The 69,769-nt window shown below is 38.5% G+C and overlaps 3 protein-coding genes and 1 long non-coding RNA gene across 6 annotated transcripts in view; 1 reads left to right on the top strand and 3 right to left on the bottom strand.

Moving 5' to 3' along the window:
• Positions 1 to 18,092, bottom strand: part of LOC107095893 — a 35,979-nt gene extending 17,887 nt beyond the window's left edge. Inside the window, exon 1 of the long non-coding RNA XR_001481765.1 lies at positions 17,006 to 18,092. This is a non-coding gene — a long non-coding RNA (uncharacterized LOC107095893). The remainder of the gene's footprint in view (positions 1 to 17,005) is intronic.
• Positions 18,093 to 40,189: 22,097 nt separating this feature from the next.
• On the bottom strand, positions 40,190 to 56,373 carry utp6 (UTP6 small subunit processome component). The gene is made up of 19 exons (XM_015392264.1): positions 56,144 to 56,373; positions 54,590 to 54,674; positions 54,469 to 54,510; positions 54,249 to 54,341; positions 49,108 to 49,155; positions 48,957 to 49,020; positions 48,750 to 48,868; positions 48,580 to 48,657; positions 48,343 to 48,424; positions 48,145 to 48,226; positions 46,878 to 47,056; positions 46,662 to 46,741; positions 46,490 to 46,567; positions 43,839 to 44,018; positions 42,097 to 42,177; positions 41,836 to 41,945; positions 41,647 to 41,713; positions 40,621 to 40,693; positions 40,190 to 40,371 (listed from the first exon to the last, which is right to left on the bottom strand). The coding sequence occupies exons 1-19, from the start codon at positions 56,233 to 56,235 to the stop codon at positions 40,217 to 40,219; spliced, it is 1,788 nt and encodes a 595-aa protein (XP_015247750.1). The 5' UTR covers positions 56,236 to 56,373; the 3' UTR covers positions 40,190 to 40,216.
• A 697-nt stretch (positions 56,374 to 57,070) lies between these two features.
• Positions 57,071 to 59,730, top strand: rhbdd2 (rhomboid domain containing 2). Of its 2 annotated transcripts, XM_015392248.1 has the most exons (2): positions 57,071 to 58,204; positions 58,277 to 59,730. In XM_015392248.1, exons 1-2 carry the CDS (start codon positions 57,326 to 57,328, stop codon positions 58,472 to 58,474), a joined length of 1,077 nt encoding a protein of 358 aa, XP_015247734.1. In that variant the 5' UTR covers positions 57,071 to 57,325; the 3' UTR covers positions 58,475 to 59,730. The 2 variants fall into 2 exon arrangements, with proteins under 2 accessions (XP_015247734.1, XP_015247733.1); XM_015392247.1 differs by having other exon boundaries at positions 57,071 to 59,730.
• Positions 59,731 to 59,860: 130 nt separating this feature from the next.
• On the bottom strand, positions 59,861 to 65,804 carry ociad1 (OCIA domain containing 1). Of its 2 annotated transcripts, none has more exons than XM_015392249.1 (8): positions 65,611 to 65,804; positions 64,250 to 64,340; positions 64,107 to 64,160; positions 63,971 to 64,018; positions 63,689 to 63,818; positions 63,447 to 63,613; positions 60,136 to 60,300; positions 59,861 to 60,037 (listed from the first exon to the last, which is right to left on the bottom strand). In XM_015392249.1, the coding sequence occupies exons 1-8, from the start codon at positions 65,662 to 65,664 to the stop codon at positions 60,000 to 60,002; spliced, it is 747 nt and encodes a 248-aa protein (XP_015247735.1). In that variant the 5' UTR covers positions 65,665 to 65,804; the 3' UTR covers positions 59,861 to 59,999. The 2 variants fall into 2 exon arrangements, with proteins under 2 accessions (XP_015247735.1, XP_015247736.1); XM_015392250.1 differs by having other exon boundaries at positions 64,250 to 64,337.
• Positions 65,805 to 69,769: the final 3,965 nt, after the last annotated feature.

Below are 69,769 nucleotides of genomic sequence, written 5' to 3'. Positions count from 1 at the left end.
CCTTTTAGTCCGGTGCGCCTTATGGTCGTGAAAATACGGTACTTTTTCTGTACAAAAGAAAAACCAACATTCTCCAACTTCCACATGGAGCAAAGAAAAAGCAGAAAGATAAATGCATCACCTCCATTAACATCAATGTAGCTGTCTTATTTAGTTTTTAGAAGATGCTTTCTAACAAACATCATTTACATTATAGTCTTCACAACACCCACATCAACACTAGTGAGAGAAACATGTTAAACCGTCATTTAAAACAAGGATAAAGGTTTTACTAACTACCACATGTACCATTGAAGGAAAGATTAGATAGCTAAAATAATCTTCCTCCAACAGTTTTCAGAGTCAAACATAGCTTTGCACTCTGTTCGGGAGCTGCCTATTATGGATCAGCGAAGGGAGCGCGGACGTTGGGATAGCGACCGAGGGGAATTTGGTGCACTGACAAAGTTAAGCCAAGCTGATCCTCCTAACTCCATCACCCTATTACTCCCCCAACCTCATCCTCCCCAGCAGCCTTGAGAAAAACGGGACTGTTTATTCTCCTGTGTGGATGTGCCTTTTAACTGGTTGATTTATGAAACGGCTTAAAGAGCTGCTGAGGCTCTGCTGGCAGAAAAAGGACGATTGTCATTAATTTAGCCCTCTTTAAAACAGCTTTGTTCACCATGTGCTTCGTATAGTCACAGGCAGCAGTCCGTTTTATTCTGCTGTAAATAGAAGTAGAAAACGCTGTAACTCACTGCGGGTCAGAATTGATTTAATTTACCAACATTTGTATATATGTGTCGACGGATGGATGGATGGAAACGACCCTGATCCCCTTTTAAATCCAAATAAAAGTGGGTTCTTTAGGAAGGACTGCTAGTCGACCCTCAGCTAGAATACTAAACTGTCCTGGATCTACTGTGTCATGCTCCTTTTCACCACATCTACTACTGTTTTCATTCAGAGAAGGTATGGTTCAACTGCTCACCTTTGGATATGAAGTAGTTCTTTTGAGGCAGTAGATTAATAGCTCAACATTTTTAGAAAAAAAATGTTTTCTCTTTTTCTTGCCAAGAGACGATTGACACCATTCCCCGCTCTGCGCTGAATGTGCAGCATCAGTCTTACAGCTGGTTTAAAGCCTGTTTAAAAACGATGAGGGACTGAAATTACTGCATTCAAAAGACTTCATCTGCAACTATTTCCATAACTTATACATTTATGTTACAATACATCTAGCTCTTAAAACAATAAATGACATTAGATTCTTGAGAACAAGACCTGATTTTAACTTCTGATATTTATAAAAACTGAGATTCCCCTATTTTTTCAGTCACACTATCACAATTGTTTGTAATTGTGATTGTTCCTATGTAGCTTCCACAGAAATATAGCGAACCATGACTTACAGCAAAACTAAACAATGCACCATAAAACATACAGCTTCCTTTTTTGGGACTGGAAGACTATTTTCCGTTGTGTAAACCTGAAAAACTAAGTGTTAAATATAGGCACGACAAGTCAGTAAAAAAACTAAGGTAGTGGTAATCTTTAACAATGCTAAGTGAATTGTCAGAACTTATACCATTAAGTTGAAGGTCATTTCCACAGGTCAAAGTTCTACTAACTTTCATGTTTTTGTTGTGAAATGCATAAAAACAAACTTGGAGTTGGCTTTAGAGGCTCAGTGTTCATATATTTCCATTTAACAACATAAATGGCTGCTAAAAAGATGCTCAAGTTAAAATAACATGAAGGTTTCTCTACAATGACAAAAATATTTTATTATTTAATTTGTTTAAGTTTAAAGTTTGGGCCAAGTGGTAATACACTGGAGCATTTGCTCACCGCTTTTTTCACATACAACATAAAAATTCAGGAGTCCGAGCCACATTAAGATACAATTCAAAGTTTGGGGAAAGCAAAACTCACAGGATAACTTCATTTTGAGTCTGCTAGACAACACGGACAGAGCTGTTCAAATCTCCCATAAACTCGTTTAACTCTCAGTCTGACACATATGCTGCATTTCATTAACCACTAACCTATGAATTTGAAACTAGGAAGTTGGCTGGCATAATAAGGGAGGTGATAATATTCCAGTTTCCTGCTTGTGGACACTTGTATTCTCCCCTTGTTCTTATAAGGCCACTACAACCACTCTTACAACAAGACGATTTGAATATAAGCAGCATTAAAACATCATGTAAGCAGTAAAAACAGTACACGTATGACTTAACTTCACATAAATAACAAAGAACTCCTAAAAACTGACAAAGTAATAAAGTTTTACTACTGCATGTCAGTAGCAGCCATCATGAAGGCGGAAATCAGGTATGTTTGTGTCGCTTTGACTTTCCGACTGTTGGCCCCTCGGGGAGTTCCAGATGAAATATCATACTTTAAGTTTAAAAATTCCAACAGCGGAGCACAAATAACAGCTTTTTCTTCAGGGGAGGCCAAAGGGGGGCATCAAAACTAACCCCTTGACCTTCAACAGTATCAAACCGAGACATTCTATACCAAAAGCTTGCCCTGCTCGCACAACCGGTCTCCAGCTGTCAGTGGCTCACCGGCTTCTGGGCTGACACTCAGCTGCAGCACCGACATCCCTAAGAGTGTCCTCTCTCCCCACTCCTCTCTCTGTACACCAATGAATGCCCCTAAGTCTGCTGATGACACTAATATCACCACGGTGGCAGTGATACACACATAGGACAGTGGAGATGATGGAGGATCTTTATAGAACATACTGCCTCCCCTCACTTTCCTCAAGACCATTGTCTGGTGTGGGTCTCAATACCTCAGTGGGTCACTGATACCGATATTGACCCGATAAGTTATTAGCATAAATCATCCATTCTTTATATGACTTATTTTCAGCTCTAGAATTCTAGAAAAGCCTTGATCAAGTGATATTACCAAAATGAACATGAACAATAAGTATGAGAACAGCTGACCCCTGTAATATTAACCAATGATTTACAGAAATTTTAAACAGAAGTAGAGATTTTCTATCAGCGTGACAATATCCGCGATTTTAGGCACACGCCGACATAACTGGGCTAATATCAGTCCAATATCCGATATTATTATTGGATCAGGACACCCCTAAAATTAACTCAACCAAAATGAGCGTAAATGAAGAAATTAGTTTTGAGTAGTGTTGCACCGATGCCATTTTTTGGCCACGATACCGATACCCAATACCTGGCTGTGCAGTATCGGCCAATACCGATACCATAATAATGTAAAATAATTGCCATCATGGCTTTGTCAAGCTGCTGCCTACCTTTGTGAAGCATAAAAAAAATCTAATACAAAGTGAATCCAGTACAACTTTTTATTGCCTACCAGGAATGGGTGACAATAGTTGAAGAAACTTATGGCTCTCAAAATGGTATCGGTGCCCTATTTGTTGGTACTCGCCGATACCGATACCACCATTTTAGGGCAGTATCGGGGCCCCGTCCGATACTGGTATCGGTATCGGTGCAACACTAGCTTTGAGGGGAGATTCTATAGTGTGTTTTTTTTTTTTTTACAATGAAAGCAAATTTCCACTATTTCAACATTATACTCCTTTTTCCTAAAGATTATACACCTGTAATTGAAAAAACGATTCCAAACCATTCTAGCCCTCCACTGTATTATTTAGCTTTATCAGCTTCAACTTCTTAGACAAAATCTGAATGACCTGTTCTATTGTTAAGTTCATCAATGGTGTCATCAATCTGGGTCTAAATTGTTGATAGCAACACAGAAAGCTGACTTTAAAGGATACGCCTTCACTCACTCACCTAATAATCAATTAATTAACAGAAAAAAAAACTGGCGGATAAAATGACAGATTTCAAGTTGACGACAAATACTGCAACTTTTGAATAATGCAAGATTTAAGAGGATCAAATCTCTCATAGAAATAATATAATTTACTGATAAATAAAAATACAAATCTGTAAAACTATCATTTATAAATTTAAATTGATTATAGGATCAGTCTTAGAATTGCAGACAGTTAATTAACTTTATTCCATTAATGTCCTCCTGAGTTGAAATGAAAGTCACTGACTACTATCAGAGAAATGTGAGGTCTCATGACGACACGTCTTGATTTTAATCCTACCAGAGCCTAAATTTCTCACAGACTGGCCAGAAGAAGTTCTGTCCTGAGGATTCAGTCTTAGTCTCCAAAATAAAACTAATGTGTCCTAAGGAACTCCATGGGTTAAATATCTGCTCCAGCTTTTCTGTCTCTACCTTTTTTGTCTGCAGTTGTTTGCTCTGGATTTGACTTGCTCCTGTGGTGATGAAGTGCTGTTGGCCCACACCTTAATGGTTAACTTACCCAGTGGTGAAATGTGACTCAATACACAAACCTAACAGCTTTACTCAAGTCATTTACTTCAGTGCTTTTGCTTTATCCCATAAGCAACCAAGTCCCTCCACAAGTTGCTTAATCAGTAAAGTTCACCTCTGCCTAATCTAATCTCAGTATAAATCCATATGCAGTCTAAAGGCCTAAGGGGTTTGCTAGAGAGCATAATGCTGCGTTCACACCGGGGGCAGCTGGCGCGACAGAAGCAGCGAGTTTACATGCAAAGTCAATGGTTGACGCGCGTCAAGGCGCAGCAAAAGGTCCTGCGGCGCGTTTTGAGCAGCAGACGCAGCGCGTCTGAGCAGCTGAAGCAGCGCGTCGGGCGCGTTTTGGCATCTGACGCGCGTGACGCGCCACAAACGCGTTGCTGCTCGAGATGGAAAAATTGAATTTTTGCTGCTCGACGCGCCGCGTCAACCAATCAGAGAAGCTGATCTGGGAGCTGGCTGGGAGAGAGACACAGCGCTGACGACACAGACCGCTCTGATTACTCCTCTTAAACAGTTTATTAAAGCATAATTAACTTAAAATATATACATCTGCTGGCAGAATATGTTGGCTTTTATTATTCTGGTGCCTGCAGATCGGATTATTTAGATGAAAAACACCTACCAGCCGCCGCGGTAAACCGCGAGGAGGCGACCCGTCCAGAGGCTACTGTTGAAGGGATTCTTTCTGTCGGCGCACCGCTGGTATGTGGGGGTCTGAGTGGCTCCGACAGAAATAACATTGGGAGGCAGGATTGTAATCTGGATGAACTGACTGCACTGATTAAGTTTTCAGGTGTATTTTCTCACTTAAAAACATATTAAAACTACTTTATTCCCACTGATCACAGCAAATATAGCTGCAAGGCAGAGAAAGGATAGTGAAGCTCTGCCCAACGCGCGTCAGAGCCACCTTTGCACCGTGCAACCAGAGCAGCAAAGCTGCTTCTGCCGCGCGTCAGAACTCACTGGTACAAGCAGCAAAAATGAAGCAGCAGACGCAGGTAGCCAACCTACCAACACAGATGTTAATCTAAAATGTCAGGCCAATCAATATGGGCGAGAGAGGTACCCCAACTCTTCACGGTAACTCTGGAGGAGCTGCAGAGATTCTCAACTTATTTAAGAAAAACAACTATTGGCATACTTGTAAAACCTTTGCTGATTTCAGCAGCTAATAAAATTTTTAAATCTTTGCAGAAAATGTAATTCAATTTTTTTAAAGGGTGGGAAAAGATTTTAGTCTCCAGGAGTAAAATGCACATCTAAAGAAAAAACGATTCTAAAGCATTGACTCAGACTTAATCCAATTCAGTCCTCAGTGTTAAGATTTTTAAAGAATGATCACTATGAAACTATGAATAATTCTGCTTCCATCTCATAATAAACACATTACAACCTTAATAAAATACACAAACAGTTGTGACTGTACTGGTAAAATACAGGTTCAGGGAGTTCTATAACCACATCTCCCAAACTACATATTAGAGAGTAATATTGTTGAAAAAACTGTGCTGTAAAAACTTTTGCATGTAAAGGATAAAAAAACAAACTTAGCCTATATTGTATTTTATGAGTCCTTGAATCCTTTATATCAGTGAGCATGTGTAGAGCTTGTAATAAACAACTTTTACAGACATCTTTCTGATTTTTTGTAGTCGCCATAAAGACATTAAAAAGTGTTAGGAATCTAGACACTTATTACGTTTTTGCAAAAGAGCATTGAAATCTGATCAGTGCGAGTGATGTGACATAATGACCCCTATTTTTACAATAAAAAATAAGCCTAACACATATTTTAGATGCAAATGTAGGAGTTATTTTTTTAGAGTCTTCCAGTCATAGAACCAAAAACAATAAGGAAGTTGAAGAAAGTTCTCGAGGCCTGCCTGTCACAGTGTGGCTCTCATCAATCTTACTCCAACTCAAAAACTGCTCCTTAAACAAACATGCATACAGGCCTGCAAAAGCTAAAAGGATACAAAACCTTGCAGTTTGTATCCCAATGACTGGTGGTGCTGCCAGCATTAGGACACCGAAAGAAAAATTAAGAAGCACTAACTGATGTTTTTCCAGTGTTTTGAGTAATCTTCAGTGACAGTTTCGACAGAAGCAGAAACCCCCATTTTTTTGGATTAGAAGAAGGTCTCGGGAAAGATGGGATTCCCATCTTTTTTGTAAGGTCTTCAGAGCCAAGACTGGCACAGAGGCCCTCTGAGCCGGGGGACGTTGGCTCGGACAGTGATGAAAGAACTCCAAATCAGCCGCAGCAGACTGAGGAAAACATCAGTACAGCCATGATGCTCTGTTCTGTTCCTTCTCAGATTAAAATCTTTAGTTTGATATCTTGGTAAAAACAAATGCACCACTGAAGTCTTTGAACACAGGAAGGATTGTGCAGCCAGAAAATCACTAATGAGGGAATATTACTGCCCCTTGGGCAAACCAAACAGGATTACAGCAGATGCCTTAATGAATTCATCACATCAACTTTGCTAAATCTGAAAACAATAACAGGTGCTTGATTGTGTCATGATGCACATTCCAGGACAGCAGGGGGCAGCACCAAAAATCAAGATTAGTATCTTATAAGTTTTAGACTTAGAAATCTTTTAGAAGTTTTAAACTTATTTCTCGAAACTTTAACGATTTAAAGGATTTTATTACCATTTGCTATCAAACAGGAGCAAATATCACAAAAAAAATTGAGTCATTTTTTCATAAAATAAGTGCATTTTTTCTTGAACTCAGGAGGTTTTTGAGACACTTTGCCAATGGAACAAGACAATTTACATTTGAAATAAGAAAAATATATTTTTTTTGTCTTATTTCAAGTGCATATTATCTAATCATGTTATCCATCCAATTTCCATGATGGAAATACACCTGATTTAGGAAACTTAAACTTATTTCTAGATCGTTTTTGCAGTGCATGCTTGTGTTATCATATCTATTCTCTCATTCAGACACCTTCCCATGTAGCTGGTCACCCTGTGCTCATCACTGAGTCAGCACCTAGGAGCTAGTGACCAACTGGTCTCTCAAAGCATCCTTAACTTCGGATGAAAGTGGAATAAAAAATCCTTCCCCTCAAAAAATCGTAAACCCTGCTGCTGATCCAAACAATTAGTCCTGGCACTTTCATGGCATTTTGTTTTCGAATTTAATCTGGGGGGTGTGAGTTTATACTTTTGCAACAGAGAAGTTCCGGGAATTGTGTTGCCTTTAATGTTTGAATTTTGCCACAAAAAAAAAAGGAAAATTCAGTTTCATGAAATCGATTTAAATCACATTGTGGACAGCACATTCACTTTCATAACTAGATTCAGGTAATAATTTTTAAAGGATCATTCTTGACATCCCTAGGAAACTAAACAGATCACTGTTTTTCAGAATAAATCCCAAACAGTTTGAATCATATTTACTATGTGGTTAAGGAAAACAATTTGATAATCAAACTTTACAAATACAAATAAACCATTTATCTTTAGTTAAAGGATTAATAAAAAAGACACAACAGAGAACAAAACGATCATATCTACTTGTGCTTCTTATTAGGGCCAATAAAAATATCTTATAGTTACCTTACTAACCCAATTAACTTTATTGAAGTATTCAGTTTAACAAAAGTGGTTATTTTGTTCAGTTGATTCCATCGTTTTACTTTAACATGTCCTGAACTGGAAAATAAAACTCAACAAATCAGGACTTTTTATCTAATTCGTGTGGACTCAATAACTCACAGGTTCTACCACATTTATTGACATAATTGGTAAAATATGTATATAATATCCTTAAAATAAAGGGTTGTCTTAGAGACTTGGTATTCCCACATTTAGATTGAATAGATTTAACCCATATTGGGAGACCAACCATATACCCAATGTAGATATCAGCTGAGTCTAATGGATATTAAAGAAACTAGTTTGGCAGTACACCTAAAGCCTAAGTGGTTCCCAATGTTTACTTTTAATTATAGTGCATCAAAACTTTAAACTGGGTGGTTTGTCAAGCTGATAATAGTTGGACTCATTTTCTACACTTATGGCAAAGGTTGGCTCACTTGAGAAGTTTGGGTCGTCTTTCAGCCTTGTTTATTGCAAATGTTCCTCAAACTATTTCATTACTCTGACTTGAGATGACCAAATAAAGACAAGCGGATATTTTCTTACTGTCATTTCTGGCTTATGAAGGTCAACACATGTCATTTTGCTTACTCTGTCCGTTTTCTAGTCTTACCCCTTAAGACAAAGAAAATAGAAATTGGTCTTTGTGGCTTTTTATTTCTAATGCCCATAAAAAACAGAAAACCATGGGTCATAGTTACACCTGTCTGGAAACTGATGATATTAAAAAGGCCAGGTTTAAACATAAGATTTAGGTTAATTGGTGAATTAGAATTAAGCTAATGATTTGAGTTTCTGTCAGATTTTCTTAAATCTCGGAAGCCATTATCTGAAGAAATGGACCACATTGAAAAAAAGGCCAGCAGCAGCTAACCACAGCTCACTGGTATTCCTCTCAGCTCAAACAGAATGCAGCAGAGAGGACAGTGTGGAGGGTAAAAGTGGCCTCCTTGTCATCCTGACTCGAGAAGTGGTTGAACGGATAAAAACATTCAATGCCCCAGGTTTGTTTGGTGGGTCTTGGCTGTGGATATCCTTCTTTGGCAAGCTAACGCTCTGCCAAAACAAAGACTTGCTTTTCCTCTCCCTTTTAATACAAACACACTTGAACTCACTTCTTTCACTCTCTGGCATGACTGTATCTGAAGCATCAAACATTTATCAGCCAATCGCCCCGCGGAGCTCATGGTTTCTCAATACAGGGGCACTTAGGCCTTTAGTCGAGCACTGCCTTCAACAATTTTTTTTTGCATAGTAAAAGATACAGGGTTGCTGAGAGCTGCCAAAAAGAAAAAGTACGGCTGACAACAAACAGCCACAAAACAACTGGAAAATGCCCCTCACTGCAGGTGGGCAAAGGAGTAAGGCTGAATACAGAATCAGGTGGAGCAGCTCACAACTCTAACTGCTGCATTGCTGTTTTTGCTAAAATAAATAATTTTAACACAACCATCAGCACTCTTTTGGTGGCGGGAGGAGGGGTCACATATTCAAACACAATCAAATGGATAAAGAGCAGAAGATGCAGCATAGCTGGACTGAAATGAAAACCAAAGAGCTGTTCTGCAACAAGCAAACAACACACAAAGCAGGTTTACTGAAAAACTCAAAGTTTTTTAAACCTGAAATCGGGGGAAACTCTGAGTTTTCCATTTCACAAAGTTTCCTAAACCTCTGTTTCTGTTACGAATTTTTAAACACATTTTTATTTCTTCCTTAAATTCTGCTTTAAAATCTCAAATTAGAGTGGTGTGAAATTGGTAGTTCCTCTTGCCTGTTGTCATGGTCACTCATCTGGTTCTGCTCCACGGATAATGGCTTTTCATGCTTGTTAAACACGTGCTCAACTCTGAGTGGACCTACTCAGAGTTGATTAAACTAACTCACAGCAGCCATTTTGAAACCATAGTCTTGATCACTTCAGAGTTTAAGATTTAAGTAAATTTACAACTTTATTCTGACTAGAGCATGAAAGAAAGGAGAAAAGCCTCCTCCTCCTCTGGCTAATATGCAATATTTATTTTGACCTTTTCATGCATTTCCAGATCTTCTCAAATCCATCTCCTGAAACCTGATAAGTGGGTCTTTGTAATGCATGTCTACCACTTAAATTTAAAGAATGCACTAGCGAGTGGAGCCAGTGCTAATCTCTTAAAGTTTTGCAGGGGAACATCTGTGTCTCTCTACCATCAAAAGGATTCAACTGTGCAAGCAGGAAATCATCTTCAGCATCACAAGCTAGGACAAAAACAGCAAAAATTTTAGATTGAAAGGTTGTGTTTTATCTTTGGTGTTTCTGAGCTTTAAATGCAATTATACAGAGGGGTTAGTGTGCTAGTAATACAGACTACCAAATTAAAAGTTTTTTTCTGGCTGCTCCCGAAAATACAGAATTGCACCATATTTTAAACATATAAGTGCGCTGTTCCATATCAAACAGATATTTGATGCCCTGGAGTCTGCATCTTAAGGTCAGTTCTAATGTATTTATACTTGCTGATTATACAAGAAAAATGTGACTAAGACCAAACAGAAAATCCATCCGTCATAGCAGGATTTTTTTTTCCTTACAGCTAATTAGTCGACCTGTTGTTTAGAGTTGCAAGGATACGTCTTGTAAGAGCTATTTTCAAGACAAATGAAGCCCAAAAATAAAAAATTTAAAATTGAAGACTGAAAAGGTTAGATTAAATATTCTTGAAGCCTTACCAATTGTTGAAATGTGTTATGTGTATCGATGAATACCGATAACAAACCTGGTATCCTTTTGTAGTGCTTACAGAGTGGTCATGGTAAAAAGGGCTGGTAACCTGGTGAGATTGCAATAATATCGCAGTGCAATACACAAAGAAAAAGAAATGTTGAACAAACTCCAAAATAAGGATAACTAAGAAATCTACTAATGTTTCTGGGGTAAGGGTGCTAAGTAAGCAAACGGAATCTATAAATGAACATGGAGAAAATGTAAAATCAATGTAGAGCTGGCTGGGGTTTAAAGCCAAAACTTTCTTCCAGAAAAATAATATTACTAACAGTCCAAACCATTTCACCACCAATAGGCCTTGTTGGATGATGATGAAGTTAAGATGATAATATTTCAAAAAAGAATAAATGACCGAATCTTCTCCTCTTTTCATTTCTGGAGTATTGGCAGTTGGCGTCGCTATCTAATTGGCTAAAAGCAGGTCAGGGGGTATAACAAGGGCTGCAGGAGGAATTCACTCAGGGGAAGGTCTGCTCCAGTTTTTCTCGTTGTGTAGCTTTTGTCTGCAGTGTTTGCTCTGGATTTGAGTGGTTCTCCTGGTGTTGGAGCCCTGTCAGCCCACACCCTAATGGCAACTGTTAGAACTGGGATGGCGCCTCCACTTCTAAGAGGAGGGTATGAGCTGCTGCTCTGGGTGTGTCCGTTTCACCTGTTGAGTCAAGTCAAAGAGGCATACTCATTCTCCGTTCTGTTGCTTGATTAAAATGTTATCTAAATTTTGGTTTGCCTTACACAGAGGTCATGATCACATCAGAACCACAGGTGGTGGGGTGTTATATCAATAGCAAGGAGAATTTCTGTTGACTTTAACCACCGTTTTGTCATGCATCAGACAGGATGATACCTAATTCTACACACTTATACACTGAGGGGTTCTACTGATTCAGCTGCTGAACACTGAGCAGACAAAAAGAAGACAGTGTGCGTATAGTGTGGGTAGCCCTTTTGCCTACATTTACTCATTTGTCATCACTCTGTCCAACTTAATCATCTGCAAGCTCATTGCAGAGACTCATTCATCATTTCTGCGATGGATTTACACAGGCATGACAGTGTAAGCTGAAATGTTAAAGAAAGGAAGCTTTAAAATGTCACTCTGAGGCGGGTGTACATATTTAAAGAGTCACTTCTTCTTTTCTAAAGCTTCTTTGATTATATATGTTGTCAGTAGTGCCTAATTTGGAACAAGAGGAAAGAGGCCCACATCGGCTTTCTGTAATTTACATCCCTGACCGCAAGCAGAAGCTGAATGAGGTAAAACCCATGTTTGAGAATTTACCCTGGATAATGCTTCTCATTCTGAGTTTAAACCAGGAACTAGGCCAGTCTGACCTCCCACACTCTGCTGTTCCAAGAAATGACAATCCTACTCAATAAGGCTAAACCCCATCCCCATGCCTCTAAATAAGACTATAAACTTAACCTAAACTTAACCTAAAGTGATCTACAGTTGGAATTTAAAAGTTTTTAGTAAAATAGCGATGCAGTATTTCCTAGATATAGTCATCAGTCACAAGACACGGAACATTCAGGGGAAATTTTGTGTGAGTCAATGCAAGTGGAGTGCATTTAGCTTTGCCAAAGAATCGATTTATCAATCGTTGTGCCTTATGACTGTCAACATTGCCCCCAGCTTGAGAGATCCTGCTTTTATGAAAGAGGTAAAAGCAATACCCAAGGCTCCCCCTATTCCAACCTTCTGACTTGTTCTCGGCCAGCGTCGAGCTGGAGCTTTGGGGGCCGATGTCGGCCCAGTGACAGCCTTGGGGGAAGCACGCAGCCTGTCCTGTGATAGCCGTATGAGGTTCCACATGCTCTGATGAGTAATTCCTCCCTCCCCTCTTCATCACCATGTGGCTCATGGCCCTGAGTCATCATCCACACTTTCCCTCACGCCCTCTCCCCTTGTCTGTGAAGAGGATTCTTCCTTCCGCCAGTGGCAGCAGTTCCACAGACAAACTCCACCAAACAGACTCCCTCTGGTGACTCACTTACCAGTACCGAGGCCTCCACACCACCCACTCTCCAGCCATGATGGCCCACCACACCATACCACACCACACCACACCACACCACACCCAGGCCTCGATCACAGTCCTTAAAGGCCTGCTTGTCTCTCAGTCTTCCCCTCCTTTATGTCTGTTTTCCTTGTTCTTTTCCTGCCTGTCGGTTTTCTATCTTCCTGCATAACTTCTCTCCTGTCAGTGTGTACAGCCTGCATTTCTATCTTGCCGTCTTCCAAGACCGTGCAGATGTGCGCTGACGGCTACCAGCAGACTCAATTTTTCAGAATATCTGCCAGTCTTTCTTTCTGTCTGTCTTGGAGCATTTCCCTTGGTACTTTATGGCAATGTCAAAACACAGAAGGACACAGTGTGTCGGCTTCCCTGTCTGCATATTAATAGTAAACTGGGGCAGCTTAGGCAGATGTATAATGACAACACAAGTCAATAGTGGCAGAGAGAAACATTTGGACACTATGTAGGGAAATTCTAGTCATTGTGTATCCCCCCTTGGATGATTTGGCAAACATTTGCGACTCGAAGCTTTTCTTCACTCCCGTTTAATAAAAAGCTTGTGTTTCTTCTTGCATGTGTTGTGTTACTCGATAAACTCTGTATCTTCTAATCTCCCAGCGTGACGTCGATGACCCCTTCGTAAAGACCCAGTTTCTTCTTGGCCGTGCAGCGCGACACGTCCCAACAAGTTGCCTGGAGATTCTCTGCATATTGCAACGGGAGCCTTGTTGACCATTGCAAGAGCAATAAGGATTTTTAGGGGCATTATGACTGGGTTAATAAAACACAGCTGCCCCTAAAAGTCCCTCACTTTTCTTGCTGCCTTTTCATTTTTTTTTTTCTCTCTCTCTCTCTTCCTGCCTAACCTAGCATTTGTCTCTCATTCCAAACTTTTGAGATCAAACAGCAATGCTTGCCGGCTTGTCAAACGTGATTTTGAGCATATCTGCTCAGTGGAAGCAGAATAAAGTGGCCTCTAATTACGGAGTACGACCTTTTTTTGACGGGCTTGTGCATTTCATTTAAATAAAAAATTTTAAAAACAACGTAGCTTGCTTTCCAGCATTTGTGAATTGTGTATTTATAATGACACAATTTTATTGGAATTTGCAGTGACGTTTTTAAAGGGGGGAGTTTAACGGGTTCAGGGGAGAATTTCCGAGAAAGAACGCTCCATGTTCTTTCACAGGAGAAGTAAACACACAATCCTGCTGCTCACTTTCCATACAATCTTCCCCTGTCTGCTTTTAACTAACAACCTAAACCCACTGACCCATCATAAAATATTGAAAGTACATTTAAAATACTCCTGAACTAATAATGAGAGAATGTGATCGTATATGGGGGGGCAACACCCTGCAGCAAGTGATTAGATGAGTCAATTTAGGCCTTTAAAACAATGTGAAAATGCCACTGAGAGCAGTTTGGCAAGCAGCAGCAGCCAGCACTGTTTAATATCAAAACGTGAATGACCATCCCAGAGCTCCCTGTAGCCGTGCTGCTTTATTCAAACCAGGATATAAGACTCGCTCTCTCGGGCCCTCGGCTCTTACACTCGCCCAGGTTTGCAGCATATATGGACAGCTCCTGGCTGCTCTCTTTTATTTATTTATATTTTTAACCTGCTTTCTGCAACGTGTCACCGAGTTTTTATGGCCCTACGCTGGAGGCAGCTAAAGATTGCGAAGCTCTGACGATTGTTTTAAAACCTGCTCCACATGCTGCTGAGAACGGTGTCGTATGTGTATGACTGTTAATAAGCACCAGGATGTTGCTGACGGTGTTGAGGAATTCAATTAGAAACCAGTGTCAACTTTCCATAAACTTCGGTCCACAGCAACTTATTATAGACTCAACAAGTAATAGCAGGCTTGTAAAAACAAACGACCTGCCACCGATGTGTTATACATCACCTAAAATAACCGGTGGTGATTAGTATTAACAGTCCAATAAAGAAAAGCTGACACATCCCTGCTTTTGTGCTGTCAGTGGGTCCTGTTTCATTTACATGGCTGCTTTAGGTGGGCTGTAAAAATGCCTGTGCCCGCCTTGTGTTTTTAAAAATACGAATCCCATACTTCAGCGAATGTCTCACCTATGTGTCACTGGCAGCACCGAGATGCCACCCTGGTCTAGCGCTCTATTAATTACATAAAGCATCTAGTGTCAGGATGCTGAATTCATTAGCGTGGTATGCACGGCATGCCGGGGTCAGGACAGATATAGAAATGAGCCTCGAACCAGACCTCTTCCCCCCTGCTTGATGGGCTTGTTCAACATAACGTGCTTTGTAATTTCTCTGAAACTCTCCCCTTTTTTTATTATATTTGATCAAAACAGCTCTATGTGTTCAATTTTGCAATAACAAATAGTTTTTACTTAGTTTTAAATTGATCTGCTCACAAAAACTATCCAACTTTTAATTGACAAAGTCTCTAAATTAATCTCTGTGTTTTTATACGATAGGATTTGCAATTGACCTAAGATGTAATGTAATATTTTTTTAAACATTCAATGAAGTGCTGCATAGATAAATGTTGGCAAGATTTAGCACATGGAACTAGAATAAAATCGCAAAAAGAATATCTTCAATTGGATTTTCTGAGACTAAGGTCTGATTTGACTCAACATGCATTTAGTTATGTAACTTATCCTATTTATTTAGATATATAGCTTATCGAGCTTATCGAGTATATATATATATATATATATATATATATATATATATATATATACTCGAGTTTAATTCATTGTCAATCTAGAACCCAATACATTTCATAATATCACGTTACCTAATAATATCTTCTTAAGTAACTGATCTATTACTGATATTTTAATGTATCAATATATAAAAAACACAAAACTGATTTAATGTAGTTTTGTGTGTTTTTTAAGAAATTATTTATTTTTGCACTCCTTGCCAGGCTTTTATTTAGTTGACATCAATATCATTATTTTATCCCATTACTGAAATGATGAGTTTTATAGTGATATAGGTTTTACTTTATTCATTTAACTTTAATATACAAGAACATTTTTTTTTCTCTTTGCAGAGGCATCGACATTAAGATCTCCAAGGACATATGATCTAGATATATGTTAACTGACTGCTTTTACTTTGATGCACTATTTTCAAGTTTAATTGAAATTAGATAAAGGTTAGAGACATATCTGATGCATAAATAAAGAGATATGCGCCTAGATTTAAAGAATAGGTGCAAGCCTAAGGTTGGTGGAATCAGGCTAAAATGAAAAAGGGATTTAGGTTTACTGCTTTGATTGGTGCAGCTTATATGTGTATGTTTTTATTTATTCTGTTATCCCTTCTAATATGCTGCTCCATAGGTAATATAGCCTTTTGTAGTAGGACAGCTAGAATCCTGATGTGAACTTATAGTTTTTGATAGAGCTACAGATTAGGGTCAAGGCAAGAGCTTCAAGCCTCAAAGACTTGAAGCTCTTCACAAAAGATGAGCGATTATCAGAAGGGTTTGATAGCCGTGATGTCAGTTAAGAATTTACATTTTTTTTTATCAAGGGCTTTTTTTAAACATGCCACTAAAATCATCTAATTCTAATCTTTTTTTCTTTTTTTTACAATTTATCCTGAAGTTGCCTGTCTGATATTGTGGAGGGAGAAAACGTTTTAGTCGAATTAAAATTATTTTACATGTTAATCTGCCGTCAGTATAAGTATTTCTACTGCACAATCCTTCTTGTTAAAAGAAAAAAAGGCCTACAAGTAATGCAATAAAATATCTAGATGGAGGTTTATCTTATGCAGTGATGCATATTCTGCTACAGTTAAAATTAAAATATTAATTTGGTGTTTGGCCTCTGTGGCTTGATTTAAATTTGGGGGACGCAAAGAACTAAAAATCGACATGTTGGTTTATATATTGTTTCTTTGTTAGAGTAAAAATTATTTAATCCGAATACTATTGGAATGGACTTTAGGTCTATCTGTTGCTCGTTTCCGTTGTTTTATATATAAATATATATATGAATCCGGATCAGAGTCGCCTGTCTTGAGCGTGATGGGCTCATGAGCCAGAAACTGGGACTTTGTAGGCCAGTTGAATGAAGTGAGGACTCACCTTGCCCGCAAAGACCCAGCCTCTAACACACACACATCTTCAGCAGTCAGTGCGACGAAACTACAACAGTTTTTAACCCCGGAAAGCCGCATCTGATGCAGAGATATGAGCGGATCAATGCATGCTGCCTGTTGGTGTGTTTGCGGTTACCTGCGCTCCGGACAGGTGTCAGCATCCCGCAGCCAATGGGGGCCATCCGGCGGGTTGAGTCCCCCCCCCCTGTCTGTCTGCCTGCCAGAAACTGCTTCTTTGTAATGAAGTTTAACTTCACCGTCCAGCTCCACCGCCGCCCAACTAATATGTGATCACTTTGTGTTGGGCGCATCCCAAATTTGTGCAAGAATATCCCTTTTGTGGGTGGAGGGGGGAAAGTCGGACAGTCCAACCCCTGGCCTGTCCTTTTTTCCTCTGTGTCCAAGAAAAAAAAAAACATGCAACAGTCTCGCCTTATGCCAGTCTCCTATCTCCTGCCCTCCCTCCCCTTTAAAGAAAAAAACATCTGCGTTCCCGTCGCCGTGAGATTCCCTGCGCGCACCCAGAGCAGTCCTCCAGTTTCCATGCTGGAAAGCTGGAGAGAAAAGGGGAAAGGGCTGCTCCTCCTGCTGCTGCTACTATTGCCATGATAGAAAAATCCAAGCAGGATATTCCTAAACAGCTGGAAGGAGGTGATATATGGTGCTGCGCCCTCACGCTGACTGGGCCCTCCCCAAAATGGACCGGTACTATGCGCTAACCTGGTTATTTTCAGCGCGTCATTGGCTCACATCCAATTATAGGTTTCCGTCCGAAGGCGCGGCAGTTGTTCTGAAAGAGGACTTGAAAACCGTCAGGAGCAGTAGGCAGAGTAATGTCCGAGCATGTGCTTCTCAGCTGCACATTCCTGCGGTACGTGGGCTCTCCCCTGAACAAGGGCCACTCTGGCCCCCAGGGCTGCGCTCCGCCGCCGGTCCTCCTCCGCAGGCCGCCTCTGGGGCGACTCCTCTGCGCCTCTCTCAAGGTGTTCCCCTCATTTTATGATACTGACTGTGTTCATCCCGGGTTCATCGCACCTCTCCCGTTATCTCACTCACCAGAGAGATGTTGGTGGACAGCGACATCTGGCGGCGCTGACGCTGCAACTGTTTAAACACGCAGTGAATGTTTTGACTGTCAAATAAATATAAATACACAAATTAGCCTGCGTATTTTGTCTCGAAGAACCAGAAACTATTGAACATCTCCTCTATTCGTGTCCAGTCACATGTTGCATTTGGCAGAACCTGCATACCTGGTTAAATAACAAAATAAATAATATAACACCTTTTGAGATGGTCAATATTGTTATAAGTATGGGAAGGTATCATATACATGTATGTAAATGAAAAAACTATAAAAAACCTTCAGTAATAAGTTTCAAAAACGAACTCAAAACCTTCTACTCCTCTTTATCTCTGTTAGCTGACAAATATGGACATATACAAAAACTATGTAGTGACATGTCAAAATTTCTGGTTTTTGATCAGCAAAATGCTCAAGTTAATGTGATGTAAGGAACTGTCTTGTAGTAGAATGAGGCTGTCTCTTTTAAATGTTCCTTTTTTTCTTAAGTTTTGTATTTTTATAATATATGTTGTCTTCTTTTTGATGTAAGAAAAAAATTTGGTGATTCCTACTTTTTATTTATTATTTCTCTCTCGCTGCAATTTCTTTTTTTGTTTTTTTGTTTTGTTTTTTTGTTTTTTGCAGCATGTCTTGCAAGTGAATGACTCACTCCAATCAGCTGATTTTCCTTGATAGAAATAGATGGCTTGTGTAGTGACTTAGCGCTATATGGATAACCTGAGGGCTGCTCAGTGGTGCATTGGATAGCACTGCCACGTTGCTGCAAGAAGATCTGGGCTCGATTCCCAGACTGCCTCTTTTGCATGTAGTTTGCATGTTCTCCCTGAGCATGTGTGGGTTCTCTCCAGGTACTCCGGCTTTTGGCTTCTCTAAATTCCCCTTAGTTGTGAGTGTGTGTGTGAATGCTTGTTTTTCATGTTTGTCTCTGTGTTGCCCTGCGATGGACTGGTGACCTGTCCAGGATGTACCTCACCTCTCACCCGTAGACAGCTGGAGATAGGCACCAGCACCCCTCACAACCCCAGCAGAGATAAGCGTGACAGAAAATGGATGGATGAATAAACTGAAATTGATGTATTTTTTTTATTTAGCTGATATGAGATTCCAACCATGAATCCCGAAGCAGTAAATTATCATATTTAATGGAAATAAAGGCTTGAAAACATCTGTTTTTGTTATTAATGTGTGTATTTTTTTTCCCTTTACTTAACGAAGCAAATAAAATCAATAATTGTTTTAATAGTATTCTTATATAATGTATATAAAATTATAGTAGCTCAGTTTTACTGAACAGTACTTTAAACATCAGTGCAATTTGTATTTAACTTTTAAAATAGAGGGATTATACTATCGGCTAACTAGAGCTGCAGCAGGAGAGCATGTGTGCATTCACAGCACTTCCCTTTCTTCTGTAGTGGATTTTGAAAACCTCACACCAAAATGGTTTATATTTTCCTCCGCTCTTAAATGTTTAATAATCTAGTTCTTCCGATGTACCCTGAAATCAGCCAAACAATCTGTACCTTTTCTGTTACAAGTAAATATACCATAAACTGCTGTGATAGAAACATAAAAAACACCATCCACGTATTTTCAATATCCGTCAGCAGTGCCTTTGTTTTGTGACACTTGTAGTTATAATGACAAGAATGGTATATTTTAGTATAAACAGACTAGTAAGTTATGTTTCCTCTGCTCCAATAATATGTTTCTGCTTAGCGTTTTGTAAAAGTCAACCAGGCAGGCATTTCCATCTGGCCCCTCTACCAAAACCACTTGATCCGTGGCCTGAATCTGCATTGGTTGACTTCCTGGATTGGTCTTTCTCAATAGAAGCTCCAACTTTGTGATCACAACATTGTTCACCTCTTTGACTTGGGCTAAACTCTGATTTGTTTGTTTGGGTAACCCTTTTCTCTATGATAAACATAAGCTAACGTCTCTCTACTAAGATTTATTTATTTTATTTTTTTAGGTTTAGAGCACAGAATCATTTAAGCTCTAATTTCTCCTTGCTATGACCATATTCTCCAACACAATGTCTGATCTAATATCTCCATTCTACATGCTTTAAGACTTCCAGAATATATATCCCCGTTATACTCCATTCATCCAGCCTTTTAAGATTATCACTATATTGCCCTTGATCTTTCTCTTTTTAAATCTTTCTGCTTCAGTCTTGCATGGTCATCCCACAGCTTTCCCCTATTTTTAGTAGAAAGAGACCAAAGCTGAGGCTGCAAGAGTTAGCATCCCTGTCCACATAACTGAAAAACATTATCCAACATACTTGATTGTTTTACTCAAAGATGATCTACAATCTATTTCTTAGATGCTAATCAGGGGTCACCGACCTTTTAAGGCTTAAAATTACTTCCTGGGTACTAAGTCTTAGGACGGGCTGACGGGCCCATCCTGACCCCCCCTGGTAAAATTGGTCTACCATCACCACTGCCTGTTTAAATAGTTAAATAGTTTGTACTTATATTTTTCACCCCACTGGCTGCTTTTATTTTGACAGCTTGCCCAAAGCTCTGCTCTTATTTTGTGTTTTGTCATTCTCACATGGCCTCGATCAGCTGTTTCACATAGTAAGATCATTTTCCACTTCAGAATAACCGTGGTGAAGTTGGTTACAAGTTGGATATTGGATATTCAAGCTCCGTGTTGTCAGCGGGATCCAGCTCAGGGTTGATCCGATTAAAGGACTCTGATTTCAGCCAGCATCTCTAAGATGCTGTGGTGGAGTTAGGGACCGTCAACAAATTTTTTTTACCAAGCACTCTTGAAAAACAAAAATCAATAAATTCCTTATCTTGTGATCAGCTAAGACAAAACCAATACAAAAGCATAAATATAGATACATTTTTTGTCAAGCACATTTGTTTTCTATTCCATTTTTAGTCATTTTAACATTTTAAAGAAATTTCTAAGACAAAAGTTGTAATATTTCTTCAATAGCTTCCAGGTCATGTCAACCACCTACTCAAAACCTGTGTCAAATTGTTCTACTACATTAGCCTGATGGGGCACACTCATCTTTATTAAATTTAAAGCTTTTGTATATTTTTAAGTTTATTTTTATAATAAAAAAATATATAGTTCTTCAATAGCTTCCAGGTCATGTGACTCACTGACTCAAATTCTTTGTGGACTTCACATCATGTCCTCTCAGGTGACTTTAGAGAGACACTTCAGATCAACCTGTGAGATTGGTTTAAAGTTTTCTATCTAAGGAAAACCAGCCGATTGCATGGACTCATTGACTTGAAATCAATCCCTCACACCAAGCATGTTTGTAGCGACAGTGAAGAGGAAGACACCTCCAGCAGAACCAGGACTAGGATCAGTTTTAGCAGCCCTCTGCTTAGGCCGACTGGGGTTCAAGGAGATAGAAGCAGACATAGAATAAGAAGCAGAGATACAAAAGGTAACTGTCAACCAGTTCCACAACCAGTCCAAGATACACACAGCGATGCAGACGAGCTCTGAGCCAACTCCCATGTCAGAGGATGAAGAGAGCACATCCAGTTAGTCACAGTCAGAGGAACAGGATTAATCACTGAAAAACAGTCCAAGCTCCAACATCCATAAACAAAGGTAATGATTGCAGATGCACAGCTGATATTTCTCTCCAGGATGGTATCACAGCCAAACAGGAACAGATAAAACTACTATAAAGCAAAGAAAGCATAACATTAGGTATTGAACTAATGAATCCTGCAGAATGGTAGAATAGAGATAGAATCATGAAAAGGGTTATTTATGTCCTCCAGTAGTCTAAGCCTATAACAGCATAACTATAGAGATCGCCCAGGATAACCTGAGCCACTCTAACTATAAGCTTTATCAAAAAGGAATGTTTTGAGCCAACCCTTAAAAGTAGACTGGGCGTCTGACTCATGGACTAAAACTGGTAGTTTTAGTCAGGAGAGGAGCCTGATAACTAAAAGATCTGCCTCCCATTCTACTTTTAGAAATTCTAGGAACCACTAGTAAACCTGCAGATTGAGAGTGAAGTGCTCTGTTAGGAACATAAGGAACAATCATATCTCTGATGCAACATGGAGCTTGGTTATTTAGGGCTTTATATGAGAGAAGCAGGATTTTAAATCTATTCTGGAAGCCAATGACGAGAAGCCAGGATAGGAGAGATAAGATCTCTGTTTTTAATTTTCATCAGAGCTCTGGCTGCAGCATTTTGGATCAACTGAAGGATTTGTTTTACATGACTAATGGGATAACTGAAAAAGCATTTATTTAAAACTGGCAGATCTGAGTAGCAGCGGTTAAGGAGTCTGAGGCTGGAAAGTCTGCAGGGGAGAAACACAGGTTAGTGACCATGTAAATCTAACGTAGGAAGATTATGAACGTGAGTCACTAACCTGGTTTACAAGTTCACTCCATGCTCACAGAACAAGGAAGGATCCAGCCGGTGGGGTACCAACAAGATGCGGCGGGTTGAAAGGAAATACTGTTATTTCAACACATTCAATGCCATATGTCAGCACAAGTTCTTTAAAATGTTTTAATACCTTAAAATGGAATAAAAACAAGCGTGCCTTACAGATGTTATCTATTGGCATGATTTTATAATAGTTTAATCTTCGCTGGGAGGGAGCAGCTGAGAGACGCTGTCCGAAATCGGAGTCCTTCAGTCGGGCCAACAGTGAGCTAGATCTAAAAAACAACTTCACCGTGGTTTCAGAATAAACTAACTTTCCCGTCTGTCTATTAAATTTAACCCATTGGCAAAGCAGAGTTCTCGTGTTGTCTATTCCCACTTTTTTAAATGTGTCACATAAGCAGCGGTCTGTTTGAAGCCTTTCAATAGATTTAATTTCTACGCAGACATGGGCGGTTTTAGACAGGGGCCAAAATTCCTAAATTATGAATGTGTGTTGACCTAATAAAACATAGAATTTTAATTAAACATAATAGAATAGAACTTTTTTTTTTCTTCATGTCTTAAAATATTTGAAGCCCTTGCCCTGTTTTGTATTTCATGCTTTTCTAATCCTCCTTGAAAACATGCTGCCCCCTGGTACATTTGTTCTAGAACCACCTCTGCACACAGAAGCATTTCATGATGAAAGCAGAGCTCAGCTGAGTGTCTCTCTCTCTCTGAGTGGAGAATGATGAAGAAAATAGAGTCAGGTTTACTGATGACACCTGATGATGTCCCCAGACAGGTGGTCCAAAACGGGGACACTCTCCGTTTTCCCCGGCTAAAGCTGTTACCGGAAATGTCTCCAATTTTACCGTTTTATGAACGAGAGGCGAAATGTTTTGTAAGCATGTCAGATATTCCAAGTTCCAAAAACTAATTTCAGGTACAACGGACCGTGCCCCTGCCCCATACATAAACACTTAAGGCCAGCAACTTCTCAACAACTGTTTATTAACTAACAGTAATTTCTTAAACAAAAAACAGAACAGTACTGGTCTTTTATTTTCAATACTTTCAATCTTGTAGCCTTGAACATCAGTTGTGCTTTCTGTTTTTCATGGGACTGCAGCATACAGTGCACTCCCCACGGTGTCATCATTCCTCACCATGGCCGGTTACTGATAGGTCTTTTGGATCTATTTAATTATTTTTCTTAACAAATTCTGTTTCACTAATTATTCAAAAACAATAAGGTTATAGCTTCAGTGGTACTGAGATAGTATCCCAGTTTTCATCTGCTAAATGTTATTTTTTTCACAATAAATAAAAAAAATGCTCTAATTTTTAAAGATGAATTTAACAGTTTTTCTTGAGTTCTAATTCAAATTTTATAGAAAACAGCAGTTTAACTTAAATTAAGTCAAAAAAATATGTAAAATTCCTAATTTATAAATATATATTCACCTCATAAGAAATAGAATTTATATTGAACCTGTTTGAAAATAAATTTCACTTCATGCAGCTCTCTTAATATATTTGAATCCCTTGCCCTATTTTTTATTTCATGCTTTTCTGTGCTCCCATGAAAACACGCTGGCTCCCTTTTGGCCCCCTTGTACATTTGGTCTAGATCCGCAACTGTTCCTCACCTTCACTAGACGTGGATATACTTTAGTATATTCTGCTGTAAAATTAGTCCTATATTTTCAGTTTTTTACTCGAGGATTCAACCTCTGCCCTTTCACAGGATGCACAGCTTTGGGTGGTAACCAGGTGACTGTCAGAGAGTAACCCAGAGAAACTTACCAGACTGATCCAATCAGCTCTATGATCAACCAGTCACCTGGAACGCTGGTTGATCAGAGCATCGCTTTGCACAGACAATCTGCACAGGTTTCAACAGCAACCTCCTCCCCACACCCCGCGCTCTCTTGCTGTTCCTCCTGCAAAGTAGTTTTTATCCGCATATGATGCATGAATTATTGCCTTCCCACTCTCACTATCATTAAAAGAAAACCACTTTGCATTGTCTAAAATCCGGGATAATTTATCTGACTCGCGGACATCAGTGAACAACTATCTATATCAGGGAGACTCCCGGAACTTCTGGGAGACTTGGAATGTCAGAAACATCTATTACTGTAGCATTTTGCGCTGCTGTTAACATAGAGATGATTAACAGAGCGTACAGCTTGTTGGGCTGTAATGATCTTTATGGATCTCAGCTGCCATTAAAACACCAAGAAGAAAAAGAGCTCACCACTTTTTAAACCGCCGCAAGAAGTAAAAGTTCTTTATCACATCCTGACACTACTGATGGGGGGCTGCCCTGTGTTATGGTGAGTGTTATCCATTAGTTTTATTTGGATTGGGCTGATCCTGGGATGAATGTTTGCTTCATCTCCAATTTCAAAAATAATCACTAAAAAGAAGGAAGACGAGACCACGGTTTACTGCTGGTAGGAATAAAACTCCTTATAATGTAATCTAATCTGGTACACTGGTTCTCCACAAGATTTCATTTTAAGATGTTTTAGAACTGATTTGTGACTTTTAGTTTATATCTTCACATAGGTAGTTATTATAATTAGTTGTTTTTTTTTATTTATGGTTGCAATTGATGACCATAGACTTGCAGGCTTAGGGGTGCTTTTCTTCTGCTTGTAGAATAGTGTAAGATTGATAGAAGAGGAGAGAGAAGATAGGAAGATGGATAGAAGACTCAATGAGAGTAGGGGAAATATAATTAGAGGTGTAAAACAGAAAGCAGACAAAAATCAAAAGAGGACTAGAAAGAAAAGAACGTAGAGAGGGAAGAAGACAGAGAAGACTGAATGATCAGATGATACTTTCAAAGAAGAGGAAGTGTTATTATTGTGTTATTCCAAACAGATCCTTTAAGCCTCTGAGAGTTTGGTCAGGTCCTCGTCTGTTTCCCTATCTGTGATGCACTCAATAGTTCAAATACTCTGACATCCAGGATGCTTTTTGTTTGGTTTATTTGCACCAGCATGAGTTATGACAGCACAGCAAGGAGGAATATAGCAAAAAATGTGAGATCAGTTAATTAATATAGGAAACAAATTAATTCTGGAAAACAAAATTAAACAAAGTGTGGTGAATTGAAGCGGTCAAACAAAAATACGGAGAGACGGCAAGTTTGTGGCAGCGTTGTGACGCTGGCACTGCCACGAATTGACTCGACCCTGCCTGGAATTACAGCAGCCCCACCCTTACTCTCTTATCAGTGAGACAGGTGAGTGTGCACCTATACACTTACTTCCGTGTTGCACACACTCTCCTCCATTTGAGTCTCCACCTCCACCACACATAACCAGGCACATTATGCACCACATTTACATTTGCATCAACTACAAAACAAAAAAACACAAAGGCTCTCTAACAGCCCGTGCAGGCGTGCCCTCTGTCACAACATTCTTCAAAAAGGTTGTGCCTTCTCAAAAAGAATTTGACTTAGCATATCACACACGTGTTCAGCAGCTACTTTGTTTCCAGTCTTTCATTTCTGAAAAAACTAAATAATCCAGGTGTATCTGACCTCAGTAACCACAATCCAGGCATACCTGGAGAGTAGCCTGTAGGTCTAACTTTGGAGGATTTGTCCAGCTCAGATGGGGGAAACATGTCGCCCTGACAACTGTTAGATATTTCCTCCGCTATTTTGTGGAGTAAAGCTTAAACTGACTCACATCCCTGTAGAAGCCATAAATTATTATATGTACATCTCGTGCTCCTTTGATATTTTTTCCCCGCTCTCTGGGTGTATGTGCATGAGCATGTGACGTTGGTAAACACAGTCTTCGGCATCTATGGGTGGCACCATGGGTGTGGTGTCATAGATATAGTGGTGTCATAGATATACCCAGGTGAATTGCTCACCTGGGTTCAAAGTTTTAGACCTGGATTATGGCGGCTGGGTGAGCTTGGGGAGAAACTCTCCGTTGACCGTCTTATACACCATCATGTAAGCGCTGTTTGCTGTATCCATGCACGACTCATCAATGTAAGTACAGATTTGCATAAGAACGTGAGATGGAAAATAAAAGGAAATCATAGCGTATAATGGTTCAGCGTCAGTAGCTCATACCCCTTGTCTTAGCCGGCTGCGGCGTTTGAATTTGAATTTGAGTTTACACGCCACAGTAATCATTATGCTGAAACATACTATTGTTGGCAGCATCACGCTGTGGGAATGAAAAAGATCTACAGCAGGGTCAGGGAAAGCCTGTCAGGGTTCATGGAAAGATGGATGGAGGTGAATACAGGGAAGTACTGGATCTGAAACTGGCTCAAAAGTCAACTTTTCAGCATGACAGAGACACCTAAAGGACTCACTGTGAAATATGGGTAGAGGAACTTTTTTAATTACTTTTAGTTTTGTACTTTTTACTTTTACCTAAGTAAAAATTTGATATTGTATCATAGGAAAAAGGAAACATTTCTGGCTACTTCACCCATTGTGAGTAACTTCACTCAATGAAAACCTGTTTTAGACCTGCTTTACACTTTGTACTTTTTGTACTCAAACCTTATTGGTTAAAGGTTATTTTCTATCTTATGAGTCATTTGGAGGTTGAATAAAAATACAGTAAACGTTATACTGTGATTTAACCTATTCTCCATAAAGCAACTATTGACTTTAATTGAGTAATTACTGTATTTTATATTTGTTTTCAAATTGTTTTTTGAAACTCCAGAATTTGCAATTAATAGTTTGTTTAATTTTACATCATTTTGTAAAATGATGTGCAATTTAAAGCTATGATGGTTATGGCTGATGAATAGATCAGTAACTCAGTCCTTGAGTAGCTTTTTTTATCAAATACATCTTTACTTTTACTTGATTCATTTCTTTAAAAGCTTTGGTCCTAAGATCCCTGAATCTGGAAAATCAAGATCTCTCCCCCTGTATGGAACTTTACTAACTGGATTTCATGTTAATGTGTGTAGAAAACGTTGTCTACCAATAAGCAAAAACTTCTGACCAAAAAAAATAGATAAAAAGGATAGAAATTATTTAGTTATTCCCTTAAAGAACAGCTCTAAATCTGGTTGCTGAATGTGAGGTGAAGTCCTCCTCCACCCACATCCTGTAGTGTGCATCACCTTCTCCTCTCCCTGCAGAACAGTGGAGGCCCTCAAGCAGCTGATGAGGCGTCAGCTTGACCACAGGCAGCACTCTCAGAGGTCTCCCCAACCATGAAGGTGGTGATAGATGCCGTGAAGACGGCGTGGAACATCGGGTCCTACATCTTTGACCTAATCCAAACCAACCCCATGGACAGGCGCATTCACAACCTGGAGAATGTCATCATTATCCACCAGTATGTGATCGGGCTGCTGATCGCCAGCGTGGTGGCACTCTTCACCTACATCATCTTCAGGCGTCACTGACTGACTAGAGAGGGAATCTGATGTGGGGTATGATGAAGCAAAGTAGGAAGGGTTTAAGGAGGTTGGCTGGTCAAAACCAACATGGACGTCTGCACATTGTTTACCGTTTTTATAGCAAGAGGACCCTAAAATAATGCAATCCACACAGGAGGTTGCTTTAATTTTTCATTTTTATTACAGGATTTGTTTTTATTTCAGGGTGAACAAAAAGAAATTGTCACCACCTTTGTATTGTCCGGGTGTTTTATGTGTTTTCTTGAGGTCTGACTAAATAGTTTTATCCCAAAATACTTAAATTTAGCCTTAAAAGATTTGAAATAAAAAAAAAAAACAGTCAGACTTGTTATCTCTGGTTTCAGAAGCTAAGCCTGTTGACTAATATACATCCAATAAGAAGGTAATATTTTCCAGCGTCCAAAGGAAATATTTCCAAGGAGCCTTTATTTTTTATTTTTCACTAAAATTTAAAATTTGTAAAACCAATTTGACAATAAAAAATATATATTTTGTTGTGGCTATTAAAACAGGCAGCAGCTTCATAAAGAAAGAGACCAACGGTAATTACAGACCTGAACATTTTTCATGACTCTTTTGTATCACAATTACAAATATCCAATTTGTGGTTGCAATTGAATGGCAGTTTATGTGATAGACCAACACAACAATGAGCATATATTGTCCATAGAAAGGAATGAGGAAATGTCTGTGCATGACTCACTTCAAGCCATTAACCTTGAACCTATTTAAATACTTGAAGCTCTGTAGATTCTACAAATAATAAAACATGTTTCTGCTTTTGTTGTTGTTTGTAAAATCTAAAGATGTCCGGTCAGAAGTTCCCAAGCTTTCTGGCTTCTGACCTTTAAAATAGTTCTAGAACTGACTCATGACCCAAACTAATAGGGGAATGTAAACATTTATAAAACCTCGTTGAAACATAGGACTGATAGTGATGAAAACAGCATAGTCACCTGGCTTAAAACTCTAAAAAAATGTTCCTGCCAAATCAGATTAATATATACCGGTATATATATTTTGAGTGAAGTTAAACATAGTTAAATATAAATATAGTTCAATCATCCCCTCTGGGAGCTGACCTTCATGAAACAGAAGCTGTGAAACATGCTTGCAGCCAGCAGTATCTCACTGTGAGCTATTTTATCAGTTATGAGTACACATCTAAGGACAAAAAGTCACAAACTGATGTCACTCGGTTTTGGAGGTTTAAGTGGATTGATAGAGAAAATCCAGATTTTCCAAAATTCATATTTCAATATACAAAAAAAATTGATAAAATAAATTGTTTAATTGTCCAGCTGTAGGACTGCATAAAGAATGTATTCTCTCTTTCTAAGTTATTTATTTTGTCTTTAAACACGTAAATATACTTAACCATTACCATATTTATTGATTAGTTAAACTAGAATAAATTGATAAAGGACTTGTTTATCCCACAATTTAAAGAATATAGCCATCGCTTTAGGACTCCAAGGTCTGCAGATCAGTAGTGAAATAGCCCTTTATAATCTTAAAATGTTTACAATCATGCTCTGTGGATGGTCTACTGCTCAAAATCCCATTAAAATAGATTCAGGTGTCCTTAGGTAAGATTTAAATCGACTGTGTGAATACCTTTGCAAGGTTTTCTAAGTACTGTCTGCATCTTGTTATGGTCTTAAATGTTGGAGATTCTATTAGCTGTTGTGATACAAACATTAAATGTGCTATCTAGAATTCTAGATCTGTTTTATGTACCTTTTCCCCCATTAACAGTGTATAACTCATAACCAAGACAGTAGGTGCCAATGCTGTTAAAAGTAAGCCACTAAGTTAAAGTGTCCTTAAAAACCAGGTATACATAGAAGCTTGTGGTCGTTCTAATGGTCCATACCTGCTGTTTGGTAAATTTTGAAGTTTCAGATCAGTTTTTTTTCTTTTTTTCTTTTTTTTTCTTTTTTTTTATCGTGAACTGTTTCTATTACAATACTTATGGTGAAGGTAATCACTCTCTACCTGTGCTGATGTTTAAGATTAAACAAAACCAAAAGGGGAAAAAAAACATTATTTTAATATAAAAGCTGAAGAATTCTGCCCTTGATCCTAAAGTTAAGCCTCCACACAAATGTATTTACTAAAAATGAATCTAGTTTTTAGTGGAGATAGAGTATTTACTTATCTGCCTGTTTAACTTAAAGCTGTAAATAAAAGTTTTTAACTATTTTTATGTCTACTGGTTTTGCCAACTGGGACTCACCATCATCCTCGATGCCAAACTCCTGCAGCGCCCTCTCATAATAGTCTCTCAGATGGTTCATCTTGGGGGTCTCCTGTAGATCAATTAAGNTGTTGTGTGAAATACAATTTCCCCTTATCCTGAAGTTAAGCAGCCTTCGTACAAATGTATTTATTGAAAATGAATCTAGTTTTTAGTGGAGATAGAGTATTTACTTATCTGCATCTGTTTAACTTAAAGCTGTAAATAAAAGTTTTTAACTATTTTTATGTCTACTGGTTTTGCCAGCTGGGATTCACCATCATCCTCGATGCCAAACTCCTGCAGCGCCCTCTCATAATAGTCTCTCAGATGGTTCATCTTGGGGGTCTCCTGTAGATCAATTAAGCAAATCACTAGAGTTAGAGCCAGTTCAAAGCATCTGCAAACTAAATCATTGCGTATTTCCTTTCAGTTCACCTTTTCCCCAAATCAGCAATGAACATTTACATACAATATCTAATATCTAAGAGTGGAAGTCGGGGTAAAAATGGTTCCAATATGGTCACCAACAGGTTTCTGAGAGCATGTATGATGATAATGCTATAATAGTTAGTCGTCTTTTCAAGCAATTTCAGAAAACTGAAATATAATTATAATTAAGTCACTGTAGGAAAAATGTTGGATTTTATATAGTACTAAATTAGGACCATAACATGTACATGAAAAAAAATCACAAAAGAAACAACAAAAAAATGCAAATCTGTCAAGATCATATTTTACCCCATGAGATTAGTGCTGTGTATTAATGTAAGCTTATTTTATAGGCAAAGCATGTCATTTTTCACAGCCAATCACACAGTTCACACACAATATTGATAATTTAAAGACTATTTCAGTTCCCACGGTCCCTAAATGCTAAAGCTGGGAACAGGTTGAGCTGTTGCAGGCATGCCCAAAGTCGTTCCTGGATGGCCACTGTCCTGCAGGCTTTAGAAGTTTTCCCTCTTCAGCACAGCTGCTTTTCAATGATGGCTGATTAACAGGCTTTTGCTGAACTGCAATCATCAGAATAAGCTGTGCTAAAGAAGGGAAACCTCTAAAGCCTGCAGGACAGCAGCCCTAGATGACCAACTTTGGGCATGTGTCATGATTCCACACCCCTGTCATCTGAGGCCCTGCGCCCACATGCCAAACAGGGTCATAAGTTTAAAGGAAAAAGAAAAATCCTGAAAAAAAAATCAGTAAAAAAGTTCTTTAAAAAAAATAATAGAAAAAACAGTTTTAATTTTGAACAAACTTATTTTTCTGAGTATTTTTTTAACAAACTTGTCTTTTACAGGTTTAAACTTTTTTTTATCTCCATATTTTCAGCGCTCACATTTGATTTACAGCACTGTTATTTTCTTATATTAGTGGCACGTTAGGTCTTTCTCCAATTGAGTAAGACCAATTGAGGTAGAGCTCTTTCATCTCCATGGCAACAGCTGGGACAGAGGACAGCAAACCTCTCTGAGCGCAAAGATGGGAAATGTTTGAAAATACTGGAAAAAGTCAACATAATCTATAAAATAAAGGAGGGTTTTTACTTAAATGTCTATAATGCAGACAGAAACTACACATGAAGAAATTTTCAGACTCTTTGACAGGAGAGTTGAGGCTACCTTAAAGGTAGCTTCTGTCTCTTCAGCACTTTGGTTGGCCATGCTCCACTGGAACTGCAGCTGCATCAGTGGTAGAATTTCCTGTACACAAAAAACAAACAAAAAAAGAACAAGGAAAATACAATTACAAGCATAAACAGTAATGAGAATAAATAGTTTTGCTCTAATATGATGGATTTTGAGGCAGGAGCTTTGAAAGAAACTCAACTTGATTTTTTCTAATGGGTAGGAGAGGCTCAAAATGTAATTTAAAATATTTGGTTGTTCAAAATGCAGCGATTGTTTGAATGATTTAACAGATTAATCAGAAGAAAATAAATGTGGACAGGTAATATGCAAATGCAAATCTTTATTTTATTGTATTTGCAAACATGCAAATTCATCATTCATTAAAACAAATAAAGGTATTTCAACACCATCCTGAAAACACTCCTTTAGATATTTGGTGTATTTTCTGCAGGACTTTGCATAGAATATCCCAACAAAGCCGTATTTTTTGCACTTTGGACATCTCTATAGCGTGGAAAGGAGAAATCAATTAATGAAAGAAGGAGAAACCCATTAGTAATTTGATATAAGCCATGTAGGTAACCGAGGGTGTGTGGAAGATGGTCCTCTGGTTAAATTAGACTCAAACTTGCTGTAGAATAAGAACAATAATCTCTCATCCCTGCGGGGAAAGAAAAGCTTTATAGAGTTTATGGACGAGGTAATCTTTTACAGACTACCATGGCAAGAGGTTGCCCAGCATTTTTTAGGGTCAAAGTTTAGATCTCAATCAAACCTGATCACCTGATCTATACAGGCTGAGCTATTTGGCAAAGAACTGAGCTTCTTCGTGTGTTTATTTGCAACGCTAGAAGAGATAATCACCTCTAAAACTTTCATCAAATTTATGCTTGTAATTATAAAGTGTTGATTCAAATACGTGAAGGTATTAAGATTTCCATTTGTTTGTTGTTGTAATTAGGGTTGTCCTTTTACATTTTTCATTTCCTGTACGATACTGGTATTGATCTGATTTGATATCAGCAAGAATCATACATACTTTTATTACTTATTTTATAGTGTGAAATTATAGAAAAGGCTTTACCAAATGATATTTCTCAGAGAACAATAACAACATCAGGTATGAGATCAACTGACTCAGTTCTTAGGCCTGCTATGAAGTTACTAAAGCTTCATAACAGGCCTGACCAAAGGCAGTCGAAACCTCTAAAACCTGAAGGACAGCGGCCGTGGGAACCGACTGCCAGCAGGCCTGCTTTAAAGAAAAGGAATATATTCCAATATACATTTTTTGGCCTACATTGTATGGCTCAATATAAATATAGGGTCAGAATAGCCCTGGTTGTAAGAATTTGAATAGTGTCAATGCCTTTACATAGCACTGAAGGTCCCTAAGGCTATGGTCATATTTCAGGCCTTAATGCTCAATTCTGATTTTTTGTTAAATCCGATTTTTCTTTGAGGTCGTTCATCCTTCCAAATAATTGTGACTTGCATGTTATTTCCTGTGTGAACTGGAACTAACTGTCTAAAGGGCTGCAGTTTAGAGTGGTTAAGAGAGGAAAAGAGGATGAATTTGTATTTGTGGAGATTTGACCCGACAGGTCCATGGTAGATAACATACCTAATTTGAGATGTTTTGGAGGTATCCAGTTCCTTGGGTTATGGAATAGGTTTGATCGCCCTAGATCAAGAAAAGCATTTGACCATGTCAAATACAGCTTCCTCTGGAGAACGATGGACAGGTTCATCAGAAAAAGATGTTGAAATGTCTGAAGGGTCGGGCACAGGCGGGGATGGGGAGATGGACAAGACCTCCCTCATCCTTGGTCCTATCTCAAAGAATTTTTCGAAATAGTCTAAAAATTTAGCTTTCAATTCATATAGTGGCATCTGGCAGTTTTTTTTAAAGGTTACTTTATACTTTTATTCTTTAAGTAGTTTTTGGAGCACATACTTTTTTACTTTTACTTGAGTAAAGAGGTCAAGTTGATACCTCAACTTTTACCAGCATGTTTTTAAACTGCAGTATCTATACTTCTATTTAATTAACAAATGTACTTGACACCACTGAAATTGTTCTGCTGCTATATTGCATGGTCATCCCATAACTTTCTTATACTGTATTATATTTTCCATTACGGCTACAATTTAAGTCATATTAAGATATGATAACGGTTTTCCACTGCTATATCTTAGGTTTCCAGAGCTAAAATGGGTTTAAGGTTTAATAAACATAAAACCATTGCAATTTTGTATGTTTTTCTTCATCCTTTTTTTCCGGTGCCCCCATTTAAATATAAAAACTGCCACCCCCGCCCACCAGGAAAATTTGGTCTTTTTGTTATTATTATTATTATTATTGGTATTATCATTGTATTTTTTTGCTTTTTTTTTTTTTTTATTATTATTTTTTTTTATTTTTTTGCTGTAACCCAAACTGACCAACAAACTATCAGTCTTTTTATTATTATTGGTATTATCATTTTATTTTATTTATTTATTTATTTTATTATTATTATTATTTTTTTTTTTTTTTGCTGTAACCCAAACTGACCAACAAATTATCAGGATTTAGTTGATACTAGTTTAATATTTTCCTCCCACAGGCTGCTTTTATTTTGACATCCTACCTGAGGTTTTGTCATTCTCACATGGCTTGGCTTCAATCAGCTGTTTCACATAATGGGTTCGTTTCCCCTTCAAAATAAACGCACTTTTACCTCTGTCCATTAAATTAAACCCATTGGCAAAGCAGACGGGGTTCTCATGTTGTCTTTTCCCACTTTTCTAAATATTCCAAATAAGCTGCAGTCTCTTTGAAGCCTTTCAAAGATTTTATTTCTGCGCAGAAGCATTTCATGGTGAAGATCTAAACCGGAAACGAGGCGAACCAATGACGGGAGTTGGTATTTTAGAACAGTAATGTCAGACTATGTGCCAAACCGGGACAGCCCGGCTCCCTATCAGCTGGATAAATCACCGAGGCAGAGGAACCGACAGGACGGATGTTGATCAGGATCCACCTGTGAACCGGGTCGGTGAGTTCCTCCTCATTTCCTCTCATGTCCTGCTGATTAAAGCAGAGCTCAGCTGTGTCTCTCTGTCTGCTCCGCCTTCATCCTCTCTCTCTCTCTGGGACTCAGTGGAGAATCAAAGCAGAGATGCTTTCTGAGTTGGAAAAACAGGATAATGACAATGGAGTCAGGTTTACTGATGATGCCACACTGGGTGGAGGGCATCAGTGGAGAGAGGCTCCACGCTCCAGAGGCGGTTCTAGATTAAATGTATCAAGGGGGCTGGGACAGAGGCGTAGCCAGAAAATTTTTATAAGGGTGGCCAGACAATAACCAATGTATACTGAGGGGTGAAAAAAAGCAGCTAGGCACCAGAACCTCAGGTGCCTATCTGGTATGTTGCAAGAAGGCATTGTTTAGTGCAGGGGTCTTCAACGTTTTCCAGGCCGAGGACACCCTCAAATTTAATAGCGAGATGGAGCAGGGACCCCCTAATTATATGTATTGTATCAAGTTGTGTTATATCAAACTGGTCCTATATTTACTCTGTTACAGATGGAGTAATGTAACAAAAGTAATTTTGCCCTGGAATTATTAAAGTATTTCTGATTCGGATTCCTCTTTGATGGGACAGGCGTTGTGAATGAAACAGTGTCCAGCTTGAAAGAGCTCCTGTGTGTCGCTGAATGTGTGCATTGATCATGGGGAGTTCTAGACGGGGGCCAATGGGGGCCAGTACTCCTGTAGATCATGTCCTGGCCCCTGTTATGGCCCCTATACTGAAGACCTAATACTCAAAGAAATTCTAATGATGATATGTGCTGGAACAGACATGGTTACTGATAGATCCTTTGGATCTATTTCATTCTTTTTCTTTACAAATTCTGTTTTACTAATTATTCAAAAACAATAAGGTGATAAGTGTGATTAAGTGTTTCAGCCCTACATATAATATTACAAGGTAAAAACTGAAAAAAATAAACGTCTATTAAAGCCTGTATATATGATCTGCCAAAGGAAGGAGAAGTTTGGCTCTTAAAACAAGATAATTAAATACTATCTGTTTGAAATACGCTAATAGATTATCTTATTTTAAGCAAAAGTCTTCTTATTCCATGTGCAAATTGTCTTGAAAATAAAATAAAAGAAAATCAAAAACAATCCACTGGACTTTGTTTCAAAGTTTAAAAACTAATGATTTTTAAAATGTATTTATTTTTTATTTTTTGAAAAAGCCTCCTGGATGGGAAGCGAGGTAGGCGTTAGCGTAAAGGGCCTTGCCTTAGGACCCCCCATGGGATTCAGGGGGTATTTGAACCCGGACCGTATGTGTGCAAGTAGGGTGAGCTGTAATAACTGTATTTTATGTTTTTATATTATTCTATGAAACATCCCTGAATAGTTTGTACAATTTTACATCACTACTCAAAATAATGTACAATGTAAAGTTATGATGATCATTGGTGGTGAATAGATCAGTTACTCAGTACTTAAGTAGCCTTTTTACCAAATACATCTTTACTCTTACTTGACTGAGTCATTGAAGGGTTCTGTTTTCTCCTAATGAAGATTATTTATTTCAGTAATCAAAATGACATTATAGTAGTTGGATAGAGGATTAATATTTATACTGGGTGTGGTGGTAAATAAGCAGGAAACATTTGATCAAGAAAAATGAAACTTAAAAATGACCAAAATAATGTAGAAATAATTATTCCCTTAAAGAACAGCTCTAAAACTGGTTGCTGAATGTGAGGTGAAGTCCTGCTCTGCCCACATCATGCAGTGTGCGTCACCTTCTCCTCTCCCCTGCAGAGCAGCGGGGGCCCTCAAGCAGCTGATGAGGTGGCAGGTTGGCCGCAGGCGGCACTCTTGATGGTCTCCCCCACTATGAAGGCGGTGGTGGATGCCGTGTGGGCGGTGTGGAGCATCGGCGCCTCCATCTATGACTATATCCACACCAACGCCATGGAGGAACGCATCCACGCCCTGGAGAACGTCATCACCATTCACCAGTGTGTAATCGGGCTCCTGAGTGCCGGCATGCTGGCGCTCTTCACCTACATCCTCTTCAAGAAGCTCTGACTGACTGGAAAGGGAATCAATGTGGGGTATGATGAAGCAAAGTAGGAAGGGTTTAAGGAGGATGGCTGGTAAAAACCAACATGGACGTCTGAACACTGTTAACATGTTCAAAGCAAGAGGACCCTAAAATAATGCCATCCACACAGGAGGTTGCTTACTTCATTTTTTTATTTTCATTTCTGGATTTGTTTTTTCAGGGTGAACAAAAAGAAATTGTCCCCACCTTTGTATTGTCCGGGTGTTTTATGTGTTTTCTTAAGGTCTGACTAAATCGTTTTTTTATTAACATTTTGATTTCATACTTAGGTTTAAAATGCTCCTCCAAATTCCCATAAGGAATGAACGCCAAATACTTAAATTTAGCCTTAAACGATTTTAGATTAGCTAATAAATCAAAAAGCATTCAGGCTCGTTACCTCTGGTTTCACAAGCTCAAGCTGTTGACTTATACACATCCAACACGTACTTCTCAGGTGATATATAAACATTTTACAGCATCATAGCCAAATGTCTCCAAGACATTTCACTTTATGTTATTGCTCATAAGATGGGTCATCTAATGTAAAAGATTAGAACAAAAAATAAATAAATTAATTTAAAAAAAAAAATTTTTTCACCAAAATACAAGGTCTAACTCATTTAAAACCAGTTTGACATAAAAAAAAAATCTCTTCTGTTGTGGCTATGAAAACAGGCAGCTGCTTAATCAAAGAAGAGATCAACAGTTGTTACAGACTTGAACCTTTCTCATGATTTTTTTGTATCACAACCACAAATATCCAATTTGTGGTTGCAAGTAATGGAAGTTAATGTAATAAACCAACATAACGATGATATATGAAGCATATTACGGTGGCCGGGAGGTGCAAACCAACATTACAAAATCTAAAATACTTTTACAAATTCCAAAACAAATTATCATTTCAGAAAACAAATTTACATAAAAAAAAAAAAAACTTTTAGAAGTGGCATTTGGTCATATTTACTCTTTATTTGCAAAAATTAAAGGAGGGGAACCATTTTTCCCCTCCTTTAATTTTCTTAAGTTTCTGTCAGGCTGAAGGGACAAAAGCTGGAGAAACACCGATTCTCTTGGCATTTAAAAAAAAACAACATAAAACAGCGTAAGAAGACCTCGTTATTGTATTTATTTTACAAATTTTTAAAAAGAGCAACCGATTAAACTGAATGTTACAAAGTTAATATGATTATATGAGCTGTTTTCACCGAGAAATGATCAGAAGCGCATTGAAAATGGTCAGATCCGCCTCTCTGGCTGGTTCAATTCCTCAAATGATAATTTGTTTTGGGACTTGTAAAAGTGTTTTGAATGTTTTTTTATTCGTTTTCTCAAAATGCCATTTGTTTTGAATTGTTAAAAATTTTTTGCTTATTTTTGTATGTGAATTTGTTTCCTGAAATGATAATTAGTTTTAGAACTTGTAAAAGTTTTTTAGATTTTGTAATGTTGGTTTGCTCCTCCTGGCCGCTGTAATATATTTTCCATAGAAAGGAATGAGGAAAGGTCTGTGCATGACTCAGTTTAAACCGCTAACCTTGAACCTATTCATATAATAGTGGCTCCGTAGATTAAAAAAAAAAAAAAAAAAAGATTTCTGCCTTTGTTGCCATTTTTAAAATCTAAAGTGGTCCACAGCAGAGGTTCCCAAACTTTCTGGCTCCTGACTTGAATAGTACTTGAATTGACTCATGTCCAAACTATTGCTTGAAGTATAAATATTTCATCTTAACATCTTTTTACTATAGGTATAATAGTAATGAAAACAGCATAGGGTAGGATCATCTAGCTTAAAAATCAAAATATTTTTTCCTGCAAAATCCGATTTATAATTCTTTTGACTTAAGTTAATAATTAAAAAAAAGACATATTGCTTTCAATTTAAAGGGTAATGAAACTCAAGCTGTGAGAGTTTGCCACTAGCAGTATCTCGCTGTGAGCTATTTTATCAGTTATGAAGAATGAATTAAACTTTGACATTACATTGAGTTAAGAATAAAGCAAAGAAATGAACTCTCTGCATTTAACCCATCCCCTTGGGGAGCAGCGGGCTGCCATTGTGTGGCACCTGGGGAGCAGTGAGTGGCAGTCCATGGGAGAGGGGCTTGAACTCATAAACCTGGGATCCCAGTGCAATGCCCTAACCACTATGTCGCCACTCACCCGAGTACACATCTAAGGACAAAATTCATATTTCCATTTACAAAAAAATGAATTAACCACCCAGCCTTAAAACAGCATAAACAATGTACTTTATATCTAATGTTTTTTTTATGTCTTCAAACACACAAATATACTTAACCATTACCATGTATAGTGATTAGTTGAATTACATTAAATTGAATTAAATTCAGGACGTGTTTAGCCCCAAATTCGATAACTTTAGGACACAAAGGTCTTAAGGTCGAACAAGAAATAGCCCTGAATAGTTTTGAAATGGGGCGAATATAAAGACAACGAAATGTTTGTTTTCACAATTATGCTCTACACTGTGGTGGTCTACTGCTTAGAATCCCATTAAAATAGATCGTAGTTAATGTTTAAATTGACTGTGTGAATACCTTTGCGAGGTTTTCTATGTAGACTGTCTGCATCTTGTTATGGTCTTCAACGTTGGAGATTCTATTAGCTGTTATACAAAAGTTAAATGTGCTATCTAGAATATCTAGATCTATTTTATGCACCTTTTCCCCATTAACAGTGTATACCTCATAACCAAGACTGTAGGTGCCAATGCTGTTAAAGGTAAGCCACCAAGTTAAAGTGTCCTTAAAAACCAGGTATACATGGAAGCTTGTGATTGTTCTAATGGTCTTATATTTTTTACCATGAAAAGTTTCTATTTCAATACTTATGGTGAAGGTAATCACTCTCTATCTGTGCTGGTGTTTAAGATGAAACTTAAAACCAAAAGAAGTTGAGGCTGAACATTATTTTAATAAAACAGCTGAAGAATTCTGCTTTGAAAAGAGATAAAACAAATGCGGACTTGACAGAACAAGTGTTTTGTTTTTGTTAACACAGCTTCATCTTTTTTAACAGGAATAAAACACACGCTGTGAATGACAGACCCAAAGATCAGAACGATGAATGTCTCCTAGAACATGACTAGAACCCTACAGAAGAAACAGCCGGCTCTTCTTCATTCAAAATGTGTTTCATCGATTAAATTTTTTGTTCAAAACCAAAAATGATGTAAAAAAACACTTTAACTTAGAGAGAAACTTTGGTTCTGTTGAAAAAGTCAAAAATACAGTTAGCAGATTGGTTCTGGTGGAAGGATCTGTTCATTAATTCCAGCTAAAGGCCACTAAAGTTCATATTCAGACATAACTGTAAAAGGGTGCAAAAACCAATCATGTTTTCTGATAACTGCTGGTATAACATCAGTTCAGCATGCGCCGCCGTGGCCATTTCAGACGTGTTTGGCTGCGTCTCCCCATGTTCCTTCACAAGTGTCCGGTCTGAAGCAGAGTGTATTTGGAGGTGAACCTCTCCACGCTCTCCCCCTCCAGGAACTTCATGGCTCTCCAGTGGATCTTTGCGCAGTTTTGCGGCTGGCCGAGCGCTCCCATCTCCTCCTGGATGTACTGCAGCCACAGGTCTTCAGGACAACAGAGAACGTTACACTTTAAATATAAGAATTTAGGAAATGTCCTCCATGTTGTTGTGTGAAATACAATTTCCCCTTATCCTAAAGTTAAGCAGCCTTCGTACAAATGTATTTATTGAAAATGAATCTAGTTTTTAGTGGAGATAGGGTATTTACTTATCTGCATCTGTTTAACTTGAAGCTGTAAATAAAAGTTTTTAACTATTTGTATGTCTACTGGTTTTGCCAGCTGGGATTCACCATCATCTTCGATGCCAAACTCCTGCAGCGCCCTCTCATAATAGTCTCTCAGATGGTTCATCTTGGGGGTCTCCTGTAGATCAATTAAGTTAATCGCTAGAGTTAGAGCCAGTTCAAAGCATCTGCAAACTAAATCATTGTGTATTTCCTTTCAGTTCATATTTTCTCCAAATCAGACATTACTGCCAACAATGAGGATTTACATACAATATCTAAGAGTGGAGGTCAGGGTAAAAATGGTTCCAACATGGTCACCAACAGGTTTCTGAGAGCATGTATGAAAATGCTAATAGTTATCTTTTCACTAAGTCACTGCGGGAAAAATGTTGGATTTTATATGGAGCTATATAAGTGTCATAAAATGTATGAAAAAAAAACATTAAACTTGGGAAAAGTAAAAAAAAAAATAAAATAAAAATTAACTGGAAAAAAAGTAAAAAAAAAAAAAACGTAAAACTGAAAAAAACAAAAAAAAAAAAAAACGTAAAATGCCATGGATGTGGGCACCATATGGGCACCATATTTTATTCTCTAAGATTAGCGTTGTGTATGTAGGCAAACAGTTTTTATAGGTAAAGCATGTTATTTTTCACAGCCAATCACATACAATATAGATGATTTAAAGACATTTCCAGTCCCCACGGTGCCTGAACGCAACCGGTTGTTTAGCCAATGTGTTGAGCTGTTTGCCGGTATGCCCAATTTTGGTCCCCGAGGTCCGCTGTCCTGCAGGTTTTGGAAGTTTCCCCTTTTCAGCACAGCTGCTTTTCACCGATAGCTGATTAACAGGCTTTTGCTGAACTGCAATCATCAGAATCAGCTGTGCTAAAGCAGGGAACCCTCTAAAGCCTGCAGGACTATAGCCCTTGTTCTTTTGAACAAACATATTTTTCTGTGTATTTTTTTTAAACAAACTTGTCTTTTTTCCAGGTTTAACTTTTTTTTTATTGAACATACTTTATGACCCCAATTTAGCTCCATATTTCCAGTGTTCACATATGATTTACAGCGCTCGTTTTCACTTACTTGTTCCTTCTCAATTTGAATCATTTGGGTGAAAAACCTCTTGGACAAAGGTCGATTTTCTTGTAAGCTAAAAACAAAATAGAAGAGGTTAATTCACTGTGCTGTAATAGCCAAACACAAAAAGTTAAAATGTTTAGTTGTTATTCTATCTTTTTCCATTTCTGTTATTTTATTTTAGTGGAACATTACCTTGTAAAGGTCTTTCTGGCTTTTTTATAGCCTCCAACTGAGTAAGACCAATTGAGGTAGAGCTCTTTAATCTCCATGGCAATAGCTGGGACAGAGGACAGCAAACCTCTCTGAGAGGAAAGATGGGAAATGTTTGAAAATACTGGAAAAAGTCAACATAATCTATAAAATGCAGGAGGGTTTTTAGTTTGACGTTTATAAAGCAAAAACAGACACACATGAAGACATTTTCAGACTCTTTAAGGGGAGAGTTGAGGCTACCTTGAAGATAGCCTCTGTCTCTTCAGCACTTTGGTTGGCCATGCTCCACTGGAGCTGCAGCTGCAACAGCGGTAGAATTTCCTGAAAAAAAAAAAGGAAATTACAATTAAAAGCTTAAAACAGTAGTGAGAATTAGTTTTATTGCTCTAATAAGATGGATTACAAGACAGGAGCTTTGAAAGAAATTGTCAGCTTTATTTTTCTAATACTCTGGGGAGGAAAGGCTCATAAAAAAAAGAAGTAGTCAATTAATGAAAGAACGAGAAACCCATTGGTAACTTCATATAAGCCATACAGGTAACAGGACATTTGGAAGATTATCCTCTGGTTATATTAGGCTCAAATTAAACTTTCTCTAGAAACGCAACAAGGAAAATAACCCTTAATGGCCGCGGGGATAGTTTGGTCCAGCAGGGAAAGAGAAGCTTCTCAGAGTTTATCGACGAGGTATTCTTTCTTTGCCATAGCAAGAGGTTGACCAGCATTTTTTAGGGTTGAACCATGGATCTCTATTTATTCACTGGATAGCTAATAACCCGAAAAAAAGTGAAAACACCAGCCGCCATATTGGTACTCTCCACTCCCACGGAGATGCGCAGGAAAAATCCCTATGTATCTAACATTTGACCTCAAAAACAAGCAGGTTGCCGGCTGTGGGAAGAAGTTTCACAGGTAATTTCACAGTCAGTGGATGAACTAACCAAGAAAATCCATATGTACGCCCATACATACAGGAGTGTTGGACTAATGGTTACAGCATTGTGCTTGGGTCTCGGATGTTCTGAGTTCAAGTCCCACAGACTTCTACGGACTGCCACTCTGGGTCCCTGAGCCAGACCCTTAACCCCAGACTGCTGCCCTGCCTGGATTCAGGACAACATAGCCAAGTGGCAAATGGGATATGTGTTGTTCAGACTGTGGCATATGAGAAAAAAAAATGGATTTGGGTCACTACAGGCTGCAGTGTGAAAATAGCGCAATAAAGAGACAAGAAGGCAACATTCGGGCTTATTTTTTTGTCACGTTTTTGTAACTAGACAATAACAACATTTTTTTCACTTTTGGTGTTGGAGAGATCCGTTAGTCCTTGATGAGATCAGATATTTATACACAGATGATAAATACTTTGATCATATCTGGAGATTTAAAACAAAACCCATAGGCAAAGTAAAAAAAGAAAATCTATATTGAATTAAATCTGGTAAAATCCTCATATTCATCTTTTTGTTCCTTTTTGCAAACTGTGTTTTTATAATGCAGATAGAGCATTTTTTAATTAAGAAATCTCCATGCAATAAACTCTGAGTAATGTGGTAGAACTCCACATACCAAAGAAAACCTGGAGGTTTACATATTTCCTCACTATACCCAAGCAGTGAGGAAAGACTTACATAACAAGCATTTTGTAATCCTCCTCAAGCAGCTACAGCAGTGTTAGGAACCCCCCCCCCCCCCCCACAACAAGCAGCTGTTCTGCAGACGGCTATCAAGGAGTGAGGCCGAGTTAAAGCTGTTAAAGCCAACATTTGTCACATTTATAGGCAGAAGTAGCAGAGAACAGTTTGGAGCAGAGACTAACTGGGCCAAGGAGATGACCCATTTATACTGCTGTGCCAGTGGGTAACACGTCTGCCTCCGTAGGGAGAACAATTAAAGCGGTCACTGTAACAGCACGTTTGCCACAGGAATAATCAAGCTAGAAGACAATAAGAACCAAGGAATGTGTTAGTGTGTGGGTGTACCTTGGGATTAACATGTGTGAGAGCGTTTTGGAACAGTTTGGCCATGTCTCCTCTCTCCAGCTGCATTAACACTTGCAGACTCATGCTCCACACCGACACTGATTGGCTGTAGCGCTGGGTGGCGGACAAGGCCACGGCGGCTGCCCCCTCGGCGTCCTCCAATGACAGCAGGATCTCCAGCTGGTCGCGTAGAAAACATTCAAGTTTGATTCTAAACATGTTTTCAAGTCATTACTACTAATTTAACACAATTTCTATTACATTGTTGGTCTTTGTGAACCTCTGATAAGACTTTGCTTCGATGTTTGTTAACAGCTTTATTTACTAACAATCTCTACTCTCAGCTAATAAAATAAATGAAATAAAAATAATTCTTAAAAAGATAAAATCCTCCTCCTTCGAATAGGACATCTAAATCAGTCAGTTTTCCAAATCAACTAATGACACATTTAGAATTTATGCAAGCTATTAAATAGGGATGCACCGTTCCACTTTTTTCACCTCCGATACGATACCAATATTTGAAGTTTAATGTCAGCCGATACCGATCCGATACCAAAAACAGCACTGAATTATCACCTAAAAAATTGTTTTATTGTGTGAAAAAAAAACTGGGATCATTCTTCTGTGCACATAATTTGTTTTCCATTTTCTTAATAAAAAAAAATAGGAAACAACCCAAATATAAATGTTATGACTCATTTATTTAGCAACTGTTCTCTGACTTGGTCAACATGTGAAAAAAGTGTCACTATCATCTGTGATTTTTTGGGCCTGTATACTATTACATGGAAAAATTTCACTTCTTTCCTTTGCTTCCATCAAAGTTAGCTGCTTCCCGCTGCTTCCTTTTTGTTTGCCGAGTCCGATAATCTCAGCATGTTCCTTGTTATGAAACTTCTGGAGGTGTTTCATTAAGTTGGTGGTGTTATAGTTTGAAGATTTAACGCCGCCCCTCGGAACACTTCTCCCACAAATATTGCACGCCATTGGGCTAGCAGGATGAGAGAGCATGAAAAACCACATCGCAGATCCTTTCGCTCACTCCATCATAAACAATATGGCCGTGTTGTGTTGTTGCGCTGCCGCATGACGGCAGAGCATAGCATAGAGCTAGAATGAATAGATAGGCCCCTATATCGAGTCAATTGTCACCGATACCGATCTAGTTTGTTTTCTTTATAGCTGGACCGATACCGATAAAAATATCAGATCGGTGCATCCCTGCTATAAAATAAGTAAAAAAATACTTGAAATATGAGAGGGGTCCCCCAAGGCTGCGTTCTAGGTAGGGGTGTAAATAATAATCGTTTTGTATCGATGATTCGATCCAACAGCCGACGATCCGATGCATCGACACGTCCGCAAGATAATCGATTCATGTTTTTTTTTTCCTCCGGTCTATTTTTATCCATTTGCTCCTGGGCGTANGGCGAGGAAGTGGGGGCGAGTTTAGTCCGACGACGGAGGGATATGAGGGCGGAGATCCAGGTGGAAAAAGGGTCCCAGCGTTCTCGCGCACCTCGCTCTTCTAGCTGGTCAAACTTCACGAGTCGTTTTCCGCAATTTCGGTCATAAAAACAAAACAAGCTGGCGTCCTGTTTGCGGTCATCTACAATTTGGGAGAGGAGCAGCGGAGCGTCTCTCAAGGGGGCGGGAACGTCCACACTCTGGAGCTGAGGTATTGAATTGAACTCATTGCAATGATTATGTGCAGTATTTTTGCAGTATTTTTTGATGCAACTTTTCTACTTCTGTTATTTGCTGTTGTTTCTAAAAAAAAAAAAAATGCAAAACGATATTACAGCTTTCATTGATTTATTTCAAACTTGAAACTTTGTTTAGTGTAAAAAAAATAATCATAATTAAAAAAAAATTTAACCGATTAATCGATTAATCTCTTCAGTGGATCGGCAGCTTTAAGGCGGCAAATAAATAAAGAAATCTTGAACCTAACTGTCAAAATGTGTGAATTTGGGACATTTGTTCTCCGTCATGCCTGCTGCTAGCATGTTCTTGTGCTAAATGAAAATTAGCCCCTTATTCTTTCCTTTCCAACTTTAACTTCCCCCTCTGGCGGTCAGGAACTATCAACAGAAAAGCAGCACTTTCTTATAAGCTACATGGTGCAAAGCTTGGAAAAAAGTATTGGCTTATAGTCTGGAAAATACAGTAATTGCTCTATTTCTATAATAGTTAAACACTAGTTCATTAATCCATTATTTACAATAAATTACATTGTTTATAGCCCAATGACTACAATTAGTAGTAGAAAACAGCACAATTCTGATTCCAGTGAATGAACCAATCACTGACCAATCATAAAAATCCATTAATGTAAAAATAGTTGTAATATCAAAGTTACCCATTATAGTGCCAGGTTTTAGGTTTCACTAAAAACCTTAAAATTGTGAACGATCTTACATTGTGCTTTTCTAATCTTAGTTAAAATCTATGTAAAAATATAATCCAATTAAGAATCTGAATTATTGTTATATTTCATGAAATGCAATCATAACAAATGAAGGTTAAAAATGTCAATAATTCTTTACTGAGATTGTGTCTTGGAATTTAAGAGCCATGTCATGAAATGTGACCCAGGTGTCAGAAAAACACATCAGCATCCATGACTGAACATTTAAGGATCTTACCCAGTTTTTGTAATAAGTCTCCTTCAGCAGTGAGGAATCATGGGCACGCTGTAAAACTCCCAGCAGCCTCTCCCGTCTCTGTGACACAAACATGTCATCATATACACCTCCATCTTTTATTCAAATCAAAATATAAATGAACCGTGAATAAAGAATAAAAGCATCTTAGTACATTTTCCTTCAGTTCCTGGACGTTGGTTTTCCTCTTGTGTCTTTCCAAGCAGAAAGCCACGTATCGAGTCCACATGGGCTCTGAAAGCAAAAACAGCAGCAGCTTCTTTTACAGGCCCTTCTAACTAGCAGTGATGGTATCAATATAGAGCACACACACAATGCAAGGAGAGGAAATCCAAAATAATAATTAAGCCTGTGTTTTGTGAGCTCCTACCAGTGTTGAGGCTCTTAAGGCCTTCCTCATAGACCTGGCAGGAGCGCTCCTCTCTGCGGTTAATATCCGAAGCCCGGCCTTTAGCGGTTTGGAGCTCCTCGCCAACAACAGGAGCCTCCAACTCCCTTTTAGCCATGAAATCCCACGTCAAGCTGTCCTCTGTGTAGTTTTCCTGTAAGCTTTAAACAGAGGAGAGCGGATAAGGGTCTAGTATGTGAACATAAACTGCTGCTGATGCTCAACAGAAGCTTAAAGGTATAGAGGACGATCTTTTATTATCATCTCAATAAGTGGTCGTCCTAATGGTCAATCATTCTGGTGATGTGTTTGCGTAAGGCCATCCTACGTGCTTGTAACGTTAGCTATCTTGTTCTGCGCACTTTCAGGTGTATCTGTGACTGATGACTGTCTGAAACCGAAGCTCACCTTTCTCACAGTGGTTCTTTGAAAATGGCCGAGGGTCATAAGAGAAAAGGGGAAAAATGAGAAGAAAGGCCTCAGAAGAGGCAGAAATATCTCAGAATGCTTTGCACGAAGAGCTCTCCTTGCAAAGCATTATGGGATTTGCTGTCCCACCGGCCCGCTGTCGCCATAGGCTGCTGCTACCCGACGGTGGCGACTAATAACAAAGATGGCGCAGGCACCGCGCAGTGGACCAACGGGGAAATGATCATCTGTTCGAACGGTAAATTAACCGTGTTTGCTATAAAGTCCACTATATAATCCCTGCTATATATAGTGATTGAGGGATTTAGGGGTTAGAGCGGACGTTCGGACAGTTAGCTTGTATGAGCTATGAGAAGAGCAACTTTTAAAACGAGCGTGCACAAAGAGAAATGGGCTTGTACATGTTCTTGCATGCGCATTCTTCTTTTTTAAGTGGGGAGGGTGACTGTGGCGTCAGATGTAGGAGTTCAGATTGACGGTTCAAGCCCCGGCTACGACTTTCAGTGTTGTTGTGTCCTTGGGCAAGACACTTCACCTGCATTGTCTACTGATTGTGGTCAGAGGGCCCGGTGGCGCCAGCGTACGGCAGCCCCGCTTCTGTCAGTGAGCCCCAGGGCAGCTGTGGCTACAATGTAGCTTGCCACCATCAGTGTGTGAGTGAATGGTTGAATGACTGAATGTAGTGTAAAGTGCTTTGGTCAAGTCTCCTGACTTGAAAAAAAGCACTATACAAGTACAGGCCATTTATCATTTTAAAAATATTCGAGAAAATCCTCCACAATTCCTTTAAAAAAGACCATACGTTATATTTGCTTCTTACTCATGCAGGATAGAGTCTTGGAGATCTTTGGTAAAGTCAAAGATGGTTGCTATGTTCAGGAGTGAGATCACAAATTCTGCCTCTGTGGGTCACAATGGAAGCAGAATTACAAAACTTAAAGAAATTAAACAAGAACTTAAACCAGCATTTGCACATTTAACATGTTTTTTCTTTTTAATAAAATGACACAAATCTCACCTTTGATTTTTTCTGTAGCGTTTCTGTAAACAACCTCAGCCAGTTTACCACTGAGGATCTCTGCAGAAAACTCATATTCACCCTGGAAGGGATCAACAGAAGGTCAGAGTCCCAGTCTCTACTCTGCCTTACAAAATGTAGTAGTCAATTTACAACTGAAGACATTTTATAAAATTATCTGGGTTTTGTGTAAATTTCTGACTCTAAATTCAGTCTTTATATTTTCGGGGAACTCACCAGATCCATATCAGCTTTCTCCAGCTCTTCCTTCTGCTTCCTCAGCTTCTCACAGTGCAGCAGCTCCATACGGAAGTACTGATGTAAACAGGGATGGAGAATTTAGAGGAAGCATGAGAGACACTGCCCTCATCCCAACATTCATTAATTGTATTTTATTTTCGCTTTACCTCCTGGTAGACTTTCTTATTGTCAGGGTGGAATCGCAGAGCTCGCAGGAACAAGTGTCGGGCACTCTCTGATGAATTTCGATCTTCAAGCTCGCTCTTTGCAGCCATGATCCACAACGCTAACAGAAAAGGTGACATTTAAGTGGATTTGAAGTCATATCATGGATTTCTACACTGGAAGCATCCTAGATCCTGTGTTTTCTGTACCTGGCTTGTCAGGGTGGATAGCCAGTAAAGATGAGAACACCTTGCTGATCTGAGCTTTGGTTGCCTGATGAATGAAGTTCAACAGAAGTTAAAGGTTGTATTCAGACACAGTCATGAGAGGATTCAGATAAGCACAGAGATCTTTACATACCCATTTCTTGCAGAAAGCGACATGTGAGAGCCACAGCTGCACATCGTCCTGTTCATTAGGAACACATCAGGATATTGATGAAGAGGAAGAAAAAAAAAAGAAAAAATATCTGAGTTAATGTGAAAATTATTCCAAAGACTTTCTGACCATTTGTTCCCTACAGGAAGATAATTAGTGGCGCACCCCCTCCAACCTCCATAACCTCTCTAAATATGCCTCTACTGTTGGTATGGGCCAATAGTCTTTGCTATTAGTAACTGCACTGAAAGCAAACACCACAAAAATTCAAATACAAGCCAACTGTTCTTGAATGCAGTGCATTTAGGTTAGACAATTTACCAATAGAATAAGTTCATTTACATTTAAAATAAGGAAAAAACAACTCCATTATCCTATTTTAAGTGCAAAAATACTAATTCATCTGATCATCTTATTTACCTGCTCAATTTGAGGGCAAATACATAGAATTTCTCATGGTGAGATGCACTGACAGGAGAGACTGTAACCGATTCCTCACTCGGACCATTTCAACATTTCATCTTTACAATTTACCTATTATTGCAAGAGGTGGAGCGATACCAGCTAGAAATAGTCAGGCTCGCCTCCACAAAAAGACTCAGCATAGAGTCCCTCAGGAGGTGTTCAAGGCACCTCCCAGGGGACTGGGCCCAGGGGACGACCCAGGACGTGCTGGAGGGACTATGTCTCTATGCTGGCCTAGAGCGCCTCGGGTTCCCCAGCAGAGCTGGCGGAGGTGTCTGGGGAAAGGGAAATCTGGGAGTCTGTTGAGACTGCTGCCCCCACGACCCTGTACTGGATGAAGTGGAAGACGACGAGTATGAGAGAATTATTTAGAAATAACAGTCAGCTTCAAGCTCCACTTGTATTAAGATAGGATCACAGTTTTCATCTGTTAGATCAAACTAAACTATTCCAAGGGTTCATAGAACAACGTTCACTCAAACTATTTGGTCTTTGCAGCTATTTCATGATGCTAAAGGGTCGTTTTAATTTCACTCTAGCCTCCAGTACAAAATAATCTGGAGGCTGGTTTTCTCCCAGTGGTTTACAGCAGATATTAGTCCTGCATTAGCTACAAAAATCCTGAAATAATTCTCAGGATTTTTGAAATACAGCCTGTTTAATATCATCTTTACCCACTGGTAAAAAAGAGAAGATGTAGACAGAATCATCCTGAAATGCCACTACAAAAATACAAATGACATGCTTTGCAAACCTTCACGGGTTCAGTTTTCTGATTTTTTTTTTAAATCACAATAATGGACTGAAAGCAGAATAATGAACAAATCTAAGCTTTACAATAATATCACAGTCCTGCGCTCATTTTAGTGCATCTATTCGTAGCATCAGCACAGCCCTTGAGTTATACCAGACATAAATAAGACTGGTTGCTATAAAAGAAATAAATATTCTCTATATCATTGTTTATGTGTGTGAATAATGTTTACAGTTAAAGGAAAACACACAGTCACCATTACTTGGAAGCATAACACTATTGTTGACATCTAAAAAGAAAAGTCTTGTAGAGCAGTGAAGACGTAGAAGTAAAGATGAGGAGTTGCACTAAAGATGCGTTCGGATGTTCAAGCATTGTAGAGGGAATGTTGGACTGTTGCCACTGATGCGTAGTCTGGGTGACATTAGCTGTCAGTGTCTCAGAGTGCATCTGCACGCACAGTGAGGCAAAGCCTTTTAAACAATGGCCTATTTGACAAGCAGAGCAGCAAAAAAGCTGCTTCTGTCCAAGAACAACTTCAAGGACGGACAGGAATTCTGTAGGAGGCGTAAGGATGGATAACAGGAGACTTCTTCTGAGTTACAGAGAGGCAATAAGGTATTCATTCAGCCACTGATTGTGAATCTTTTCCTACTTAAGCCCACACACCTTGACGATTTAGACCAGCGTATGTCTGACATATGAGAAATTTGGAAAAATGGCTGGCATCCTTTGGATAGGTTATGGGTGCGTTTTGTATAATTTATGAGCATGCTGCAGTATGCTGAAGCACGCCGGCACAGGTCGACATATGGCAAGTACTTCACATATGCCAGCGTATGCTCATACATGGGCTATAAGTTACAGGTAAGTTATCTGATCGCTGAAATACGTCAAGTCTAAGTTACTCATAAGTCCTGGTGTCTAGCTTATCCTAAACCTATGAGTAAAATGTGCATAACTTATGCGTAACTTATCTCAAACGCATATCATGTATCTGATGTGTTCCAGACGACTGTTGAACGTCTTTCTAACTTACAGCTACTGTATAATGGCGTATTTGCAGCATATTGGCATCAGGATATTTATGAAGAGGAGGAACAAAAAAGCAAAAATATCTGAGTTAATGTGAAAATTATTCTGATGACTTTCTGACCATTTGTTCCCTACAGGAAGATAATTAGTGGCGCACCCCCTTCAACCTCCATAACCTCTCTAAATATGCCTCTACTGTTAGCATGGGCCAATATTCTTTGCTTTTTAGTAACTGCACTGAAAGCAAACACCACAAAAATTCAAATACAAGCCAACTGTTCTTGAATGCAGTGCATTTGCCCTTGATGTGATCAGGTAGGTAAGACAAATTAAGATATAAAAAGGGGGTTCACAGGAGGAAAACGTAAGTCCTCCTCCAGACTTCAGACGTTCCACAAAAGATGGAGGATCCGGCAAGGCTTAGACAGGAATACATACTAGCTGTCCTCCAACATCAGCACGATCTCATCAGTTTGACTCGGTTTCACTTGTAGGGTGAGCGTGAAGGTGAGTGTGATGGAGCCTCCCTGCGTTCACACCCACGACCAACAAAACAATCAGACATGACCCTAAATCTGCTGTGTCAGTAAACAGTTTCTTTTTATTTTTTTATTTAGTTTTTGGAGGCAGCTAGGTTAATACTTTGATCAAAGCCATCTTTTTATGCAGGTCGGGTGCATCGCTGCCCCCTCAGAACACTGGATTGTGACATTTCATGGGCATCATGCTGCCCTGTGTTATGCATAAGTTAGGCTGTCTTTGGACATAAGTTCTTGAGTTGTTATAAATACTCTGTGTATACGTCCAAAATTGTAAAAAATAAATAGAAAGTTCAGGGTATGTCAGTATTTTAGGAGATTCTGGGACGTCAGGTGTACGCTAGCTAAGTCGTCAAGGTGTGACAGCGACTTTAGAAAGATAAAAGAGGTCTGTAATTCTCATCATAGATACACTTCAACTATGAGAGAGGAAATGAGAAAAGAAATCCAGGAAATCACATTGCAGGACTATTAAAGAATTTATTAATAAATAAAGGTGGAAAGTAAGTATTTGTAAGATTTCTGACCTTCACAGACCTGTAACTTCTGTCCTCAAGTCTTTACATGTATTGATCTGTTTCAACCAGTTATCCGTATTAAAAAAAAGCACCTGTCCACAGCCTCAGAGTCCAACGTCAACCATGCCTAAGATCAAAGAGGGAATCTACAACAGGTAAGCAGGTTGGTATGAATCAATCAACATGGGAACAAGTGGAAGATCTTTTCCTGTGGGGTTAAATAATGAAAACAATGAGGAAAAATCCCAGAACTACATGGAGGAACCCAATCAATGACATGCAGAGAACTGGAACCAAAGTAACAAAGGTACCATCAGTTTAACACTAAGCAGAGAGGGGCTCAAATTCTGCTTAAACCAGAACATGTCCAGGTCTATCTGGCGTCTACCAGACTTCAGCTCTATGATTGGTTAGAAGCTGGACCCTCTGGGGACGGTGGCAAAGACAAACCACTGGACATTATGAACATTGAAAGCCACCCTCTACACACTGACTTCACCACTCAGAGGAGTCTGATCAGTGAGAGATTGCTCCTCACCAAATGAAGAACAAACATACTACTGAACTCCTTTGTTCCTCAAGCATCAAGCTGTACAACTCCTCACTGGGGGGAAGGAGGAGGTGATAGGAAGAGGGACAAGGGTCTGCACCCGCCTCCTTGGACATCTTATGCAAAACATTACCTATTGTCACTCATGTGCAATATTCTTCTCTCTCAGTGTGCAATAACACATGCCAACTACTGTGTAATCTTCCCTTAGCTCTCTACTGTGCGGATATTTTTATATCTAAGGGAAACATATTCCAAGACATTACAACTTTTCTTCTTTTTTATGTTTTTTTGGTACTATATACACTCTTTTTATATTGTCTGTTGTATTTATATCTTTAATGGCATCTTGCTTGAACTCTTTATACTCTACATAAGCTACTGGAACCAGAATCTCCCTGAAGGAGTAATCCCAATGGATAAATAAAGTTGAGTCTAAGTCTAAGAGTATAGGGATGATCCAGAAGAGGATTAGTAGAATCTAATGTGGTCAGATGAAACCAAAATAGACATTTTGGCTTAAACTGAACTTGAGCTGTTTGGAGGAAACAACATTAAGTTGCATCCATCGAACACCAAACCTACAGTGAAGCATGGGGGTGGAAACATCATGCTTTAGGGCTGTTTTTAAGCAAAGGGGACAGTAGGACAGATATGTGTTTGTGTCTGGGTCTACCAGCAGGATAACAAACCAAAATCATCGCTAAGACACTTAGCAACAAACACTTCCGGGTCTGGGATTGTCCTAGCCAGGCCTCAACTTCATAGAAAATGTGTAGAGGGAGTTGAAAGTCTGTGTTCCCCGGCAACAACCACAAAAAAATAAAAAAATTACTGCTCCAGGGGAGAGGAAATGTTTGAAATTTCATGTTTTTTAACCTTTTGAAATTTAATCTCCGCCTGTTGGCAGGGTGGATAAACAGAAGCAAACAACTAGGTTTAAATTTAAGCACTACCGGGCCACCATCGGCCACCAATTTTGTGGTTATTGAAGAAATTAAAAGGATTAAAATGATAAAAATTGAGACTTCATCTCATGTTTAGTAAAAGTCTTAGAAACATCCAGTGAATTTCATTATCTATGTACTGAACGCCTTCAGAAGATGGCCAATCAGAAGAGACTGCTGTGAGTCAAAAGTCTTCCCCACATATCAGAAGAAGTGAGTGGTTGCTGAAAGCTAACATGAAAACAGTTGTTTTGTAAATTCAAGTAGTGAGAAACAAAACAGAGCTCTGCTTTAAAGAATCTGAGTAAGCAGTACCTTCCACTTCTTTGTAGCTCTTCTGAAGATGCTGTTTATTCTGTGGATGATGGGGAATTCAATCTCCTCTCGTTTGAACTGGTAGTGTATGTGCTAGAAAAAAGAAAGGATGAACAGAAAATGGAAAAAAGCCTCCATCATGTTTTGCATTTTTCCATCAGCTCATTGGAACCAAACATCCAAATGAGAAGGGATTAAAGTTTTAACTGTAATTACTTACTGCTCTTCTTTTCTTGATCAGCTCCAACACATTGATTTCATACTGCAAAAGATTGACAGAAAAATCAACTCCAGAAAAACAAAGACGACACGGAACACTGCTCTAAAGGACCAGATTTTACCTGGATATAAGCAATGAAGTCTTCCTTGTTCACTATCAGCCTGTGCAGTTTGTACTCAAGAGCTGTAGCCTTCTTAATAATAGATCTAAAACAGAATCAAACAATAATCAGTTTATGTTAGAAGTCTAGAAATACAAACACCAAACAGAACATATTTAATTTAACATGTTCGGCCTTTTCATTTTAGGGCTTTAAGAATTAAGGCGAAATGCAACTTTAGTGACTTTTCAAACAAAAGTTTTGCACAAAGGTTCTGAGGATTGTTATTTTCAAGTTTACACAAGGTTGAAATTTTACATTCGTGCTCCAATTTGATAGACTAACTCCTTCAGCGTGGCGGGCCAGAAAAAATGATGACATGGCCCCCTTGTTCACCTGATCTGAACCCCATCGAGAACCTGTGGTCCTTCATGAAATGTGAGATCTACAGGGAGAGAAAACAGTCCACCTCTCTGAACACTGTCTGGAAGGCTGTGGTCGCTGCTGCACGCAATGTGGATCGCAAACAGATCAAGACACTGACAGAATCTATGGATGGAAGGCTTTTGAGCGCCATGGTGAAAAAAGGTGGCTATATTGGTCACCTATTTGTTTTGTTTGTTTGTTTTTGAATGTCTCAAATGTTTATTTCTGAATTTTGAGGTGTTATATTGGTTTACCTGGTGAAAATAAACAAGCGAGATGGGAATATATTTGTTATTAATTACATTGCCTAATAATTCTGCACAGTAATATTTACCTGCACACACAGACATCCTCAAAAAATGGCCAAATCTAACAAGAAAACACATTAACTTCCAAAAACATGAAACTTTGATATTAAGGAGTCTTTTGAATTGATTGAGAACACAATTGTGGCCCAGTAATAAAAATAATCCTCAAAAATACAACTTGTCTAATAATTCTGCACAGTGTATTAGTAGCAGAATGTGGGAGGAATCCTCTGCATTTACCGTTTGATCGCTTTGTGAAATTATCCCTCAGCATGACCCTATCACAGCCGTGCTTGGGGAATGCTGCAGTAATTCTGAATCTGAAATCCTCACCTGGAGTTCTCAGAAAATCTTTCCTCTTCCTGTTTAAAGGGCTTCACCTTTGCCTCCTAACTTGTCTTGATTGTTTATTTTTAATAATAAAAAGGTATCCACCACTTCTTTTTAGCCTCGTTAAGGCGACGGTATGGCTTTGGTTGCAGGGCACAACAATCATAGCCCTACAGGATTAGATCTCTTAAAAAGCTAAACATTTTTAGACAGGCTTCTTCAGGGCACCATGTGGTTCTTCTGACTGCAATAGGGAAGTTATATTCTTTCAAGCTTATTGATTTTTATAAATGCTTTAGTGAAACCAACCATCAAGACTAAACTAGTCAGTCAGACTGAGTTGACGTTATGGGATAGTAAAATACAGGAATATATTTAACGAAAAGTGACGATTCCTCTAAAAATAAAAATTATTTATGAATGAATATCAATAGATTTTTATTTACAGCTTAAAGATAAACTTAACTGAAGCAGTAAGCCATAGTTATATAGACTGGAAGTATTTTCCTACTTGACTTCTTTCTTGGTGAACAGTCCCACTCTCTCTAGCTGCTCCAGCTCAGGGATCCTGTCCTCGATCCGCTGCTGAACCACTTCTGCCATGTCTGCACTGAGGCCGGCGGCTTCAACCCGCTGCTAACAAACCAAATCAGGAAAAACTATTTATTCCTGACGCGTCTGCAAACGATCACACCGTAGGATTCACTCACACATGGGTGGAAGTTGTGATTGGCGGGTTTTCCGGTTACGTCCGTTTATCGGTCCGAGTGGAAACGAGGACATGTGGAGTACGTAGTTCTGCTGTTGCCCAAAAATAGTTAGACGAGTAAATCACTTTTATTTCAGCTTATTTTAAATTCCATTTTGTAGTTTAATGTTAAACGAGAGCTAACCTGTCAAAAACCAGAGCGTTTCTATTTTTTCCATCAGGTACAACATTTGATTACAACCTTGTTTTTTTGTTTACTTTTTTTGTTTGTTTGTTTGTTTCTTTTGGGGGGGGGATAGATCGTTTGAAACAATTTAATGCACAAAATAATTTGTTATTATTATTGTTGTGTTGCTGGTGCTGTATTCCAAAGGTGTTGAAATGTGTCTTAACATTATTATTACTTTATTACTGTTAAAATATATCAAAAAAGGTTATTTCTTTAATTCATGTATGTGAAAGTGCCACTACAGTGTCGTTCATCTTTTTGCAGGCTCATAAATATATTAATGTATAAAAATATTTAATGAGTGTTTACATATTTAATATGTAAAAGTAAATAGAGCCAGACATCATAGGTTAATATTCATATATCATATTAGAATATAGAAACTCATTTAGAGCTCCCTTTTTTGGGGGCTAATTTAGAGCTCCTTTCTGATCCGTAATAGACAAACTTTTTTTCTTCTGTTTTTATCGCAAATATGCGATGTTAAATCTCGCGAGATTTTATTGTGAAAGTTGCTAAGGAAACCTCCTGGTTTCTCCACGTTTGCCGTGTCCGGGTTGTGGGTTTTGCTTGCTTATTTATTTATTTTGCAAACAGATATTTAATGCTGACGGAATATTATCTCTTTGCCACTAAGAGATGCTTCGACTGTGAGAAAGTTTACTTCTTGTTCCGGAAGTCTGAAGGTAGATAACTACTGCTATCGTAAAACTCTGCAATACTTCCGGGTTCCTCGTTTCTATTTTTTCCCCAAAATGCAAACTAAAAACTTTAATGAAATCTTCGGTGTTCTGAAGGATTTCGTCCCCCCTGTTTCTAGTGGAACCCTGGTAGTGGTCCTTTGCTCCTGTGTTTGGTTTGGCATCCAAACTTCACTCAGCCTTCCTCAGGACAGCCTCAGCATCGGAGCCTCAGTTTTCCAAAGGGGCCACATCCACCGCCTCTTTCTGTATCCCTTCCAGAACCGAAGCCTCCCTCAGCTCCTCCTGAGCTCCACTGCTCTGCTGTTTCTCTGTGCCGGTGTTGAGAAGGGCTTTGGCACGGTCCGCTTCCTGTTCCTTGTCTTCCTGCTTGCCTCATTCACTGGTGTGTTTTATAGTTTCTTAGACCTTCTGCAGGATGTCAGTGTGCACACCGAGGGTCTGCTGCCAGTGATCCTGGCCTGTGTGGCTCTGACCACTCTGCACACAAAGATGAGCAAGGCTTTCCTCTGTGGGATCAGTTTTCCTGCAGTGGCCATTCCATGGGTCCTCCTCATCATCTGCACCGCCCTGATCCCTCACAGTGTGCTGCTCTGCAATGTTATCGCCATACTAATCGGCTGGGTGTACGGGAAAGGCTGGCTGTCTTATCTGGACCTATCCGAATCCAGGGCTGCCGTTCTGGAGAAGATCCTGCCGTTTAAGTTACTGAGGAGGATCAGTGGTGCCATGTTTGTCCCTGCATCCTCACAGAAGAGGAAGACTTTGCTTCCACGAATAAATCCCACTCCAGGATCATACCCAGTTCAAGCCTATGCACCGCTGCCCAGCATTTCCACCACGGCAACTCCAGATACAATGTTTGAAGGTTGGCCAAACTCTGTCGGCTTCAAGCCACCTCACAGTCTTCATGGACAAGTTTCAGCTCAGAACATTGGACACAATCATGGACATTTCTCAGCTCAGAATGTTGGACACGATCATGGACATTTCTCAGCTCAGAATGTTGGACACAATCATGGACATTTCTCAGCTCAGAATGTTGGACACGATCATGGACATTTCTCAGCTCAGAATGTTGGACACAGTCATGGACATTTCTTAGCTCAGAACGTTGGACACAGTCATGGACATTTCTTAGACCAAAGTATGGGACACAGTTGCAACCATAACCACGGTCATAGTCATGGGCCTGAGCAGTAGTTGTTTTTGTTTTGTGCATTTGACCACTTAATGAGACCTCAGACCCAGAGGTTCCCAAACTTTTTAGCTTCTGGCCCACAGAAGGGGACCGCAGTCAACTGGTGGAATAACATTACAAAGAGCATCAACAGCCAAAGTAGTTTTTATAATTTTGAGCTCATAAACATTGGTGTCTATTAATTTCTGTACTGGATTTGGGGGCCACAGCACAAACTTTGGAAATCAATGCTCTAACCTGTAGTGTTGAAAGGGAAGGACTGTCAAAAAACAACATTGTTTTAAATAAATAAGCATTTATAAATGTTGCATTTACGTTTTAATTTTTTGTTTATTGGTTGTAATAAATCTTTCTTTTTTTAAAAGGCTTCCAACTATGATCAAGTAGATGATTCACGTCTCAGACTATACTGTGTTTACATCCAGTATGACTGAAACAATCATTGATTATATATTAATTTACAAATTTAGTAATCAATTAATACATATATATATACTGTATACACACACACATCTTTTTTTTTTTTTAAATCAGTGTTGCTTTTGGCCCCAGGACTTATTTTTTACTCCCAATTTATTCGTCATTGATAGATCAGGAGCCCTGAAGCAAATGCAGTGGCTTAGATGTTCTAGCTAAATGTAGTGTGGTTAGTCCAACTGAATCATTTTTACGTCATCCGAATGCATTTTTGCTATCTCATGTTATTTGTATTATAGATTTGATGTTTAACATTTCAATGGGAAAAAAGGTCTTTAGATAATTTCAGGACTTTTCTACAGTACTATATTTGATTATATTTGATTTTTTTTTTTATATCTGTTTAAATGCACCTCTAGTACATGATGCTCCCTTTACTATAGTTTAGTGAAATACATTTTGAATTAAGGAGATCATTAAAGTCAGTTCTCCAGTTCTACAACTTAATTTTTGGAATAAAAATTTCCTAAAGAGCAAAATAGTTGAACCATCTGCATTTTAATTTATTCTGGGAGCAATTTGGACCTTTTAATGTGCCTAGCAATAAGTCCATAGCCCTAAAACTGTAAAGTTCTTTAACAAACCTTAGATCAGCTGGATTTATATTTCAGATTGGGGATAAAGCTGCTTTGTAAACTTAACAGATATTTCAAGTCAGAAAAGAATGGATGCTTGTAAAAAGAAAACTCAGAATTTTCAATGCAGTTGTATTTCCTCTGCTCAAGTAATTAAAGTTTAAATGGTGTCAAAAGGAAGATTTTTTTTCATATGGATGGACATTGAAATAAAGCGGAATCACTGGTCCGCATTTGAGTCAAACTGATTATTTTCTATTCATTTATTCTAGATAACCTGACACACGTTTCATAAATTTAACAAAAACAGCCAAAACGCATCAGAATTTTCAATCATCACTTTGTTTTTTTATTCACACTTGCAACGTCACATGTATCACAATCTCAGTCAGAAAAGCAGAAAGGACTGAGCGCCCAACGCCTCATGGTCATCAGGGATGTTGGAGCACGAGAAGAAGATCCATCCGATGGAGACTCATTCCTCCCAGGTGTCTCCGTAGATGTTCTTCTTCACTGAAATGTAAGTGACATTGGAGATGATCAGGTTCGATTGTTAATTAAACAAACGTTTAGCTTTTTACTTTTTCAACTTTTCACCAATGGCCGCTCACCCTGTTTCTTGCCTCTCTCTGGGTCCCTCTCTGCCGGCGCTTTGAGCATGGTGTCAGCCTTCTGAATCATTGTCACCTCATAGTTCTCCCTGTTTTTGAGTCTCAGGTCCTCATAGAGGATGGGTTTCTTCCGAGGCTCATCGTCTTCCTCCAAATACGACTTTGCTGAGGGGGACGGAGACAAAAGACTTACACCATAACTATGCATAAAAGAATAAAACTGAAACACAGCATTTAATATGTTATAAATTGATTATTATTAATAATGAGATCAATATTTAAAGCATTATGAAACAAAGATAATATCTGGGTTAGGCTCCTGTAATGGTGAATGTAATTTGAATGCATTGCTGTATAATTTGAATTAAACCAGATGAAACTGGATTTAATCCACAGGCTTAGAAATGAACTGAAACAATGCTCTTAAGTAGGTATCATTATAATTTAGTTCTATATAATTAACCTGAAGGGATTCTATTTTAGTACGAAGTGTGTAATGGCTGTGGTTTGTGGTAAGTGTTGGCTGGTATCAGTGTAAAACAAGGTTTTTGAAAGTTATGGTTCCCAAAAAAAAAAAAAAAAGTCTAAGGTTCTGTTTGATGAGATGCTAGAGAAAGGGCTAGATTGTCAGGAGTTTCAACGCTTGCTTTGTTCCACCTGTTGCTGGGCACTTCATTCAGTAATTAAGGAGCAAGGATTGCCTTTTAATTGAAAAGGTTGCTTATTTTGGATTTGGATTAAAATGTGATTAATTCCGATTAAATAATTACATGGCATGTAATTAACTCAGTTTAAAAAAATGTATTGTTTAAAAGTTTAAATATCAATTTTAATTCGAGTCCCATCTCCAACTGAAACAAAACATAAGTTAAATATCAGCTTAAATGTAAATATAATTGTTGGTATCGGTAATAAATATCATAGATTTATACATATTACAAATATATAGATATAATCTTTCCACCAAAACACTTTTTTTCTTTACTCAATGTAACATAACACCCTCTGTGGCATGTTCATTAATGTGTTTTATGCCATTTAAAGTTTAAACTTCATATTTGCCACAGAAAAAGTGGTTTAAGAAAAAATAATTAATGCAGTTGATCAATAGCTTAGATTGCCTCCAAACCAAACTGTGGTTTCTGTGCAGTGGCAGATCACTACCATATTTATTTTTAATGTTCTAGTATCATATGCCTATCCCTAGTGCTGCTTGTTATTCTTTGAGGAAATAAAGTTTTAAGCTGCAGTTATAAGCAGCACATGTGATGAGCAGCAATCTCCCAGTTCTACTGGAGGCGGTTAGACTCCAAAATTACCAGAAGTGGAGAAAGGGAAAATGTTCTTTGCAACTAGCATGTTTACCTAAAAAATACAACAGAATATAGTTGGTATCCAATTTTTAAATAAGACTGTATATCAAAATAAGCAATAAATGTACAAGGTTGAACAGACATTTAAACTAAATGAGCAGAGCTGCTGAACAGACAAATGATTGGCGTTTCTCAGTGGCTCCAAGATGATCATCTGTCTTTAAATTTCTCCAAAATGTTTAAAAGTACTTTTTTAACTCCCATAAAATCTTCAGAAAACTTCGACGGTCAAATTAATCATGAACCAATTCATAGTAAAAAAATTACAGATATTTAGGAGTAGTTTTGGATTAAACCAAAGATCTGATGCACATTAGACAATAAAAGCTACCGGGACTATGTGAAATCATATCCACCTGATAAGATTCTGTCCATCCATAAATACTGCTAAACTATATTTTCAGCAATGGAAAGTGTAGTTTCTCCCAATAAACAAGCTTTAAAAGTGTTGGAGCAAAAGCACATACAATCATTCTCCTGCATATTTCAAGAAAAGCATAATTTAATTAGTTTGGATAATTTTATAAAAATATTTTTTCTTAAAAAACAGTCTAATTGTATGTAAAACTTTACTCCTTATACAAACATAGCACCTGAGGTGTCGCTAGCAGAGGTGCTGCCAGTGGTCTATGCAGACCAGCCAAATCTAGAACCACATTGGAAAGAGCTCAGAGTAAGACGGCCTCATATATGGAGTACAATAGCTGCCCAATTAAAAACCCTTATGCTACGTTGACACCGGACGCAGCAAAATCGCATCTGCTGCTTTATTTTTGCTGCTTGTACCAGTTAGTTCTGACGCGCGGCTGAAGCAGCTTTGCTGCTCTGGCTGCGCGGTGCAAAAGTGTGTCTGACGCGCGTTGGGCGGAGCTTCACTATCCTTTCTTTGCCTTGCAGCTATATTTGCTGTGATCAGTGGGAATAAAGTATGTTTTTAGGTTAGAAAGTCCACCTGAAAACTTAATCAGTGCAGTCAGTTCATCCATATTATCATCCTGCCTTCTAATATTATTTCTGTCGGAGCTGCTCAGACCCCCACATACCGGCGGTGCGCCCACAGTAGGAATCCCTTCATCAGCAGCCTCTGGCCGGGTCGCCTCCTCGCGGTTCACCGCGGCAGCTGGTAGGTGTATTTCATCTAAATAATCCAAACTGCAGGCAGCAGGATAATAAAAGCGAACATATTCTGCCGGCAGATTTCTGCATTTTAAGTTAATTTATGCCTCAATAAACTGCTTCAGAGGAGTGATGATAGCGCTCTGTGTTATCAGCGATGTGTCCGTCTCCCTGCCGGCTCCCAGATCAGCTTCTCTGATTGGTTGACGCGGCGCCTCGAGCAGCAAAATTTCAATTTTTCCATCTCGAGCAGCAGCGCGTTTGCGGCGCGTTTAAGCATCTGCTTTAACTGCTCAGACGCGCTGCACCTGCTGCTCAAAACGTGCCGCGGGACCTTTTGCTGCGCCTTGAAGCGCGTCAACCATTGACTTTGCATGTAAACTCGCTGCTTCTGTCGCGCCTGCTGCGTCCGGTGTGAACGCAGCATTACAGACATAAAACAGATAAAGAAGGCTTAAATCTACTCAAACTTCTGAATATTATAACCATGTTTGCAAAACTTTAAGTTTGTATCTTACAGTTTGTATTTGTTTTGTCTAAGGGAACTGGTCTGCTAATTAGCTATTAGTTAGATGACCAATAAACGTGGTATCAGTTGCAAGTCTAATGTAATGTGTTGTTCTGTCCCTGTCACATCAACTTTGTGAAAAAATTTGAATAACTGCATTAAAAGAAAATATTATTAATTTAAAAAAGGTTCTAATTATAAATGTGTAAAAACCTGACTTTTATTTTGAGTTACTATACTCTATGTAAGTCACCCAGCCCGTGCTGTAACTTTGCTATAAAATAAAGCTGAGCAGTGCGGTCGCTGATGTGTACCTGGAGAACTGTAGTCATCTGCTCTGCCCATTTGCACAGGAGAGTCAGGGCTGAATCCTTGATCTCTGGTCTGGCTGGAAGCTGCGCCTGGTGACTCAGCAGGCTGGAACATGGTGTCAAACGAGGGGTTGTTTGGGTCGCTAAGCTCTGACTGAGCACCGCCGGAGCTGCAAGGAAAAGCAAACGGATGATGAGTGGCTGATGACAGTATTAAGTGAGGTCACCTTCTGTCCTATACTCACTAATGCTGAGGCATCCCCGCCCTCTGCCTCAGGATCTCTCCCAGAGGAGAGTTCTCCAGCCTCTTGAACTTTTCCTGGCATGTTTTCATGTATGACAGTTTGCCTGCCAGGTAGCCACAGAAGCCAGCAACTGGAAGATGAAACATAGTCAGAAACCTTTTAAAGATAAAATCTCATTTTTGAGAGAATGCCAAATATATTATCTATATTCAGCTACATTTTTGTCTCAATTGCACGCAGCATGTGGGGATAATACCTCATATTTAGGAGACAGTAACTTACAGGCAACTTTAGGTAAAGATCCAAACCTGGGAGATGGAGACAGAGTCCCTACAGAGGTCCACAGATCAGTGTCAGAATTACATTCAAGAGAAATAAAACTAACGTTTAAAGGCAGCTGATTTGAGATCCAATTTACCTCTGGCAACTAGGGCTTGAGTTATCGCCATGCTGACCACAGAGAAGGGCACCGCTATGAAGAAAGGCAAATATACAAATGTTCACTTTGTTTTGAAGAAGATGAACACCTGAAAGATTTAGATTTTCTTTGTTTCAACTTACATCTATACAAGAAGCTCTCATGGTTGCACTCTCTCAACACTCTCTTCTCCTCCTCTGTGGGGATGTAGTCTACTCCCAAAGGAGACTGCTGCTTGTAGCATAAATGTGTAATTAGAGATAATTAATTAGAGCTTTAACTAATTCATCTCTCCATAAATCAATACATTTGTTTCTTTTCTTATATTAAAAAAAATCTCATGCAGAGTTTATTTCAGCATTCAAAGGTGGAAGGAGTTAGGTACAAATGCAAACCTAAACATGGCCTAGTAAGGGGAGGATTAATCAGAGAAGCAGCCCTATGATAGCACAGCTGCAGAAACCCACAATCCAGGTGGGAGGATCTACTGACAGTGTGTGTAGATCACAAAAGTTTTACGGATTAACCAAAAACTCAGTTACACAAAACATAATGTGTGGGGTAACCATAATTTGCAGTTTTTATGAAGCTAAATGTGTGTTTAAAAAAAGCAAACAACAGATAATATTTCACATAGAGTCTCTTTATACAAGTCCCACTTTTCAGATTCAATTGCAAGAAAACTGTTGAGACCACATTAATTTTCTTTCAGTTGCATGATTCTGTGCAGCTTTATGTTTTTATGAAACATAGAAACATGCACAAATGAATAAAAATATGCTTATTTCTTAGATGAAAGTAAAAGAGAATGCCTTAAAGTGTTGGTTTAGCTTAAATAAGACATGTCACTTAAAATCATTAATGTTTAATTGATTATATTTTAAACTCTTCCCCTTTAGGTTGTATCCTGTTACAATCACCTTTTAATAAAGATGCATTAAGAGTTAGTTTAGTCTGTTGTTCTAGCTGCAAACCCTTTCCGTCACTTTAAAATTGGTGCAAAACTGAATGATTCCTCACTAAATTATAATACTCAATAAATAGTAAATTGTTAGATGAGAACATAATAAATTTGTTGCACATTTATTTGTTGCTTATCGTTTTAGGGAGGGTTAGAACACCGACAAAGGAAACAGATGGATGACTGATCTGACCTTTTCTGGAAGAAAATTCAAGAAAATGCTAAATATAGGAAACAACTCCAGCTTTACATCATATTTAGTGTAAGGTTAAGTAATTTATTTAGAAGTACTTGATCTTAAATATTTAATAGTACGTTAACTCTTTCCAGGACACTTTACACAAGGGTAAAACCCTACAGTTAGGTAATCTGAAATTATTTGGTTTTCTTGTCGACCTGTTCCAGATATTATCAGCAGACTGCAGCAGCCGACCCGAGACTGATGGGATTAAAAACACGCGTGTAGAGGAGGCTGTTTATGTCCAAAGTCAACCCCAGCTAAGGTTAGCTAACAGGCTAACTGCCTGGTTTAAATGTGTTTACCTGCGCTGTTCGGCGCTGCTGCTCCTCCGTAAACCCTGGCGGACTAGAAGACATGTTTACAACACGGCCGAACACTTATTGGCTCCTCAAAGCATGTACTTTAACAACGTGGAAACCACACGACTGCCAGAGTTATCAAATGTTTGATACAATGTCATTGCTCCTGCAGCATTCGCTTAACCCGGAAGTAGAAACAAACATTCTTCTTCTTCTTCTTAAAAAAAATGTCACGGTTGGCCAACAACAAATAGACGCATTCCGCCATCTACTGGTGTGGAGTGTGGACCGGAATGACTTTCAGGAATTAAATTCTGTTAGACAATTATTATAGAAACGTTGGCGTGTTGGTTTAATCAAATCACTATCACGGGGAAACAGGCAATTGATGCTCCTTGATAAGAAGCACGCATTAGGATAATTTGAAATAGTGTATCAACTCTAATTGGTTTTCAAAGTTATCTTATTTTGTTAATTAACCATAATTTGAGAAGTACTCTCTACTGGTCATGGATAGATTGCTACTGCATTAATATAACCCTTTATAGGGCACTCAGTGAAATACTTTGAAAATCAAAATTTCAAGCCAATAGTGTTATTGGAATCCAGGAAAATACCTTATTACCTTTGAAACATTAAAAAAAATTGATATTTTGATGGAAAAAAATGATCTAATAACAAGAAAGACCAACTTGCCCGGATATATTAAGAAAAATAACTTCTTATAGGAAATTCATGAAAAACACAAAAAAAAGCAAATTTTTTGATCCAACATAACCTTAGAGGCATTAATACTTATACTAGCACTTACTTTTTTTTAGTTTATAAACCTAATATAATTGTCATCTAGGCTTATTAACTTTTTAACTTTACTTTTAAACTTACAATTCGCTTTTTGCCTTTTTACTTGACTTGTTGACTTTTTTTTACCACTTAATTTACAGCAGTATCTTTGCTGAATGGCTAGATATAGATCTTTCGCTTCTAGACCTCACTGATGGACACGGGGGGGGGGGGACTCCATTTGTAAGGGGTATGCAAGTGATCAAATATGGTAACTTGCCCTATAAAGGGATAACACAGTGGTCTGTAATCTTTAACACCCAAAAAGCCATTTCCCCCCTCAGTTCAGCCAAATAAAAGTAGTTTAATTTTAATTTAATTTAGCTTATTTATATAGCGCCAATTCACAAAACATGTCATCTCAAGGCACTTTAGTTCACCAGATCATATAGTCAAATTGATTCAAAGTTTTCTATCTAAGGAAAACCAATTGATTGCATCGACTCATTGACTCAAATGCAATCCCTGACACTAAGCATATGTTTAGAGCCGCAAATATTATATGACCTTTTATTAAAAGGGTTTTATTATTCGTGTTAGAGATCTGCTACATTGAACATTTTGCTGTTTTAAACAACCGGCAGTTTATTTGTATATTTAGGTTTTGAAATAAGAAAAAAATCATAAAACATTTGAGCAGTTTTTTCTAGAATATTATTTGTGGAAAATGATGTAAACTTTTAACGTAAATGACAAGAAAAAATACATTTAAAAAAACATATTTCTGGTTCTTTTAATGTGCTACCATAGTGAAAATTTGGTCCATATTTATATATTTTTTTTAAACCCTGAATCTTCTTATTTGTTACACTTTGTTATTTGTTACCCAAAGTTTAGTTCTTCATAATTTTTAGCCAATATTAAGAGCCTTCATAGAGGGTCAGCTTGCAGGTTGCAGTCCCCAACTATAACAGATCAAACAAAAACTTCCCACTCGTTCTGCTCTTCAAATATGTCTGACCCATTTATAGCACAGTATCCAAAATGTGCTGAAAGATACACAGCCATTAAGGAATTTGATTTCCAAGTTGATCTAATTAGGTTTATTTATTTAGCTGCCAATTGACCTTTACTCATCTGCAGCTATGTTGCTCCATAAGCAACTAACTGCTATGTAGTGTGCATTTTCCTCTGACACTTCTGTTAACAATAAGGAATAACTTCAGCAATTAGAAATGCAGTAGCTCCTCTGTAGAATTGGAAAACACAGGCCAGCCTTTAAAAGTCAGATGCAAGTTTCTGACCACTCTGCTCTGGAAACAAGCAACCAGAGCTGGACTTATAGGAGATGGTGTGATGAAGTATGTTAAATCCAAAGACCCCTGTTTCTCATACACCAGCTTTGACAAAAACATAATCAATAACTTTACTAGTCAGAGGTAACAGTATTATACCTGATTGGTCTCCCTAACACTACATATAATTTGCCATGTGATCCACACTGTTTTATGAAACTTCAACAACTTTCCCACCAACCTTCACCACACCAACGATGTTAGTGACTGCTTTCCTCCTGTGCTGTAATAGCAGTTCTTAAACCCTAGATGATGCTATTCACTTGAAAATGACCGCATAGGGTCTTTCTCTATATATAAATATACTTTTTCACGATTTACAAGTGAAACTGAACAAAAAACGTGTTATTTTAGCCCATTTATAGGTTACAAAAGGTGTTAATTGTGTTGCATACTTTTCTTTCTGTCCTGTTGTGTCCTTCAGATGGATTTGTCTGTTAAACTGAAACACAGGGGGTATGCGGAAAAATCCGTATCTCTGATAGTCTCACTGGGTCACTGAGGGGTCATTTGGCCAAACCATTCTGTCAATTACTGGGACTGTTGGGATAACGCTTAGTAAAACATGCAAGAACAAAGCTGTGAAGTTTTTTAACCAACCTCAGTACTTTTATCACATTTTTTTATTCATGAACTTCTAGCCTGGATTGGTTTATGTGGCATACAATTAATAGTTGAAACAACCTTCAATATATTTGGTTTAATGAAACAGGTTTGAGATTAAATGGGCAAAAATATATGGCTGCTGCAGTTTAATTCAGTTCAACTAAAAAATCTGATATTGATCTCAAATGTAAATGAAATTTTGTTGTATTTCCCACAAAAGTTAAATTATTTTCTTAATAATTAATATATGTGAAAACTGAGGTAAGGGACATAAGTTGGGAGGTACGTTGATGTCATTTGGTTTGATTTATTTTCATTAAGTAATTGTTGATTCTTGAGACAGTTCCTTTTGTTTGTAGTTTTTGGCCTTGATTCACTTCAAAGTGTTTGCTTTCCCTCTTCTGTTAGCAGAGAATATGTTCTTATTTAATAAATGAACACCCTGCCTGTTGGAACGCATCCTTGTTGTGGTTACTTGGGATTTGTTGAGCATTGGGATCATTAATATTTTGCGATTGGAGCTTTTCCCCCTAGACAGGTCGTAACCCCGATTAGAGCATAGAAATTAGAAATATTCCTGCCATCACTCCTCTGAAAGCTGTAGATAAAATTCTAAGTGGGAAATATTATGGACAAGTCAAAGTTTCCCATCACAAATTAGACAGCAGCTCTATAGAGATGAATATATATTATGCATTGAACTAAGAGACTGCAGGTGTTTTTTCTTCTTTGAAATGTCTTATTCCACTGCTAAAGTGTCTCACTTGCCTGATATATATATAAAAAAAGCACAAAATTTAAGAAAAATTGGCTTACTTAGATATTTTTGTTTTTTGCAGTGTAGTGACAGTGGAGAAAACCCCCCTCCATTTTAACAGGAAAAAAACAGGCTCAGTATGAACAGCCATCTGCCGAAGGAGACATACATACAGAAAGAAGCAGAGATACAAAAGGCAACTGTCAACCAGCTCCACAGGCGGCCCCGTCCAGGAAACACACAGTCAGGCAGACAAGCCCTGAGCCAGGTCCCATGTCAGAGGACAAAAGAGAGCAGATACAGTTAGTCACAGTCAGAGAAATAGGACTACACTGGAAAACAGGCCGATCTCCAGCATCTATAAACAATGGTGTTCATGGCAGCAGTCAAATTTCTCCCTCCAGGATGGAGTCACAGCCAAACAGGAACAGACCAGATGAAGCTACAATGAGAAAAAGCAGAGATAATATAACATTAGATAGAGATAGAATGAAGCAGAATGATGAAAAGGGGTCCCTATGTCCTCCAGCAGTATAAGCCTATAGCAGCATAACTATAGAGATAGCTCAGGATAACCTGAGCCACTCTAACTACAAGATTTATCAAACAGGAAAGTTTTAAGCCTAGCCTTAAAAGTAGACAGGGTGTCTGCTCACGGACT

This window comes from Cyprinodon variegatus, unplaced genomic scaffold (genome assembly GCF_000732505.1).
Source record: "Cyprinodon variegatus isolate N-32 unplaced genomic scaffold, C_variegatus-1.0 Scaffold582, whole genome shotgun sequence".
In the NCBI taxonomy this organism is placed as follows: domain Eukaryota; kingdom Metazoa; phylum Chordata; class Actinopteri; order Cyprinodontiformes; family Cyprinodontidae; genus Cyprinodon; species Cyprinodon variegatus.
The sequence above is the reverse complement of the archived record's forward strand: the minus strand, read 5'-3'. Positions and strand labels throughout refer to the sequence as shown.

Coding starts and splice junctions, on each gene's coding strand:
- ociad1 (XM_015392249.1), bottom strand. CDS start 65,664: ATGTCTTCTAGTCCGCCAGGGTTTACGGAGGAGCAGCAGCGCCGAACA. Junction 64,019..64,106: donor TCAAGCCCTAGTTGCCAGAG/GTAAATTGGATC, acceptor GGACCTCTGTAG/GGACTCTGTCTCCATCTCCC. Junction 60,038..60,135: donor AGAGAGAGGCAAGAAACAGG/GTGAGCGGCCAT, acceptor CTTACATTTCAG/TGAAGAAGAACATCTACGGA.
- rhbdd2 (XM_015392247.1), top strand. CDS start 57,326: ATGCAAACTAAAAACTTTAATGAAATCTTCGGTGTTCTGAAGGATTTC.
- utp6 (XM_015392264.1), bottom strand. CDS start 56,235: ATGGCAGAAGTGGTTCAGCAGCGGATCGAGGACAGGATCCCTGAGCTG. Junction 54,342..54,468: donor TGATCAAGAAAAGAAGAGCA/GTAAGTAATTAC, acceptor TCTTTTTTCTAG/CACATACACTACCAGTTCAA. Junction 49,156..54,248: donor GAGCTACAAAGAAGTGGAAG/GTACTGCTTACT, acceptor CCTAATGAACAG/GACGATGTGCAGCTGTGGCT.